Here is a 72,089-nt window from a genome sequence, read left to right as displayed (position 1 = left end):
AATGGTTAGGGTGAATAAACTTCCGAGTAATAAGGTCCAAAATTTGATGTTCCATCTCTGTTAACTTAACACGACTCATACGATAGGCAGGCTTCGAAGTTGGCTAGGTTCTGGGCAGTAATTCAATTAGGAACTCTACTTCTCGCGAGGGAGGTAAACAAGGAAATTTGATAGGAAAGACATCTAGAAAGTTGTAAATAATTGGTATCATACACACAGTTGGATCAACACCTATATTCTTGTTCATTCATTGGTTAGGAAAATAATAAGAAAACTTTTATTCTATTTTTGGAGACTGTAAGGTTACAATTTTACTTTCACAATCAATTATAGCTCTATACTTTTACAACAATTCCATTCCTAATATCACATCAAATTTTATAAAATTTAACAGTATCAGATTTATAAATACCTTTATTCTTGAAGTTTTTATTCTACAGTCTTTATATACACAATGAGCCTCTAGTAGTCTCCTAGAGGGAGTTTCTACTGTTAATGTTTCTGCCAAGGGTTCTGGTCTAAAATAAAGATTACAAGCAAATGTACGAGAAATAAAAGAGGGAGTAGCACCTTTATTGATCAAAGCCTTGGCAAAAGTGTCATGAATAGAAAGCATACACTAGATAATAACAAGAGTAAGGAGAGCACCGGGTTCATCCAAGTGGTACACAAGACCTTGTACTATAGGTCGTGCAGCGTCTTTTGGTCGCTAGGGGCAGTCTTTTATAAGGTGTTGGGTGCTTTCACATCGATAAAAGGCATTATTGATACGTCGACAAGGTAGTCACCATGCAAGCAACCATAATGCTTACATGGTTGGTTAGGTTGGGCAGGTTGAATTGCAGGTGGAGACAAAGCAGGGGGAAGGGCAACTCTAGTTCATTTATCAAGGTGGCTACTAATGGGGTCGAGTAATCTCCTCCTAAGCTCCTGATGTTGTTGTTGGGTACGGACTGGGGCAATGCATTGGTGCTTGGCCGATATGAGATCTTTGGCCAACTAGGAATGTTTGAGCACCTCCACATACGAGCTGGGTCTCAGCATCGCGACAAAGTCATAGATGTCGGCATAAAGGCTCTTGGGAAACTTTCTAGCTTTTTGCCTCTCGGGGGTAACCATTAGAGGGGAAAACCTAGATAGTTGAACAACATGGGCTGCATATTGGGCAACTGTTAGACTCACTTTGTGGAGGTCCTCAAAATTCCTCATCCTTCTTTTCCTAGACATAGGTAGGGAAGAAGTTATCAAAGAATGCATCCATGAAAACTTCCCAGGTGGTAGAGGTAGGGAAGACATCCTTTTTATGTCGCCACAGCATTCTGCTTCGTTGTTTACCATGAAGGTTTTAAGGGGAACTTTCTGTTCCTCGATTAGATCTAGGATAGAGAAGAGCTTCTCTATCTGTTAGATCCAAGCTTCGGCTACTAAGGGATCAGGGCCACCTTTAAAGTGTTGGGGGTTAAGTTTCTTAAACTCTGCTATGTTGTAGGAAATAGATCTCTCGGTGTTTCAAAATTTGAGGGCAAAAGGTGGACAAGGGTTGGCTTGATTTTTTCCTACGGCTGCATTAATCTTTGGATACCTCAGAAGAGTTCGGCAAATTCAGCCCTGTTCGGGTGATCTCAGGCTTCAGGTCACTTAGTATGCTCTACGGGTTATCTTCCTCACGTCAGTCTTCTAAAAAAAAAGAAGACACGAGTTGGTGGTCTAGTTTAAAAAGAGGACTTATTTTTTCTAGCTACTCTACAGGGCTTTTTCTACCTAAGGCCTCAGTGTAAGGGATTTGATCCACAATTATTCTGCTCTAATACCATATGTGACATCCCAGATGCTAATTAAGGCAAATGGGTGTCAGATACAGATTTAGAATAATGAGTGTGTGACAAAATTTTTACAGTAAAACAGTTAATACAAATCCCTTACAAATATACATAAGTTCTAATTACATACATATAACTGAGGCATGAAGTGGCAACAAAATACAAAAAATGCCACTTCTTTCACTATGCCATTGGACTCATTAGAGTGCGAAAATAATCATGCAATCAAATTTTGTGGATCCACGGGATCCTGATAGACTTCTAAAGGTAGGTCAGCCTGCGGTTCCCGTTTTCTTCCTCATTTGGGGGGAATAGAAAGAATGAGTTTTATATGCTCAGTAAGAAAAATAGTATTAAATTAACATCATAAGGTTTTAAAGGTGAATTATTTTAACTTAAAAGCTTACCATTTGGCCACCTCGTAGACCGATCTTACATTATGAAAACAATTTATTTATTAAGAAGACAGTACATTAATATGAACAAACCAAACATACATCATGCTAGATAATAGAGAAAATCAAATAAATCATGGAATGCTCATATTTTTGTGTCATGCTTCGTGAAGTCGTTTCAACTTCCATCTTTAAAGGCAGATACAGATTTCTAATTACCCAAGTAGAATGACTAGATCACATACAGATACGATAATTTGCTCAAACCTATTTTCCACTGGCTAAACCATGGTACAATCTACAAGTACGACTAACAATAGTGACCCTATCAGATATCTACAGTCACAACAGTACTTAGCTAAGGGTGAACCCTAATAGATATTCGTGTTACCACTCTCATTAGAGGGTAAGTCGTTATCCAATGGGAGCGATCCCCTTATGTCTTTCCAGACTAGATGGGTGAGGGGGAAACAAATACACCAAAGGGCTAGGGGAATAAATACCTCTCTAAGATAAAAAGCCTAATGAGACACTTCATGCAATATCCATGTTAATACAAATATGTTTTTCGGACCATTCAACCTTCATTTCACTTTTCTCTTTTTTTTTATTCTTTATTATCACCAGGCAATAATATCGACTTCATATTATAGTTTATTACATGTAAATCATCAAGTGTCTATAATTCAAATAGCATGCTTGAAAACAAGAATAATTTGACTTATCTAAACTATAAACACGAAGGCATACAAGCAGGCAAAATCACAATCATCATGTTTAATAAGTTTATTTTATTTAAAATATCCCTTAAGACGTTAAAAGAAATACTTAATTACTTACCAAATCCTTGATGTTTTCTCCTTCACTGTTCCTATTTTCTTTTTCTCCTTTTCTCACTAGATTACTCTCTCTCTCTCTCTTTCTATCTCTAAGTTTAGAAAATAGAAAAATTGAAGTGTAGGAGAGAATGGGGTGGGAACGCCTATTTATAGAATTTTAGAACCATCGGATTCACTCCAAGTGGCAAAATCTGGTGAATAGAGAGGAAAAAAAGATGCTCGGCACAAAAAACAAGGGAGGAGGGCCTCCTCCACCGGCAACAGCGGTGCACCATCCAAGGCGACAGTGGTGCACTGTCCGAGGTGGCAGTGCCCATGCCGGCCGCATGCGCAGGGGCTAAACTACGCGCATGAAGGGCCTTGGCGAGCTAGGCACCACGCGCACGGGCTCCAAGCACGTAAGCCCTATCCGTGCAGGAGGTGACGCACAGTTGGCTCGCCTGCATGCGATAATACTCGCATAAGACCTGTCCCTGCATTGTGCGTGTGAATGGGACGTGTGCGCTATGCGTACGTCCCATTCGCACGTGCATGCAGATGGGATGTGCGCATTGTGTACACGTCCCACGGCTGCTGTTCGTGCATGCGTGCACGCACAATGCATAGCATTCACATGGGCAGCTTTTCTTCCCTGCAGGATTTCTTCCTGTTTCGCTGTTTCTCTAATTTTTTCCAATTTTCTAAAATTCATTTAAATAAGTTAAATACAAAATAAATAATTAAAATTAAAATTAAATGAAAGTAAAAATAATTAAAAATCAATCAGATTTATAAATTATGATAAATAATACATGGTGTAACTTAAATGAGTTTAATATTGCCAAATACCCGAACAATTAGGGTTTTCCAAATTAATTAAGCACAACGATGGACGGGGTGTTACAATATATATAGTTTTACAATGTTTTCTTCAATTTTTAGAAGATGTGTTTTATGGGAATTGGGTATTCTGGATGAAGATGGTGAGTGTTCTTGGAACAATGAAGCTTAAAAGGAAAAGTGAAGGTGCCCCGATTAGCCTTATAAGAGATAAACCTTTATTATTATTTTGGTTGTATATGTATATTCATGGGGAAATCCACTACATGTTATGCTGAGTAATGTGTATATATGTGTTTCTAAAAAATAAATTATGATCCTAATGAAGAAAGGGCAAGTCGTGAAAATGCAGAATGCATCTCTTGTATCTATTTTGGTTGCTACAAGTGTCACTTTAAGGACTGTCAGTGTCGCACATGCATTTATTATATACAGAATGCACAGCCCTAATCTCCCCTAATCATTACTCTGGCTTAATGATTATCTAGATTGGAAGTTTCATCTTTTAAATTTTATGTTGACTATATATAAAATCTAGACTGTATGATCATGTTTTTGATTAACGACTCGAGCTTGATCACCACTTTTGATTGAAATGTAGATGCGCATGTCATCTTTAACCGCATAGTACATAAATCCCAATAGGGCTAGCGGTAGCATCTAAAGAGGCTCTGGGCGTGGAGGTGGTGGACGACAAGGCTCTTTAACAAGTCATCATTTATTCAGGTTTTGTGGTGGCAATGCATTGGATGCTCTTATCAAAAGTGCATGTTACTGTATGGTGGGTTATGATTAGACTTTAAAATTTACTGTAGAGGATATATACATATATGTATATGTATATTTGTATATTATTTTTCAATCTCAAAAATTCTTTAACAATAATACTATATATAGTTTAAGTAGGCATATTTATATTTATAAAATATCTACATATAAAATATATTTAAAAGAAGCATGACGTATCCTTGAATTTATGTTTTGATTTATTATAATCCTATTATTTAAGATAATTTTACTAAAATCTTTAAATGAAATAAAGAATTTAATTTAGTAAAAACTGGTGATATGCTATTAGCTTTTTAAAAAATATATGCAGATATTATGTCCTAAAAAACAATGGTTTCTTAAAGAAATGAATGTTTTTCTAATACTTAAAATTCTTGGGTTCTACAAAAATGAGATTATTAAATTTTTTGAGGGATAAAAGATAAAATTATTAAATAGATTGGTAGTAAGCCACCACCAAAGAATGGTGCATGGTCAAAGATCGTCTCAACCTAAAAAATTAGTGTATCTTATATAAATGATAAAACAAGCAGAATAAATTTTCTCAAAATTTTATTGAAATGACTATAAAGTCTAAACTATCACTAAAAATTATCTCTATTATACAACATTTTGTCACTCTTTTAAAAAAAAAAATCTTTTTTTATGCGATGACTAATATTGTAGTAATATATCTCACTAGTAATTCAATCAAATATGCTTAAACTAAGCATATTGGATTCATTTATCATAATTTTTTTTAAAGAATAGTAAATGTATAATTATATGTCAAATTTAAATCAACAGATGATCAGCATTTTTGGAAAGCTCATAAATAAATATTTGAGCTTGTCTCGATGCTCTCGAGGAATAGAAAATCTTGCAATAATAATATATAACATTACGATCAACTTTAAGAGCATTTTTCTTAGGAGTTATAAGAACCAAATTCCAAAGTTGATAGTTTTCCTCATATATAACTTTACCAGCTCTATTTCATGCTCATCAAACTTGTAACCTTATATCTTGTTAAACTTAATCTTGTATGGATTAGGAAAAAACATATTAAGTTCATTCCTCTAGTGAAGCTCCCAGTGAGATGTGTCAAGGAAATTGAAGCCATGCAGCTGCAGTAATAATTTTAATTTTATCCATATAGTTAGTAATTTATTATAAAAAAACCATCCAAGAAAAACACAACTATAATAAAAAAGGATGCTGGTATGGATGGCACAAGGGAAGCCTTATCGAGTGGAAATGAGTGCAACATGGTCTTAGGTCCCATAAGATTTTGCTAGTGCAAATCTTCTTCAATGCTTCCTCCTTTTGACCTTATCACCTAAGATTTAGATTGTAGAAAATATTAACATCGAACATCTATATTTTATATTTGTACCTAAAGATGTAGTAGAATGGAAAGAAACTTGTTTTTTTTCTCTTTCTTCAAATGAATGGAGGTTAAGTGCGTACCTTTGAGTTTAATCTATAAAAAGAAACCTTTAAAGGTTATGTAGGCTTCGAAAAACAAACTTTTTGTTATACTTCGTTGTTGCACCAGTTAAGAAGACTGAGTTTAATTGAAGAACAATGGAATTATGATGGGAGGATAAATCACATATGGTTGAGTATTTTAAATAGGTCGTGGATAATGTAGATTTTATTTTACTACAATTTATAAAATCTTTGTACTTAAATAAAGAACTTATGGCTATTTGCAAAGTACTTTCATTTTTTGAAATCTTAAACTTAAATAAAAAATCCATCACTATTTGAGATACGATTTAATTATTTTCATGTAATATCTTACTTAACATATACAAAATAATTAAAAACATTGATTGGAATAATTTTATGGTTGTTAATTGTATTAAAATTAACTTTTCAATTTTAATCCATGTGTTAAAAAACTTATTTGTCAATTTTTTAAAAAAGTTAAAAAAGACAATTCTATTTTAAATATACAACCGCAGAACACTCCATCCCTTACTAACATACATTCAGTATTTTGAGGCACAAGTTAACTATTTAGATATATGCGTCAGTTTAAATTAACTAACAAAATACAATTCTTTCGCCTTTATTCAAAATATACAAAATTCATCTTATCCTAATCCTCGTGGAATAGATCCAAACAGGCGTCCAGAGGCACATCTTCATTATATTATCGGGAATTGGATTAGGGGTGAGTTCCAATAACTCAATAAGACAACGTTAATAGATTTACACAAAAGATGTTTTGAAAACCAATAAATGCAGCTTATGAAATTACAGTTTAATTTATACAAATTTTAGTACTTTCACCAATCATTCAATAATCTTAGTTATCACCATCATATCAATAATGCGCTCAATATTGTACTCGATCATCCAACACACACACCCATGAGTTTGAACTTATATTTTAAATTTTACTATAAAATTTTATTATTTTAATAATTATAACTCTACTACATACAGACGCCTAAACAGATACCAAGGAGGCAATGAGGACAACACTACCTCTAAGAAAGGGGAATTACAGTTATATCAGTAAATGGTAAATGGTAAACAGTACAGTATCCACCCAATCTAAGAGTAGGGTTGCTATCAGTAAACAGTAAGCAGCGATAATAATCATAACAGTAGTTCTGATAATACCCCTCATAAGTACCGAATAGATGTATTTACTAAATATTTTAGTTAGTAAATTTTTTATTAGTTTTTTTATTCTTTCTTAATTATTCATCTAGACTTGATCTTTTATCCATAATTTCCTTAATTAACTTTTTTTTTTCTAGAGCTTTATTTATTTTATTTCATTTTGATAATTTATTTCTTTTATTTATTTTAATTATTTTATATATATATTTTTAATTTCGTTTTGATAATTTATTTCTTTTATTTACTTTATTCTACTTTTCTTGATTAATTTTTTTAATTATTTTAAAATCGGTATATTTAATTAATTTTCTAGATTTAATTTATTTTAAATTTTTTTTTCAATTTTTCTCTTTACAGAAAATTAACGCGCAAGGAGATATATACATTTTTTTTCCAAACCTCTACCTTCCCCGTTCATTTATGTTTTTCCATCTTAACATCCTTCAATAAATAGTTTATCAGATCTAAGAATACATAAAAATCCATTCAATTTACAGATTTTAAACCAAATGGATACATGACTCACAAACACATTCATTCAATCCTAAAACTGCAACAGATATCAGATTTGAAAACTAAAGTTATTCATAATGCATCTACAAAACACCATTGCATGTATAAAATATATTACTATAGGTCTTACCTTATTGAAGAATTCAAAAACAACCTACACGTGTTAACAAATCAACTTCAGATGACCAAAAAACATAGACGGGTTGTCTACACTATCAACAGTGGGTTACAGTTTTTTTTTAATCAAGCTAATGATTTCTGAAAGTAGATTTGTCACTGAAGTTTTAATTAAATGAAGCTAGACCCTTATAAGAGCCTAAATGAACCTTAAAATATAATAAGTATAAGAATCGAAATCATAAAAGGGAAAGAAAGGCTGACATACTTCATTGTTCGAAGGTGCAGCAGAAATAAAGCCTAGTTGAGCTCCATTTGTTTCAGTTTTGGAAAGGGAGCTGGGGATAAGTAAATAGCTTAAGAGGAACCTAAACATCATTAGGAAAATCACCAGAAATGACATGCCTCTCGGAAGGAAAGGTCCGTACACCTCTGCACCCTCACAGCCTGTCACTCCCTTCCTCCCGATTCACCCTCTATTTTCACTTTTGCACTCTCTCTCACCTTCATTTTTTCTTCTACTCATTGAAATGTCCATTGCTTCTTAGTTTCCTTTCTTCCTTATGAAGGAATAGAAAGGAGTCGATGGCAGAACCCAATTATGAGTTTCTATCTTTATTACCACTGTCGAATCACAATCATGTGGTCCCAGCCGTGTGATGATTGAGAATTTCCGACTGTTTTGGACAAAACATGCTGGAAAGAGGATACCTGGTCTATGTATGCCAGTATCTTCCTGGGTAAATGGACACCTCACTTTGTTCAAGTGAGTGGGATGCTCGTGAAAGAGGAAAAACATAAGAAAATATGGATGCCTGTGTATGGGAATTTTTCCAAATATCCCACAATAAAAAATTAAGAAAAATAAAAGCAAAAGAAATAATAGTAAAAAAATTTAAAAATATAAATTTAATAGCTAGCAACGGAGAGTATTATGAAGGAATTTCTTTATAGTAGAATTTGCAATTTTTTTTACAAGATAGATATTACAGCAAGTCGTATTTTATACTATAACTTATTAAATCTTTGAACTCAAATAAAGAATCATAACTATTTAAAGTAAATAAAAAATTGTGGGTATTTAAAATTTGACGTCTTAAACAAGAAATCTATAGCTATTTGGGACGTGATTTTATTATACTGAATAGATATTTTACTTAATTTATATAAAATACTTATGAAAATTGATTTTATTAGTTCTATGACTGCGATTCAGTACAAACTGAGTTACTTCAAATAAAATTTACTTTAAAATTTAATCTTTGTGCGAAAGAACTCATTAGCCATTTTCTTTGAAAAGTAAGAAACAATTTTGTTGAGATAATATTAAAAGTTAATCATGCTACAATTTATCTTTTTGAATTATAACTAGTAAAAAATCGATCTTCTGGTCCTTTTAATCTAAAAAATCCTCTAATAATTTACATAATTTTACAATTTTTTTCAATTTTTAAAAGATGAGATTTATGGGAATTCAAATTCTAGATGAAGATGGTGAGTGCTATCGGAACAATGAAGGTCAAAAGAAAAAGTGAATTAAGAAAAATGATATAGATGGAAATAGCTTTCAATATTTTCTGCTAATTATTTTTTAATTTTGTAATTTTTGTATTTAAAAGACAAATTTAATGATAACGGTTAACCAAGTATACCCTCTTCACATTTCTTTACCATACCGTACATAAATATGCATGTATAGTTATTACCTAGCTAATGGATTAAAATCAGATAACTAAGTGTTAAGTACTTCAGAATATAAATAAATTTATCGACCATACAAGTATGACACCATAAATTTTTGTCAAAAAATCATAGAAACAAAATTTAAAAATCACAATCGCTTAATAATTTTTTATTTCAAATTAGTGATTTAATAATTAAAATAACAATAAGCTAATTTTTTATGTACACATGTGATTTATATAAAAAAGTGTGTGGTAAAGTTGATTTTTTTTGTTTTGTCATAATAATATTATATAAGAGAACTTCATCAAAATTCTTACAAGATATCATGTAGTGGGTTTTTTTTGTCTTCAAATGTGTTTGTTATTTTATGAGAAATAATAGTTTATTAAATAATTTGATATTTTTCCTAATATTCAAAAGTCTTGGCTTTAAGAAAAATGTGATCATTAATATTTTCTTTTTTAAGAATGAATTCTTGATCAACATGCTAAATTTTTTATTTCTTCCCTAAATTCTCATTATTTCTTTTGATAGATTTCATTGTTTTTATTAGTTAATGTGATACATTTGTTTGTTTCTTTTAAAAAATTAACTATACTTTACAATAATGCAATTAGTTATTTTAATGCAATATTTTAGTTTAAATCATATATTACATACCAATATATAAAAATTGGTTAAAATTTAATATTGAAAACATGATCTAATTGTTAATAAAAATTCTAAAATACCTTTTAACATCCTACCTGGTGTAATATAAAAAATATAAGTCGATAATGATAACATTTTAAACCGTAAACTAAAGGTTTGCATGGTCACAACCTTTAGCACCTTGTGAGCCTTTAAAGTGATTTACTTTATAATAATAATTTAACTTATTACTGATCTTGTAAGTTTAATTAATGTGATACATCTTTAAGTTTTTTGAGTTAACTTTAACTTATTACTAACCTCGTACAAAATTCTAAAAGATAATTATACATAAAAAAATTATTCCACCCATATTCTATTAGAGCTTAAAAATGAAAGATTCATCCTCCTTGGACGCTTTTCTATTCAAGTAACTAATTTGTTCTCTCTTCCTCTTAACTCACAGTCAACATTTTTACCTCTCACATTATGTTGTCACTTCATTTTCACCTCAATTTTTAGCCTTAAAACTAATTTTTAGCCTCAATATTTTCCTCACATTATGTATAAATGGAGGTATATAAATATATGTATAAGATGGAATTATCAATTAATATTAAGTAGGTGGGAGTTGTGTCATAGAGGTGAAATTAGCAATATGTACTATTCTAAAACGTTAAATCTTGTGATAAAATAAATTTTTATTAAGATATTGATTACTTATATAACTTTGTGACTTAATTTACTTCTTTGAGTATCTGTCATTTGTCACAAGACTTTTATAGGTAGAAGGAATACCTACAAGATCTCATACTTCTATAAAAGTAAAAAATAATTCAATTTTTCATTGGCTTTTTGTAGACAGAATGAGTACCTATAAGATCTCCTATTTGTATAGAATACAAAATCAAATACTACAAGCTTGCTATAAACCTAAACAATAGATCAAGAGTCATTAGTGGAAAGCAGTAGTTCCATCAGGGCGAGTTCATTACCTGCACAAGGTGTAAAAAGGACCGATGCTTCTGCCCTCACACTACTAGGGATTACAAGCTCTACCATAATGCTTTGGCTAATAAAAGGTGGAGGTGCTCCGACTGGCCTTATGGGAGGTAAATCTTTCTCATTATTTTCGTTGTATATGTATATATTCATGTCTAAATCCACTACATGTTATGCTGAGTAATGTATATATATATGTATTTCTAAAAGATAAACTATGATGCTGATGAAGAAAGGGCAAGTTTCAAAATTTGCAAAGGGTGCACAAGAGGTAAAAAATGCATAATGCATCTCTTGTGTCTGCTTTGGTTGCTACAAGAATCGCTTTGGGGGCTATCAGCGTTGCACCTGCATTTATTATACGTAGAATACACAACCCTAATCTTCCCTAATCATCAGTCTGGCTTAATGATTACACTAATTTAAAGTTTCATCTTTAAGACTTTATGTCGACTATACGTAAAATCCAGACTGCATGATCATGTTTTTTAATTAACGGCTCGAGTTTGATATCCACTTTCAATTAAAATCTGGATGCATGTGCCATCTTCCACAATGTAGTTCACAAATCCCTACAATGCTAGCGGCAAGCATCTGCAGAGGCTCTAGGCGTGGAGGTGGTGGATGACAAAGGTCTCTAATTAGTCGTCATTTGTTCAGTCTCTATGGTGGCAAACATTGGAAGCTCTTATCAAAAGTGCTTATTACTGTATGATGAGTGATGATTAAACTTGAAAATTTATGTTTAGAATGTTGGTTTTGGAGAAGAGAAAGAAAACTCTTTGGAATTAATGAGAGAAGAACTAAAGGATAATAGAGGATATATATATGTATAAGTATATTCTTTTCTTATCTCAAAAATTCTCTTACAATAATGCTACATATTGTTGAAGTAAGCATATATATTTGTAAAACATGTACATATAATCTATATTTTAAAGAAATCTAAGGTATCCTTGAATTTATTTTTTGATTTATCATAATCCTATATTTTAGAGAATTTTACTAAAATTTAGTAGAAACTAGTGATATGCTATTGGTTATTCTAAAAATATATGCAGGTATTATTTCCTGAAAAATAATAATTTATTAAAGAATTGGATGTTTTTGCTAATACTCAAAATTCTTGGGTTCTAGAAAAATGAGATACTTAAATTCTTTTTGAGAGATGAAATATAAAATTATTAAATAGATTGGTTGTAAGCCACCACCAAAGAATGGTGCATGGTCAAAGATTGTCTCAAGCTTAAAAAATTAGTATATCCCATATAAATGGTAAAACAAGAAGAAGAAATTTTCTCAAAGTTCTATTGAAGTGACTATGAAGTCATAACTATCTCTAAAAACTCTCTTTTATATAACATCTTATCATTCTTTTATAAAAAATCTTTCTTTTGATGGGACGACTAATATTGTAGTAATATATTTCATTAGTAATTCAATCTAATATGCTTTAACTAAGTATATTGGATTTATTTATCATAATTCATTATAAAAAGTAAATGGAAAATTATATGTCATATTTAAATCAACAGATGTTCAGTATTTGGAAGGCTCATAAACAGATATTTGAGCTTCTTTCGATGCTCTTGAGGAATAAAAAAGCTTGCAGTTAAAATATGCAATATTATTATAAATTTTAAGAGCATTTTTCTTAAGAGTTACAAGAACCAAATTCCTAAGTTGATTGTTTTCCTCATATATAACTTCACAAGCTTTATTTGATGCTCATCAAACTTGAAACATGATATCTTGTTAAACTTAATCTTGTATGGATCAGGAAGGAACATATTAAGTTTATTCTTCTAGTGAAACTCCCAGTGAGATGTGTAAACCAAATTGAAGTCATTCAACTGCAACAATAATTTTAATTTTCTTCATATAGTTAGTAATTTATAATAAATAAAACCATCTAATAAAAACACATCTACAATGGAAAAGGATGTTGGTATGGATGACATAAAGGAAGCCTTACTTAGTAGAAATGAGTGCAACATGGTCTTAGGTTCCGTAAGATTTTGTTTGTACAGATCATCTCCAAAACTTCCTCTTTTAAACCTTATTACCTCATATTTAGACTCTAAAAAATATTAACATTGAATATCTAGATTTTATATTTCTATCTGAAGATTAAGAAGAATGGAAAGAAATATATTTTTTTTCTTTTTTCGAATGAATGGAGGTTAAGTTTGTATCATTGACTTTAATCTATAATATATAACTTGAGAGTTTATGTAAGCTTTGGTAAATCAACTTTTCACTATACTTCGTTATTACACCAGTCAATTGAAGAACAATTGAAGTGTAATGGGAGGATAAATGATATACAGTTGAGTAGTTTATATAGGCCGTGAAAAATGTAGATTTTATTACGCTATAACTTATAAAATTTTTGAACTTAAATAAATAATCTATGAATATTTGGAAAGTGGTTTTATTTTTTGAAATCTTTAATAATATGAAATACATAGAGAAGGTAAATAACTTTTCACAAAACTTCTTCTTTGCATCAATCAAGAGAACTAATTAATTATTGAAGAACAATTATAATGTGAGAAGAGAATAAACATGTAGGGTTGATTATTTTATGTAGGCTGTGAAAAATATAAGTTTTATTTTATATTGTAACTTATAAAATCTTTTAACTCAAATAAAGAATCATAAACTATTTAAAATAAATAGAGAATTATGGCTACTTAAAAAGTGATTTCTTAAATAAAGAATCCATGTCTATTTGTGACGTGATTTTATTATACTTATTTGATATTTTACTTAATTTATATAAAATGCTTATGAACAATTATTTTATTAGTTTTATGGCTGCTATTATAATACAAAATAAGTCATTTCAAATAAAATTTACTTTTTAATATAATCTTTATGCGGAAGAACTCGTTAGCCATTTACTTTGAAAAGTAAGAAATAATTTTGTTGAGATATGTTAAAAGTTTATCACACCACAATATTTTTTTGAATTATAAGCAACAAAAGCTAGATCTTCTGGTCGTTTTAATTTGAAAAATCCTCTAACAATTTATATAATTTTATATTCTTTTTCTATTTTTAGAAGATAATTTTTATGGGAATCCAAAATTTTGTATGAAGATAGTGGGTACTATTAGAACAATGAAGCTCAAAAGGAAAAGTGAATTAAGGAAAATAAGATAGATGAAAATAGCCTTGAATATTTTCTACTAACTATTTTTTAATTTTGTAATTTTTGTCTTTAGAAGACTAATTTTTGTCTTTAGAAGAATGTAAATAAATTTGTTGACCACACAAGTATGACAACATAAATTTTTATTAAAAATTATAGCTAGTTATCTCTTAAAATTCCTCTTTTTCATTATTTTCTCATTATCCTCCTAATTTGTTTCTTTTCTTAATTCCATAATTATAACCACTTTATATCGCACACTATTATCACATCATCTCAAGTTCCAAAACCATACTCATCTATCAGTTTCCCTCTAATCCATATTTATTCCAAAAATTCACATACTAGAATTTTTCGCAAGTTTCTGGTCAAATCAAGACATCCATAACCCCTCAGCAGGTATCCCCTATTCTTGATTTGCCCCAATACAATCATTAAGTTAAAGTTATTAAAATTTTAAAGTTTTTTTTTAGATTGCACGGGTGACTCTGTTATCCAATTAGTACCATTATGGGATTAGAATTTCTACTATTACAAAGGGATACACACACAACGAAAACACACACAATGGTCGCAGTAGTTCGTTGCCAGGTGACCTAGAACACAACACACACCTCCATCACATCTAGAAGAGTTTCCATCCACCGAAGGATAGGGTTCACTACACCATTGAAATTTAGCCATACCAATCTTAAACTAGTTAACTGTAAATTTTTGCTTCTTCCAAGGTTTTGTTTTGTTTTCCTTTTCTTCCTATTCTAGTTAAGATTAATTTTTTTATTTTTTCTAACAGACTAATTATATTCCCTAGAGACTTTCTTAGTTAACATTAGTTAACCTTACTCTATATATCACAATATGAGTAGGTAACCTGTTTTGATGTTTCTTTGGATGTAAATAATTATTAGCTTCAACCTGCTTTATCTATTTTCGAGGCTAGAAGTCCAATAAAATATCCCCAACACATCTTAATCATCAGAACTGAATATCCTTCCAACTAAACCAGAAGCCTACTTAGGCTTAGCCCATTCGGTAATATTTTTAATTCTTCTGATTTATTTCTGTTTTAATTTATTTTAATATGTGTAACACCCCATTTCATTCTTATTTCCCTTATTTTCTTCTAGTTTGCCCAACTCTTCCTTCCTAGCCTATTTAAAAGTATACCTAATCAGTATTTAAGTTTCAATTACAACTACCCTTTTTTCAAAATAAAAAAAAACAATCAAACCTAGAGACTTACTGAGCTTAGTCTGACCTAAATTGCCGGAGCTTTAGATTTGGGCCTAACGAGTTATAAACCCAACCTGCTAACCACCCCAAAAAAAAACTCATCTTCTTCCTCTCGACGCCTGGGACATCCATGAAACCTCAATCACTCCTTGTTTCACCAGATTTCAAACTTATCACACTACAGCGTCATATACATAATGCTTTCAAATTTTTTCAATATCTTCATTCTCAAATATTCTTAAAATAACTAATCTCTACACAATACCATAATATTCTTTCAATCAAAAAATAAAATCACCACATTATTTCAAATTTGGGGATTAAAAGTAATAAATTACTCTTACTTTTTCCTAGATTTTGGGACGAATGACGGTCGCAGTGCAATGAATCTTTTTTTATCGATTATTTACACAAAATGAGTTGACAAACTTTACGTTACCTCAGCATTTAGCCTAGGACACCGAACTACCTTTAGATTTAAGATTAGAATTAATAGTCATCTAAGTTAAAGAATTTACCTTTGGATCGCCACCAGTACGACGCCCAAAGTGAGCTTGCGCAATTCCCCCCCCCCTCCTTCCTTCCTTGGCCATCAACTCTTAAGTCTTTTAGGCGTTTTTTTGTCGCTAAAATTTCGAGAAACATTTGTTATATTTATAGCCGCTCTAATTAAATTCGAATCATCAAAATTTGAGGAATAGATCATGATCGTTGATTATACAACTTTAAATTTATCAGCAACTTTTCAATATATCCATATGGTCCTTTTTTCTTAATTTATTAAAATTTCCAAAATTTCAAATTTATTTAATAAATTTTACACATCACCTCATCAATCATAAAGCATTTATATATGTATAATTTTTTTTTGGTCATTACAATTTTCCCCTATAGAAATTTGGTGCTCCAAATTTCTATAGTACACCAAACAACTTGGGATACATGGCTTTAAAGTCTGATTCTAGCTCCCAAGTAGCTTCGCACTGTGAGTAATTCTGCCGTAGTACCTTGACAAAGGAAATAGTTCTTTTGTGAAGCATTCTCTCTTGAGGCTCCATAATATGAACGGGCACTTCCTGATAAGATAAGTATTCTTGAAGTGAGTGAGGCTTGTACAATAGAACATGTGAAGGAACAAGATTATACTTGCATAAAATTGATACATGAAAGATGTTAACTCGAGATAATTTCAGTGGCAATGCTAATGTAACACCCTGCCTATCACTGTGCTAAAATGATTTAAAAACTCTATTTATTTAGGTCGTTGGCTGCCTTAAACTTAAATTAATTTATACTGTTTAACATTTCTTGAGATTCATGATCTTGATCTATTTTTATTTTATTTATTTATTATTTTTATTTTTATTTTATCTTAAAATATTTTAAATTATTTTATTTTATTTCAAAGGGAAAATTTAGAAAAAAAAATAAGAAAACAGCAAAACGAGAGAAAACTTGCTCGTGGGAAAAATCCCACGAGAAAACAGTTTGCCCGCACAGGTGCTGGGCACTGTGCGTGCGTGCATGCGCCCACAGTGGCCGCGGGTGCTGGGCATAACATGCATGTCCACTCCGCACGTTAACACGCATGGGATGTACACACAACGCTCATGTCCCCTCTGCATGCACGCACACACGGGACATGCACACAACATACACATTCCCCCCTGCGCAGACGGCGCGGTGTTAGGACCTGCGCGTGCATCCTATTGAGCGTAGGCAGGCTGTCCACACGTCACTTCATGCACAGATTGGTGCTGCAAATTGTGCGCGCACCATTTGTGCAGCAGGCCTTCACGGACAGGCCCTGTGTACCTAGGGCCTGCGCGCACGGTGCCTAGTGTGTTAAGGCCCTGCGTGCGTAGCAGCAGGCCTGTGCACCTACAAGCTAACCCGTAGCACGCCGACTGAGCACTACCACCTTGGGTAGTGCACTGCTGCTACTTTAGGCAGCGCACTGCCGCCGTCGATAGAGGAAACTTTTTTCCCTCATTTTTTGTGCCAAGAATCTTTTTCTCATCTCTCTTCACTAGATTTCGCCAATTGGCACAAATCCAACAGTTTTAAAATTCTATAAATTGCCCTTCCCTTTTTCTTCCTCTCGACACTTCCATTTCTTTTATTTTTCAAAGGTTTAGAGATAGATAGACAAATAGTAAAATAGTGAGAGAAGAAGAGAAAGAAAGGAAAATGGTGAAGAAGAAAATATCAATGTTTTGGTAAGAAATCTAGTATTGTTTTTGACATTTTAAGGAGTATTTTTAGATAATTAAATTTAATATGATAATTATCTTTTCTGTTTTATATGCCTCTATGTTCAAATGAGTTGAATTTTTCAGATTTTCGAGCATGTTATATGAATTACTGACACTTGATGAATTTGCATGTAATAAATGTAACATCTAGTCCATAATAATAAAAGTAAAAAGAAAAGAAAATAGAAAAGTAGAATAAAGCCTGCATGGTCTAAAGTATATATGCATTGACATGCATATTACATCAAGTGTCTCGTTAGGCTTTTTATCTCTGAGGGGTATCTATTTCCATTATCCTTTGGGGTATCTATCTCTCCCTCCCCTATCTGGTCTGGAAAGATGTAAAAGGATAGCTCCCAGTGGATGATAGCGTGCCCTCTATGAGAGTGGTATCACACTATCTGTAGGGGTCACTTGTGGCTAAGTAATGTCGTGACTATAGAATCTGTTAGAATCACTATGATTGGTATGGCTACGGTCATAGATCGTACCATGGTTTGGCCAGCCCAAAATAGGATTGAGCAAATTGCTGCATTTGTATCTGATATGGTCATTCCAGTTAGGTAGCTAGAAATCTGCATCTACCCTCTAAGATGGAAGTTTATAATGACTTTGTGAAGCATGACATAAAATATCTGTGCATTTCATGATTTGTTTAATTTTCTCTATTATTTGGTATGATATATGTATATTTGATTTTTTGTGCAAACGTACTATTTTGATATTCAAATAAATGGTTTCATTTACTAATGATGAGTTAGATAAATAAGAAAGCTAAACAGTGAGATTAAATAATAAAATTTTGAAATCTTACGATGTTAATTTAATACTATTTTTCTTACTGAGCATATAAAACTCACTCTTTCCAACCCCCTCCTCCCCAGATGAGGAAGAAAATGTGGAACCGCAGGTAGATTTACCCTTGAAAGTCTATGAGGATCCCGTGGATTCATAAGTCTTAGTGCATGACTGTTCCCGCACTCTATTGAATTCCAATAGCATAATGGAAAAAGTGGCCCTTATGTTTTGTATTTTGTTGCCACATCTGGCCTCAGTGATATATGTATTTAGAACATTATATATATTTGTAAGGGATTTGTTAATGTTTGATTCTACTACATAAATATTATCATGCACTCGTTATTCTAAATCTGTATCTGACACTCATTTACCTTAATTGGCAACTAGGATGTCACAGCTAACTTTTAAGCAAGCATTCTAATTCTTTCCAAAATTTCAAAAGGTCTGATGAAGTGGGGATTTAACTTTTCTCTCTTTCCAAATCTGGTAACATCCTTTAGAGGAGTAACCCTAAGGAATACATTACCTACTTCAAACTTCAAGTCCCTTCTTCAAGTGTCTGCATAACTCTTTTCTCTGTTCTGAGCTATTTGGATATTCTTGATATTGACAATCTTCGCCATAGTCTCGTCCACAAAATCAGGACCAATTAATTTTCTTTCTCCCTATTTTTTCCCAACAGATTGGGCACCTACAAGGTCGACAATATAGTGTTTTATAAGGTGCCATGTCGATGCTTGCCTAATAACTGTTATTGTTAGAAAATTTTATTAGTCACAAATGATCATCCCAGTGATCTCTAATATTGAAAACATATGCTCTGAGCCTATCCTCAAGTGTACGAATGGTTATCTTGGATTGGCCATCAGTCTGAGGATGGAATGATGTACTAAAAAATAGCTTGGTTCTCATTGCTTGTTGAAAACTTTCCTAAAACTTAGAAGTGAACCTGGGACCTATGTCTGATACTACTGACACTAAAATCCAATACAATCTAGCTATCGCTTTGATGTATGTCCTGGCCTACTTATCCAAGGGATTAGTCATCTTTATAGCTAAAAAATATGATGATTTGGCAAGTCAGTCCACAATCACCCAAATGGTGTCATGACCAGCACAGGCCCTGGGCAAACCCACCACAAAGTCTATTACAATATGTTCTCATTTGCATTTTTATATTGATAGTGGTTGTAATAATCCACTTGGTCTCTGGTGTTCTGCCTTAACTTGCTGACATGTGAGACATTTTGAGACAAAAGTAGTTATATCATCCTTCATACCACTCCACCAAAACTAATGCCTTAAGCTTTGATACATCTTTGTGTTGCCCGAGTGAATAGTGAACTTTGAATTGTGAGCATCACCTGAAATATCTCTCTTTAGTTCTTCAACATTAGGAATACACAACTTGTCTTGGAACTTGAGCAAACCATCATTTGAGACTCTGAATTCTAGCTTTAAACCTTGTTTTGTGTCCTTTCTGATGGCTGCTAGAGTTGAATAGTTCAACTGAGCCTCTTTAATTCTTTAAATTAACTCAAGTTGGATTATTAATTTTTTCATTATGTAACATTTTTTCTGTCTTAGAGTTGTAAACCCCATGGCTTCTTTCATTTGCTACTCTGAAATCATTATATGAGCTAACATGGATGTTTTTTTCTACTAAGGGCATTAACCACCACATTATCCTTACCTGGGCAGTACAATATCTTGTAATCATAATTTTTTAGGAGCTCCATCCAATGCCTCTGGCACATGTTGAGATCTTTCTAGGTAAAGATGAACTTCAGACTTTTATAATCAGTAGAAATCTCAAAAGTCTCCCCATATATATAATGACACCAAATCTTCAAGGCATAGATGATAGCAACAGGCTCCAAGTCGTGGGTGGGATGTTTTCATTCATGAGTTTTCAATCGTTTAGATCTATAGGCTATAACTCGTCCATGCTACATTAGCACACAACCCAATCCCTAATATGAAGCATCACTATACACTATGTATCCCCCAGTCCCATTCGGTAGAGTCAATACAGGTGTGGTAGTCAATCATTTCTTAAGCTTTGCAAAGCTCCTCTCATATGCTTCATCCCATTTAAACTTGACATCCTTCTTCATGAGTCGTGATAGGGGAGCTACAAGTTTTGAGAACCCTTTTACAAATCTATGGTAATATCCAGCCAATCTTAAGAATCCCCTAACTTCCTTGACTATAGTAGGTTGTTCCCAATTCAGCATCATTTCAATCTTACGTAGATCTACTGATACTCCATTAGTTGATATTACATGTCTCAAAAATATGACTCGATATATCCAAAACTCACACTTACTTAGCTTAGCATATAATTTCTTCTCTTTAAGAACATGTAAAGCTTGTGTCAAATGTTAATCATGCTTTTCCCAGCTATTAAAGTATATTAGAATATCATCAATGAAGACTATAACAATCTAATCTAAAAATGGTCTGAAGATTTTATTCATCAAATCCATGAAAATTGCAGGTGCATTGGTTAGTTCAAACTACATGACTATAAATTCAAAATGTACATATCTTGTTTAAAAAGCTGTCTTTGGAATGTCTTCAACTTTGACCTTCAATTGATGATATCGCGAACGCAAGTCAATTTTTTAAAACACCTTGGCACCCTGAAGCTGACCAAAGAGATCATTGATTCTAGGAATAGGATATTTATTCTTGATTGTAACCTTATTCTACTCCCTGTAATCAATACAAAACCTCATTGTTTAATCTCTCATTTTCGTAAAGGTGACCCCAGCACCCCAAGGTGATACACTATATTGGATGAAGCCCTTATCTAACAGTTCTTGAATATGTTTTCCCTATTCTTTTGTTTTAAAATGACTCATTCTCTAAAGGGCTACTGAGATTAAATAGGTTCTTTGTTGGAGGCCGATTGCAAATTTAACATCTCAATCTACTGGTAACCCTAGTAGGTCTTCAGGAAAAATATTGGGGAATTCTTGAGCTATAGAGATGTCTAGCAGATTAATCCCTTATGTTATTTTACCTATTTCCAAAAAAAGATCTCGAGTCAATTTTTTTAAGTAAAATTTAATTGAATTAATGTTTATTTCCACATGTAATAGATTAAAATAATGAAAACATTAACAAAAAAATGTCTCTTCATTAGGGATATAGAATATATCTTTTGTAGTGATAGTCCATCATAACATAATAGGCATCTAACCACTCCATTCCCAAAATTACATCAAAATCCTCAAAATCTAACAATATTAGGTCTATTGCTAATTCCTTACCAGCAATCTCTACAATGCAGTTCTTATATATCACATCAATATATAGCAGCACCCCACGCACCAGGGTTGATACGACTAACCTACAATGTAGTGCAAGTGGATTGACATTTATATGTGATGCAAATGTGGGTGATATGAATGAATGTGTGGATCCAAAATATATTAAAACCATAGTAGGATGTTTAGAGATAGAAAACATACCTTGGATGACTCCTAGTGCTGCCTTGGACTTTTTTGTGGAAATAGCAAATGCCTATCCTGGAACTATAGGTCTAGCTTGTCATGAGAGCTCTAGGCAGTTATGGACCATATGTTGGGTTCTACTGCACTTGTAGCATGCATTGTTGAGATGATAACAAGGTCTAGTCCCGTGATTCTTACCACAATGTTGATAATTCTAATCTTGTCCAATATTCAAATTCCATGTGGTATAGATGGTGTAGTCCTAAGTCTTTTACTCTATTGATATGGTATTGCAGGTGCGAATCTACTATGTGGGGCTAAGGGTCTGGAATTGCCTGCAACTAGTGTGAAGCTCTGGAGTTCACTCTCAATCAACTATGCTTTAGTCAACACTTCCTTGTAGGTATAAAGTTCTAGTACATACAACTGACATCTGATCTTTGTACGTAAACCCCATTGAAATTTTTGGCCTTTTTTCCCTCATCGGTCATAACCACTAGAGCATAACGACCAAACTTTATGACTTGCGACCATATTCTGTGACTAATACATTCTCCTACCTAAATTGCATAGATTTGAACTCTCTCTGGTGGCGTACGTGCTCCGAAATATATTCTGTATTACATGCTGCCATAAAATCCTCCCAAGTGATTAGAGTAGACAAAATGATCTGCTTCAGCTCCCATTAATGCTGAGCTTCTACCACAAGCATGTAGAAGGCAAGAACAACCTTTTGTGTTAGAGTGACTTCCAATACCTTAAATGCCCTCTCAATCTCTTTTAGCTAATCTTCAACCTCCTCCATTGTGGATGCACTTGTAAAGTTAATAGGATTTGGCCTCTTATACCTCTCGATGTAACTTGGATCCATCATAGGTCGTACCAAGTCACACTGGGGAGGAATCGGATTCTGTTGGGGTGGACATGGTGGAGGGTTAGGCGCATCACCCCTAGGAGGCACTAGAGGATCCCTTACATCAACTCTTGCCTGTTGGCTATTAATGAATCTCTCCATCATATTGTAAAGATAATCAATGCCTTCTTGCAAAGAGTGTTCACGGGCAACTCTATAGAGTGGGGGCCTTCCTCACCTCATTTCTTATTTCTTGTAATCACAAGACGAAAATTTTCAAGGTTAGTCTTTTGGATATTCTGAGGAACTTAGGCTTTGATACCAATTGTAACAACCCAAAATTACATAAATAATATGGCTATTACTTTTCATTCATGCATATCAAAGTAAGTAATAACATTCATATTTTTTTATAAGGATTGTCATTCTCACAACTAATTCCAATATGCTTCAACTATAACATATTACAGGGTATTTAAATCTTTTTCCTACTATAATTGAAAGCTTAGAGATCAAATGATGCTTTAAAAATCTGAAAGATCAAATTCATAAAAAAAACAAGTGTCTCTCTATCATTTATTCCTTTTAAGCAAGATCTCCTTGTTGTGAAGGTTCTTTGGCTTAGTCCTGCACTCTTTGTTCTGAAATTTATAAAAAGGGGTTGAGCCACCACTTTCTCAATAAGAATAGTTTAAGACTCCAATCCAAAGATTGGAGATAATATACTGATCTAAACCATTACCTTTAGCTCTAGCTTACCACGCCCTTCCAACCATATGATTTCTACGTTTTATTACAACTACATTGATCTCACTAATCATATGTTTTTCACTTACATATACATCATTTCATTCAAAAGATATCCATAGTTTCCCAATCTCAATTACATAACATTATAATCACATTAATTGAACAAACTTGGTTGACGAACATGATTTATGCGCCGCTAATGTAGTGGCTTGTCGAGCATTTGACAAACTCACACCATCCATTTCAAATGGGATTTATCCCGTGGACACACGAGCAATCCAACCCATAGGATTTCCTTTTCCTCTTCCCATTCTGACTTTTGTAGGTTTCCCGATAATAGGGAGATCTGCGAGAACTCTTACCCATATCTTACCATTTCTTCGGAATCGTCCGCTCATAGCATGATGGAATTGTCAAATATAAAGTATCATAAAGTATCCTTTCTTCCCATATATTTCAAATCATCCATAAGGTATCCATTAAAATGTAACTAAATTCTCATAAATTACTTTTGCTTTATTCACAATCTCACAAACGCAATATCATATTCGTATTAATTACATATATCCACACATAAAATACCCTTCCTTAACACATATCACACATATAAATACCTTTTCTTAAACACATATTCATGCATATAACATCTTTCCTTAAGCACGTAGAATATTCTATCTCATGTACACATTCACATAACAACATATTTTTATTATTCACCAACACAACAAATAAAAAAAGCTCATGGACTCATTATCATATCATATAATATCGTTCAGTCATAATCATGGAAGGAGATGAAAATTCGCACTATCAACATGGACCAAATCATAGATTCCACAAGTCATAGTTATGGTCATAGTTATGATTTCACGTTGTCTCCTAGGGACATAGTCATAGTTACAGTCATAATTACAATTCACATCGTCCCCCAGGGATACAATCATAGTTACAGTCATAGTTACAGAGTAATAAGCAGACCGTGAGATAAAGTTCATGATCATTCCATACTAATCCGAAACTGCACATTTACTCGCATCACCCCAATAAGAAATCCTTGGTACTTTACTAATTTCAATTAATTCTTATAAGAGACCTATTTCTTTATTTCTAAATGTCTAATTTATTCATTCCAAATAATCGAACTCATTCTCTCTTAAAATAATTTAAGTTGTCAAGGATATCTAAAAAGGTTGGTCACATAATTACACTCAATTATTTACTTCATGAAATTATTTATTCACTCCCTAATTTATACTCGTCCAACACTTCGACATTTCTTCATGATAATATTCGCTATTAATCTTAAATTATTTATACCCATTTTACAACGACTTAAATACTTTATTATTGTTTATCAATCACTAATTCTTAATGCACTTTCCTTATTTTATTATTATTTTTATCTTTTTATAATGTCATAGCTTTTATTGCTATCAATACTACAATATAAATTACCATTTCTAGGAATTTAATAAAAGCTTTCTTAAATTAACTTAAGTAATTCTCAAGACTTTTGGTCCTTGATATTTATTTTTGTTTACACAACCCATTACTATTCATTCACAATATGAGTAGGTGATCTATTTGGATGTTTCTTTGGATGCAAATAATTATTAGCTACAACCTACTTTATTTGTTTTATAGGCTAGAAGTCCAATAAAATATTCCTCCCTAACCCATCTTAATCATCAGAACTGAATACCCTTCCAATGAAACAATAAGCCCACTAAGGCTAAGCCCATTTGGTAATATTTTAAAATCTTTTGATTTATTTCTGTTTTAATTTATTATAATATGTGTAACACCTCATTTCATTCTTATTTCCCTTCTTTTCTTTAAGTTGACCCAACTCTTCCTTTCTAGCCCATTTAAGGTATGTCAAATCATAATTTAAGTTTCTATTACGATTATATTTTTTCTATAAAAAAAAATCAAACCAAGAGGCCTACTAGGCTTGCTCTGACCCAAATTACTAGAGCTTTTAGATCTAGGCCTAACGGTTTGTAAACCCAACCTGGTACCCACCCCAAGAAAAAACTCATCTTCTTCCTCCTGATGCCTGGGACATCCAGGAAACCTCAATCGCTCCTTGTTTCACCATATTTCAAACTTATCACACTACACCATTATATACATAATGCTTTCCAAAATTTTCAATATCTTCATTCTCAAATATTCTTAAAATAACTAATCTCTACAGAATACCATAATATTCAGTCAGTCAGAAAATCAAATCACTACATTATTTGAAATCTGGGAATTTAGAGTAATAAACTACTCTTACTTTTCCCTAGATTTTGGAATGAACGATGATTGTGGTGCGATGAATCTTTCTTTTATTAGTTATCTACATAAAATGAGCTGATAAACTTTATGTTACCTCAACATTTAGCATAGGACACCAAACTACCTTTGGGTTCAAGATTAAAATTAATATAAGTCATTTAATGTGAAGAATTTGCCTTTAGATTGACAGTGGTACGCTGCCAAAAGTGAGCTCACACGACTACTTTCTCTCTCCTTCCTTCCTTGGCCAACGACTCCTAATTCTCTTAGGGTTTTTTTGTTGCTAAAATTTAAAAAAAAAAACCTTAGTTATATTTATAGCCTCTCTAATTAAATATAAACCGTTTAAATTTAAAGAATAAATCATGGTCGTTGATTATACAACTTTAAATTTCTCAACAACTTTCCAATTGAGTTCCTATCGTCCATTTTTCTTAATTTATTAAAACTTCCAATTGCGTCCTTAGCATATTTCATCAAATCTATGTCGAGTTTGGGTGTGCGGCTCGTTTTATGATATTTTATGGCAGCGTGAGGTGGTTTGGTAGTGGCGCTCTAGTGGCGATGCTCCAATGACGGTGCATGGTGAACTAGGGACATGCGTGTGGTGATTTCGCTGACCAAGATCATGTGTCTATGATAAAATCTTGATCTGCTTTTGTATTTTAATTATTTCCATAAGTGTTTGTCATCTAACTAATGTATTTTCTCTTTGCAAAAGAGGGAATTATCTAAATACTACCATATTTAGAGGAGAGCGTAGATATGACCCAATAAGAATTCTGACATTTTTTCCGATTCGATTGTAGTTAAGGGATTTGGTTAGTCTCATTCATAGGCCTCTAGGTTTTTATAAAACTTTATTTTTTATTAAGATGAATTGTTTAAGACCTTTCAAATTATTTAAGTTTTCTAACATGATTTTCACGAACTCATCATGTGTGTGTGCAATTGCATATGATTGGAGATCTATATTGTGTTGTGTATTATTTATGTTTATGTGTGCATATTGTCACTAGGGTGTATATGCAGATTTTGTGCCATCTAGTTACTGAGATGTCATGATGCATATATATATATATATTTAATTGTATGTTGTATGATGTATTTAATTGTATGTTGCATATGATTGGAGATCTATATTATGTTGTGCATTATTTATGTTTATGTGCGCATATTGTCACTAGGGTGTATATGCAGTTTTTGTGCCATCTAGTTACTGAGTTGTCATGATGCATATATATATATATATTTAATTGTATGTTGTATGTTGTATTTATATTTATTGTTAGTGGATATGAGTGAATAACTTGTATGTGCATGCTATGGAATACATACATGCCTCGTGCAAATATGAAGTATACCTATGTTGTATGTGTTGTGTGTATACATATATTCATTTAAGTCGAGGACCGTGCATATAAGATGTATATATTATGGTTATTGTGTAGGCATGTTTATGTATAATACATATGATGTAGGTGCATTTATGATGAAAAAACCTAACAACATAACCTCGTGCAACAATTTAAAATAGAAATCACATCCCTTATCTCTTTAAATTAAATATTTAAAATTTATGAAGTTGGTCTAACATTCGAAATAAATACTTGCAATAAACAAAATAAAAAATCATAAGTCTTACTAAAGTAAGATAAATAGATCCACTAGGATTCCCCTTCACTGCTTAGGAGAGGAATTTTAGGTGTCTTGATCTGAAAAAAATGAATAATAAATAGGGTGAGCTAACAAGATCAGTAAGTGGGTAAGTACCATCAAATGATAAAATAACCTCATTTAAGTTTGTATAAAACATAAAACATCCGACGGGAGAGATTTTAAAGTACATTTCATTCTTTCCTTAAAAATATGTGATGCCGAGATTATACTTGTTAGTCAGATCTACTTGTCATCTTATTCATGAATTAATTACCATCTATTTCAAATTTTTCCCATAACGAACAATTACAATTCCAATTCACTTTTCCCTATCCCTATGGTTTCAACACACTGTAATTCCTCACTAATTTCTTGTTTATATTATTCACATATTACGATCCATTCTTCACTCATTATGACACAACATGTCACTACATCATATTGCAATTTTTCTTATCATTCGCCCTTTAAGGGCCTAAACACTTCATTGAACATTACATCTCAATTGTGTTCTATACCATATTCTTGATACTTAGTTCTAGGTTCATTTTTATTCATTTTTTGTTTTATTAACAAATAGTTTCATTGCACGATGTCATTTCTTCTAGCATCAATGAGGGCATTAAGGATCTCCTTTACCACGACGATATATCACATCACTTTATCACTTTCACTTCCCTATTGCACCCAAACACGGAATAGTTATGCATTGAGCATCACTTATCACTTTATACATACACCTGAACACGGGACAGATATGTACGAGACTTCCCATCCACATATGGCTGAGGATATATCCATGGGTAGGGTTCACCACACTTCACTTACCAAATTAGCTATGTGCACACACTCCCCTCCTTGATACTCGTTAAATTGATTTTTAAATCTTTTAGGATTCTTTCTCACTTCTATTATTTCCTTATTAAGGTTGCTACTCTAGGATCAATTTACTCCTATGGTTTACTACTAACTTGTTTTTTTGCCTTTCCTAACTTGATCTTCTCTATTTTCGATATCTCTAATTTAATTCAAATCTACTATGTTACTCAAATATTTCTAACTCTACTCACTAACCATATTTAAATCCCCTAATTCATACTTAACTTTCATTATCATATTTACTCATAACTTTAATTACATTGTAAATTTATTTCCTTCTCAACATATCTCCTTTTAATATTCATTCCTAATTTAATTTAAAATATAATGAAGCGATAAAATAATACACAAAAATCTTAAGAACATTGCATAATAAAACATAAAAAATATAAAGAATAATTTTAACAAAACATTGAAAGAATTTATAAATTAAAGTCGAAGGTCCCGTCGGCATCCTGAACCAATTTGTTAATTCAAATAAAATAAATTCTATTTGTCTGGTAACTATTTTTATAAGAAAATTCTATTAGTGGCAAATGATTATTCCAAGATCCACCAAAGTCTAAAACACATACTTGTAGCATATCCTCCAATGTACGAATGGTTCTCTCAGATTGTCCATTTGTTTGAAGATGAAAAGCAGTGTTGAAGGATAATTGCCTGCCCATGGCTTACTGAAAACTTGTCCAAAACCTGGAGGTAAATCTAGGGTCTCTATTAGACACCACTAAAACAAGAATCCCATTTAGTCTACAATCTCATGGATATAAGTTCTAGTTAACTTGTCCAAGGAGTCTATCATTTTCACTATCAGGAAGTGGGAGGACTTGGTTAACCTATCCACAATCACCCAGATAGCATTGTGGCATGCTTGAGTCCTTGGCAATCCAATCACGAAGTCCATGGTGATATGTTCTCATTTCCACTCGAGAATTGGCAAAGGTTGGAGGAGTCCACAGGATGCTATTGTTCTACTTTCACCTGTTGACAAGTAAGGCATTTGGAAACATACTCAGTGATGTCTTTTTTTCATGCCATTCCACCAAATCAAGAATCTCAAATTTTGATACATTTTAATAGTACCTGGATGCATGGAAAATTTGGAGCAATGAGCCTTAATCAAAATGCCTTTTTTTAGTTCATCATTATTGAGAACACACACCCTGTCATTAAATCTGAGTAACCCATCATCTGACACTTTGAACTCTGGCTTCAAACCTTGCTCTTTATCATTCCTAATGGCCAACAATGGGGAGTTAGTCAATTGGGCATCTCTGATCTATTGAAGTATTGTAGGTTGGACACTTAAACTCGCTAAATAAACACCTTTAGCCTAACCATGAAGTTGAATTTCCCGCATAGCCTGTAACAACTTCCACTTAGAAACCATTATGGAAGCCAGTGTACCTACATTCTTTCTGCTAAGTGCATCAGCTACTATATTACTCTTGCCTAGATGATACAAGATCTTACAATCATAATCTTTTAGGAGTTCCATCCTTCAACTCTAGCGCATGTTGAGATCCTTCTAAGTAAAAATATATTTCAAACTTTTATAGTCAGTATAGATCTCGAATGTCTCACCACACAAATAATGACACTAGAGTTTCAAGGCATAAATAATTGCAGTAAGCTCTAAGTCATGAGTTGGTTAATTTTGTTCATGTATCTTCAATTATCTTGACCCATAAGTTATGACTCGTCCATGCTGCATCAGTACACATCCTAATTCCTGATAAGACGCATCACTGTATATTGTATATCCACTAACTCCATTCAGTAGAGCCAATATAGGCGTAGTGGTTAACCATGTCTTGAGCTTTGTGAAACTTCTCTCATATGTTTTATCTCATTCAAATTTGACATCCTTCTTTGTAAGCCAAGTAAGAAGAGCTACAATTTTAGAGAATCCCTACACAAATCTATGGTAATACCCAACTAATCCTAAAAATCCTCTGATATCCTTAACTGTAGTAGGTTGTTCCCAATTTAACACGGTCTCAATTTTTTAGGGATCCACTAACACACCATCTTTTGATATTGCATGTCCCAGAAAGACAACCTGATCAAGTAAAAAACCAACTTTGCATACAACTTCTTTTCTCTTAGAACTTACAAAACTTGAGCTAGATACAAAACATGTTCCTCCTTGCTCTTAGAGTAGATGAAGATGTCATCAATGAAGAGTATGACAAATTGATCCAAAAATTGTCTGAAGAGCTTATTCATCAGGTCCATGAAGATTGCAGGTATATTTGTTAACCCAGACGGTATGAGAAGAAATTCATAATGCACGTACCTACTCCAAAAAGCTCTCTTTAGAATGTCTTCAGCTTTTATCTTTATCAATGATACCTCGAATGTAAGTCAATCTGAGAAAGGACCGGTGCACCCTGTAAATGGCTAAAGTGATCATCAATTCTAGGGAAAGGGTACTTATTCTTGATTGTAACTCTATTTAACTCCCTCTAATCTATGCACAATCTCAATGTCTTGTCATTCTTCTTTGCAAATGTGACTGGAGAACCCCAAAGGGACACAATATACTATATGAAACCCTTATCCAAAAGTTCTTGAACTTGCTTCCTCAACTCCTTTATTGCAATTCGACCCATCCTGTATGGGGCCAATGAAATTGATTGAGTACTTGGCTTAAGATCGATGGCGAATTCCACTTCTTGATCTACAAGCAATCCTGGTAGGTCATCAGGGAAGACATCCAGGAATTTCCTAATTGCTCAAATTTCTTGGATATCAGTTCCTTTACTTGTCTTGCCTAATAGATATTAAGATTGTTAAATCACATCACATAAATTAAAATCAATAGATTATTTTCTTTGTACAATATATTTTTTTAAAATTATAAGAAACAAAAACTCAATTTTCTAGTCTTCTTAATCTAAAAAATCCTCTAACAATTTATTTAATTTTATAATGTTTTTTCAATTTTTAGAAGATGGTGAGTGCTAATGGAACAATAAAGCTCAAAAGGAAAAGTGAAGGAAGGAAAATCAGATAGATGGAATAACTTGGAATATTTTCTGCTAACTATTTTTCAATTTTGCAATTTTTTTATTTAGAAAACTAATTTAATGATAATGGTTAACAAAGTCTACCTTCTTCACATTTCTTTACCATACTATACATATCTCTGTATAGTTATTACCTTAATAATTGATTATAATTAGATAATTAAGTGTTAAATGCTTCAAAATATAAATAAATATGTCAATCATATAAGTATGACACCATAAATTTTTGTTAAAAAATTACAGAAACAAAACTTAGAGGATCACAATCACTTAATAATTTTTTATTTTAAATTAGTGATTTAAGAATAAAAAATACGTAACAAAAATGAGTTAATCTTTTAAATTCAAAGCGAAAGATGTTTCTCATTTTTTATGTACACATATGGTCTACATAAAAAAACTGTAGTAAAGTTGAATTTATTTTTTTGATTTTATCACAATAGTTTATTAAACAATAGAATATTTTTCCTAATATTCAAAAGTTTAGGCTTCACGAAAAATGTGATCCTTAATTCTTTTTTTTTTTTGTTAAGTATGAATGCTTGATCAAGATGCTAAATTTTTTATTTCATCCCTAAATTCTTATTGTTTCTTTTCATAGTTGGAACGAAAATGATATAATGGGAGAAAAAAAATTAAGAGTACACATCCTAGTGATATTATTAAGGTCAAAATTATTATGTTTTGAAGGAATGAACATCTAAAATTCTTATATTGTGAAAGATAATGCATGTGTCTTTGAGGATATAAGCTATTATGTTTATCAAAGACAAAGCTCTAGCTATTAGGAAAGAATGTTTTTAACACCTTCCTAAGGACTATTTCAGCCGTAGAAGTGTACAGTGCCACTGTAAGGATTGCCCTTTAATTCAAGTAAGAAATAAGTCAAGAACCCAAGAGGAGATATATTATCACTCATTTAAGGATTATAAGCAAACCATATTCCTATAATTATTTTCCTAATAAAGTGAAATGACACCTTTGGACCTTTGAGATAAGAATAGACAAGTATTATTAGAAAACATGACCAAACTTGTTAGGCACTGACCCAACAAGAAAGAATAGTATATCAATTAAGAATTGAGTTAAATAAGATGGCACCTTTAAAACCAATAGAGCATTTTTTTATAAATCCTCCTCAGGAATATGGAAACATGCATGGATAGTAATAAGATAGTTGTTAAGTGTACTTGCCTGCCATGGAAATATATGAAATTAGAAGACTTTTTGGAACTTCTTCTAAAAACGTTTGTGAAATAAAGGATACAATAAGAGGAAAGGATCCAAACAACCCAAAGTCATAAGGAAATGACCTATAATGAACAAGACCGTGACAAACTAGAGTAAAGTAACGTATGGCTTCACTTAAAAGCCAAGCAAAGATGATGAATGGAACACCTAGTCTCCACTAGAGCAAGACTAAACAATAGCCTAAAGGCGAAGCAAAACCCTAGTGGAAGTCCTTAAAGTATCAAATAATCTACAAAAAGAGAATTGCTTAAATTTACCAAGGAAAAAAATAAGTAGAAAATCTTTTACCTAATAAGCCTTTATCATTATGATAAGGCTATGAGGAAGAAAAATCCCTTGAGGACAACAACTAATAGTAAGACAACTATTAGGACCTATTTTCCATTTTTAAGTTGAAGCAAATGGTCAGACATTACTCTGGATATTACCTAAATTAGACTTGTATGTTTCTTAGATTTCCTAAGTGGATACAAGCAGGTGAACAAGGTAATATAGGGGAGATCACCCTGGAAACTAAACATTTACTAGTCATGCCCTCTAAGAGTGATCATTTAAAGTCTTTGGGCGTTCATAATACTTAACCTTGGAGAGATAGAATCAATTGTCGAGTGTAACTTATCTTACCAAGATCTTTAGTGGACTCCACTATTAAAGATCCTAATAAGTCCCGATAATAAGGAATTCTATACTAAAAGACCTTAGAAGAACCTGATCAATGATTGAGATTTTGGGAGTCACCCCTACTAGATAAACTTGATGTTAATAGTATACTGTGTTACCAAGTGTAGATAAGTTCCTTAATCCACCTTTATATTTTTGGAAGTCAGAAAAGAGATGCCCCATTTTGGAAGTATATGGAAGCGTTAGAAAACTAAAAGCTTGAGAATAAGGTTCTAAAAGAAATCAAAGAGCCATGATGAAATCGTAACAGAATTGAATGGAGAGAATAGACCTTGAAAAGTTAAGGATCTATACAACTTAACTAAAAAGAGTAAGTTGCAAGCATATCAACTCATTGAGAAAAGAAAAAAGTCTTCATTCGGGAGAATATTGAACCATTTTCCACAAGATTAATTTTTGGGAGTAAAAAAACATAGACAAGTGACTTTTTGGTGCTCGATTATTTTAGGAGTATACAAACATGAATATGATGGTGAGATCATGTAGAAGAAATTAACAGCCGTAAAGTCTAATATATCATTATGAAGAGTATCGTACTTGATTATCTAAAGATTAAAGACTATGTGAGCACTTGATCAATTATCGAGTTATTATTTAGAGACCACCTGGACATCACTACATTTGGAAGCATGTTCTTAATGATTGTACTCTTATTTTGGGAGTTAAAAAATAATTAACCAACTTGGGAGTATTTATGAAAACCAGAGAATATAAGAATGAGATTGGAATTTCAAGAGAAGAAAAGGAGTTATGATTCCATTACTAAGAGATAAATGACTGTTATCCTTTAGGTGAATAAAGAATTGCAATAGAATCACCATAAGCTACATACAGTAGAGATATTCATTTTACAAGTAATTGAGGAAACAAGAATTTCAAGTCTTAGTGAAGAACTAGATGAGATATATTTTTGGAGATAAAGTGATAGGCCACAGTCAGAAGCTAATTAATTTTTTCGTAAAGATTTTCTTTTTGGGTGAGAATAAACCATAGTTGAACAACAAATTTTTGACCCCCCATTCATTAAACTTGTAGCCTTTAAATACAAAACTACTACCTACTACTTCCTACTTGTAAGGAAACTAAAACAAAATGGGATAGTGGTAGATAATGAGGATAATGAGAAATAAAACTAATGATGGGAGACAAGGGATATAGGATACACTGTTGACTAATTCCACAATTATTCTAAACACACTTTTCCTTAAACTAAACACATGTTTTCCTTAAGTTGGTTAGCATTGAGATCTTCAAAACTTAACATTACTCCTCCCTTGTTCAAGAACCTTATCCTCAAGGTTCAAACAACCAACTTATGGCATCTTCTTCGGCCATCTTCCTTGATGCTTTGAATTTTCTTTAGTTTGTCTAGAACTTCATCCAGAACTTTATCCAAGGATGTGTCTAATTTTTGGACCATGCTACTACATTTAATTGCCCCTTTACATCCATAGTTCATAAAAAAAATTAAAAGAAATGCCACATCATCACCACTTGAGAACACTTGTTAAAGGCCATCTACTCGCCACTCTTCAAGAGTATTATTTCTGGTTCCTTACAGCCTCTTATAGTTTTTTTTCACAGCACAACTCTTTGTCTCAAGTCTTTGTGCAACACAGTGCTCAATCTTCTAACACGATCTGCCTACCTTCCTTCCCATATATTTTTTTTCCAGTACTCTCCCTCAGCTTCCTTCCCTCCCTTCCCAGGCTTTTTTGTTCTTTATTGTGGAGAAGGTTAGCCTTTTGTTAAAGCTCTCCCCTAAAGAATTCTCAATTGTCAAGACAACACGTTCCACAAGCCACCACTCGATAGCTTCAAAAGCAGTGTCAAACTGCTTGCAAAGAACATCTTCACAATTAGGATACGCCTTCTTTGCAAATGATTCACCATACGTGTAAGCAACACAAAGAGGAGACCCGTTAGATATTGCTTTGGATATTATGTAACAAAGAGGAGACCCGTTAGATATTGCTTTGGATATTATGTAACAAAGAGGAGACCCGTTAGATATTGCTTTGGATATTATGTAACAAAGAGGAGACCCGTTAGATATTGCTTTGGATATTATGTAAGTCACACTTTGCATGAATGATTTGAGCTCATTATGATATGGTCGCATTTGGCCAGACTGGCCTAGTGTGTTGCTGCTGGAACCTACGTAGTTTAATAGTAAGGTGTTTGTTAGTTGCTTGAGGGTGTCTTCAATCTAGTTGAACTTATTGGCAAATCTCACCTCCATCTGGCTAAGGCTATCCTACAGTCTGCCCATGCTGACTTGCAGATTTTCAATTCTTTTTTTGTTAGTAGACATTGCTCTGATACCAATTGTTAGGTCCCAGTCAGAGCTTAAGGAAATGGTAAAGTTTTTCTACTTTTGGTGAGAAAAATACCATAAGATTTTATTGATTCTCAGCTACCTTTTATTCCCAAATTACAGCCTTTAAATACATAAAATTATAGCAATGTTCTTCCTAGTTACATGGAACATATAAGGATGAAATTCAAAATAAAATGCTAAATGAAAAATGAAGATTGTACTGGAGTTGGAGGTTGAGGCTGTGTGGACCGATTTTCCTGCTCCTGTCTTTTGTTGTGTTGCTGTTTGCGATCAGGTCTTCAACACCCCATGATTATCTTTGCTGCAGATATTTTGAGGCCTATCATCGCTCCTCACCAGAAGAAGAGTCTTGTCCTCAAGGTTTAAGTTGATGAATTGGTCTTGCAGTTCTTTTAATACCCATGCTTCTTGGTTTTCCATTTATCTAGGTGCCTTGTGCTAGGTGTCTTTTTCTTCTCTGTTGCCTTCCAAAAGCAATAGTTGGGATTGGTGACATCTGTGGCCGATTGAAAATTTTTCACCAAAGTTAAAGCACAGACCTTGTGCTCATCGGTGTTGCGTTTCCTCCTAGGATAACCACTTAGGGGTTGCAACTGTCACTACCAAGGCTTGTAGAGGCTGATCAGATAGGGAGGATGCCCGCTTGTCAGGTTGAGTTTACCTCGTACAGTTCAGCCTACTTTGACGGTCCAATTGCTCCTCTCGCATACAGGCCAGACTGATGGTTTCCTTCAAAGTCTTGGGCCTAAAGATACAGATCCCCTCCATGAGTTCAAGCTTGAGCCCACTAATGAAGGCACTAATTAGCAACTTTTGGGTCCACCCATGGACTCGGTTGCCCAAGCGCTCAAACTCTCTTTGGTAATAACGTAATGGGCCAGTTTATTTAATACAGGACAGGGCTTTGTCTAAGTCATTATATTCTTTTGACCCAAACCTAGCCCATAATTCTTCTTCAATTGTGGCCCAACTTATCTCGCAACCCTCTTCACAGAAGGTCTTGCTCAGCCACTGCCACCAACAATTGGCTTCTCCTTCAAGGAAGGAGGAGGCTAAGGCGACTTGATGCTGCAGAGACATTGTTTGGAAGTCAAAAAATTGGTTGGTAGGATTGAGCCATTCGGTGGGATCTACACTGATGAAAGATGGGAACTCTAGTTGGGTCACTTTGGAGTAGAATGGTGACCTTTCTTTGTCTCTGCCGAGTCTATCATCCTGGACCATTCGCGTTTGAATCTGGTAGCTCAGCTAGTTGCTACTGAAGCATTTTTATAGGGATATGACCGCTTATGTCAACCGTTGGAGAGTCTCCTCGATCATGCGGAGCTTGTTGGTCGTGCCAAGTTCCATTTGGCTAACATGGTCTTGCAGAGCGCTTATGCCAGTTTTGAGATTCTCAATGCATTCTTTATTGGAGGCCATTTTGATAATCTAGCTTTGATACCAACAGATAAGTCCCAGCCATAAGTTAATTAATTTTTCGGTAAAGATTTTCTCTTTGGGTGAGAATAAACCACACTTGAACCCCATTCATTAAACTTATAGCCTTTAAATACAAAAGCTACTACCTACTACTTTCTACTTCTAAGGCAACTAAAATAAAATGGGATGGTGGTAGATAATGGGGATAATGGGAAATAAAACTGATGATTGAAAACAAGGGGTAAAGGATACACTGTTGACTAATTCCAACATTATTCTAAACACACTTTTCCTTAAACACTTGTTTTCCTTAAGTTGGTTGGCATTGAGATCTTCGAAACTTAACATAAGCTCTTAAGTTGTTATTGAATAAGTCATGTAGTAGCACCATATAAACCATATGGGAGACCGTATAGATACCATCTATTAGAAGGTCAAGGACTCACACCCATCGTGACCCTAATTGGTCGAATTTGGAGGACCAAATTTCTTTTTAAGGATGGAGGATGTAAGATCCCAAATTTTTTTGATCTAATTTCTTGTGCTATTAGGTGTGTTTATGTATAAAGGGAGATATATTAAGGTTAAGAATCAAGTTTCAAGTCAAACAATGTAAAGACAAAAATATTTAGATAACTAGAATCCTCAAGAAGAGTTTTTTCCTCAATAGGGGAAACTAAGTTTTCTATACTCGAGAACACTTTTTGAGGTTAGAATGACATTTTCAAATGCAAGAAAAAGCTTTGGGATGTGAGAAAATAATCAGGTGAAGAATTGATAGAGAAATCCCTCGAGAAGCTCAAATTGGCCCTTTTAGCTTGATTTAGGTCCCGAGATCAAAATACACAGGATTGGAGGCTCAAATTTAGCTGAGTGCTAGACAAGACATCAAGGAAGAATTTTATTGGAAAAGAAAACTATCAATAGAAGAAATGTTGGGAGAAATGAGGCCAAACCCAAGAGGCATGCACATGGAGGACAATTTTGACCTTTTGAGCTTGTTTGGGCTATAAGTGGGCCAAATGGACTTGGATGAACCCCAAATGAAAACTAAGTGGTAGATGCCTACTATATAACATGTTAAGCACATGTTTTCCCAAAAATATTAAAAAGTTAGCAAGTTATGGAGTTTTGTAGTAAGGATTTAGGCATGGGGCTAACTTTGAGTGAGGTTTGGACTTTTTAAGCCTTAGGTGAACCTTAAATTGACCAAATATGGTCGTTTAGAGCCCCAATTTTGTCAATAAGTAGCTAAAACCATGAAGAACAAGTGAAACTAAAATGGGCCAAAAACACATTAAGAATCAAGAGCATTATGGCTGTTTGAAGTGAAGATATGTGCATGGAGTGCGGTTTTAGGCCTTATGGGTTTAGGTGGGCCTAAGGTAGCCCAAAAAAAATTTAATGGAGCCCAAATTTGGTATAGAAGCTCTTGAAAGGTGGATAAGACATGGAAGGAGATTGGATAAGTTTAGAATTATCTAGAATTACTTCAAAGCTAAGGAAAGAAAGAGATAAGGATAAAGATGAAGCTTGATGAGGTTTAAGTGGCCAATCTATGTTTACCTCCTCTCCCATGCCTATCAACTTACATGGACATCCCTCTCGTATAACTAGGGGTGGGGGAAGAAGGGGAAAGGCATTCTAAAGTTGAGAAAAAGTAAGAGTAGTGATTTAATATCCTAGAGTCCAACTTTTACATTCAGAGGAGAGTCTCAAAGGAAGCAGAAGACCCATGGGATTCTTGGCACTTGTTGACATGATTCTTATGAGGACACAAAGTCCTATTCCCATGCACATAAGGTGTCCTACCCACAGGAGGAAACCCACGAGATATTGGGTTGAGCTGCAGCAAACTTGCCTTTATGAAGTACAGAAGTTGCTTCAAGCCCAAACCCTATCCAAGATCCATAAGAGATGTCTAACTCAAGAGAACAAGACCCAAAGACCAGAGGCTCATGGGCCTTATCCAAGAGGTGCAGCCCAAACGACTTATCTGAGCTCGATTTGCACTAAATAGAGAAACTTGAGCCCAAGCTCGGTCCTAAAAGGTTAAGGAATAAATGGATTGTGACCCAAGAAGCAGCTCAAGAGCTTACCAAGCTCAAATCTGACCCGTGATCCACACGACTAAGAAGAAAAAAGAGAAACATTGCAAGCTACACAGGCAAAGGGGTTGGTGCTTGAGGAATCCGATAGTGAAGAGGAAAAAGTGTCCTCCATGTTTTAAAAAAAGAGGATTATAGAATCCAAAGTGAAGAACAAGCCAGGAATAATCCTAACCCTGTAAAGTGCCAGAATCGAGGTAGAGGAGGAGAAGCCATTGGGGAATCAACCACCAACAAGGAGAATAGTCTCATAGTTCCTCCATCATTCCTAATCCAAAAAGAAGATGCTTGCTCCATGGAATACAACTTACTAGAGTTCTAGAAGATAAAGGAAACTCAAGAAATGAGGTCAATTACAACAAGGAAACCACACCTGTAGAAGAAAAAACCATTAAACCAAAGGAGTTTTATGTTTTAATTTAATTGTTGTTTTTGTTTCCTGTTCAGATTAGGATTAGATTAATTAATTTATTAAGTTCTTCGATTCTACTCTTAGTAGAATAAAGCAATAAAAGCCTATATAAAGGCTTTAGTTATAGCTATGTAATCGCAACTTTAAGAAAATTAATAAAGTTTAAGCTTTAGGTTTTCTTTAAAATTAGCTTCACTAATTTTGTGAGTGTCTTCAAGTTCTTCAAAGTTAGGGAGCTTTCTGAATTCTTGCAAGAGTCAAGAAGTTGGGATTGACTTATTGGGCAAGTCTATCGCATCTTTCTTTTCCTCATTTTAAGTCTTGATTATCTTGTTTTTATAGTACATCTTTGGTGAGTGTGGAAGCAAATAAATTCTCTATGCTATTAAAGTTATCTGATTACATGTGGAATGAGTTTCTGGCTGTATTACGGTCCTTCTAGGTTCCTCCCACGTCATCTGGTATTAGAGCTAAACTCCTAGAGAGCCTCTTTGTTAATTTGCTTTAGCATTTTTGTTTTCGTATAGATTAGCTGTAATTCATCCTATTACTAACTGTTGTTTGCATGCCATTTGAACACATACCATCAATCCCATTCAAGTGATTGTTGTTTATCCTTTAGTAAAAAAATTAATTAAATATATTAAAAACCAAAAATATCCCGATAATAAGGAAATTGGCAATTTGTTTGCATTCAAAACAAAATAAAAGAAGATTAACTGCCTGTCAGTGTGAGGAAAAACTTTGATTCATAAACAGTAGAAAAATCATACCAGGTTTGTGCAAAAACTTTTGTTCATTCTGTCACATAAGCAAAGGGAAGACTGACTCACACCCGTGAGCAAAAACCGTTTGCTTCATGTTTACCTTTCCAGTATTGTAATTGCACTACATCGTTTTTCATTTTAAACTTGTCCTTCTTAAAAACAAACCACCATTTAACCTTTGATATACTTTGTGACAACACATGCAAATCCACTTTAAGTGGACTCGATTTTGGAGCTTAGTTTAATAGAAAAAGCTATAGTTACAGAAGTAGTGGGGTAAACATGAGTGAAGGTGAGGGAGAGAATTTATTTGCTTTAATTAACCTTTTTTTACAAGTACTTCATGATATCTCAAGTGATTGAAGGAACTCCCTGTTGGAGTAATGTACTCGTCATCCAAAAAACTCTTAACTTACATAGTAAAGGTGAGGATGACGAGCAAAGGGAGAACATATTCCACACCTGCTACCTAATCAACAACAAGGTGTGTAGTATGATCATCAATGGAGGAAGCTATACCAATGTGGAAAGCACCTTGCTTGTGGAGAGATTGGCGTTGACATGCAAAGACCACCCTAATCCATAATGGCTCTAGTGGTTGAATGATTATGGGAAAGTAAAGGTCACTAAACAATTTATGGTGTCTTTTGCCATTGGCAAGTAACAGACACAATATAATGTGATGTTGTGTCAGTGCATGCTAGCCATATGATCTTCAAGAAACCATGGTAATTTGACAAGAAACTATAACACAGTAGGTATACTAACTGTTACTCATTTCAAAAGGATGGCCTGACTCATGTTCTTACGCCTCTGTCACCCCAAGAGGTATATGAGGATCAGATCAAAGTCCAAAAAGCTTTTAATATATATTCTAAGGTAGGGACGGAAAGGGGAGAGAGACAATGGAGATCCTTTATGGAAAGAGAGAGAGTTTAGGCGAGCAATTTGTGAAAGGAAAAGCCTAATCATCCTAAGGTATAGGTAGGTTTATTTGAGTATAGCTAACCTAGACCCATGCCTACCTAGTAATATTGTGTCTCTTTTATAGGAGTTCAAAGATGTCCTACTGGAGGAAATATCGGATAACCTTCCACCCATTCAGGGAATCAATATCAAATTGACTTCGTCCCTGTAGCCACAATTCCAAACCAACCCACTTATAAAAGTAATCCTGAGGAAACAAAGGAGCTTCAACTATAAGTGGAGCAATTATTAGAGAAAGGACATTTCTAGGGAGAGCCTAAGTCCTTGTGTTATTCTCGTGCCATTCGTACCCAAAAAAGATTACTCCTAAAGGATGCGTGTTGATTGTCGAGTCATCAATAAGATAATAGTGAAGTATAGGAACCTTATTCCTAGGCTAGATGATATGTTAGATGAGTTAAGTAGAGTTACCATCTTCACCAAAATAGATCTTAAAAGCAAGTACACCATATTAGGATAAATATTAGGGACGAGTGGAAAACGACCTTTAAAATAAATTATGGCTTATACGAGTGGTTAGTAATGCAATTTGTATTTTTCAATGCCGCTAGTACCTTCATGAGGCTTATGAATCATGTTCTAAAACTATTCCTTGGTAAGTTTATGGTCTTCTACTTTGATGATATATCAATCTATAGTGAAAGCTTGGAGGATCATCTGCAGCATATCCACTATATCCTTGAAGTTCTTAGGAAAGAACGACTAGACGCCAATGCTAAGGAGTGTTTTATAGTGATAAATTGATCTTTCTAGGGTTTGTGGTAAGTGCACAAGGCATTGAGGTAGATGAAGAGAAGGTCAAGACCATCAGGTAATGGTCGACACCAACTAATGCTAGCAAAATAAGAAGTTTCCATGGGTTGGCTAGCTTCTACCAAATATTTTTAAGAATTTAAGTACTATAACCATACCTCTAAATGAACTAGTAAAAAAAGATGTAAAGTTTGTTTGGTCAGAGAAATAGGATATTTCTTTTACCTTGCTACCAATGGAGTTCGCGATTCATACCGATCACAAATGTTTAAAACATTTGAAGGGACAAGGAAAACTCAACTGTCAACATGGTAAATGTGTAAAATTTATAGAGTTGTTCCCTTACATGATTAAATATAAATAAGCAAAAAAATAAAATTTTCGCCGATGCCTTATCTCGGCGATATGCTTTAGTCACTACCCTAAGCTCAAAGTTCTTATGTTTTGAGCACATCAAGGAGATATATGAAAATGATAAAGATTTTGCCACTATTTATCATGCGTGTGAATATTACACATTTCAAAAACACCATAGATATGTTGGCTTCCTTCTTAAAGATAGTAATCTTTTCGTCCTAAATTGCTAAGTTAGGGAGTTACTAGTGCACGAAGCGCATAGTGGAGGGCTCATGGGACATTTTAGGGTAGCCAGAACTCTAGATATCTTATAAGATCACTTTTACTAGCCTAATATGAAAAAGGATGTTGAGCGTATATGTAGTCAATACATAACTTGTCAACTCTAGATATCTTACACGAAATCAATAAAAATATCTATTTAGGGTGTTGTAGGTACATGTAAAGGTACCAAGAGGGCTAATGATATCATCTTCATTATAGTGGACCAATTTAGTAAAATGACACACTTCATTGTTTGTCATAAGAGTGATGATGCCAACAATGTAATGAACTTATGCTTCAAAGATGTTGTGTGACTTTATGCTAGCCCCTTCGCTCGTGGCAGGAGACATGTGCACCTGCAGGCTAGTGTACAACGCACCGACTGGAGCACTAGCACCTTAGGTAGTGCGCTTCCACTACTTTGGGCAGTGCGCCACCGCCACTGGTGGAGGAGGCCCTTCTCGCTCATTTTTCATGCGGAGCATCTTTTTCTCCTCTCTCTTCACCAGATTTGCCACTTTGTGCGAATCCAACAATTCTAAAATTTTATAAATTTCCCTCCCCTTCCCTTTCTCTCAACACTTCCATTCTTCTATTTTTTAAAGGTTTAGAAAGAGAGAGAGAGAGAGAAAAATAGTAGTCTAGTGAGAGAAGAAGAGAAAGAAATGAGAACGGTGAGGGAGAAAACATCAACGTTTTGGTAAAAAATTTAGTATTTCATTCGACATCTTAAAGAGTATTTTTAGATAAGATAATTTAATATGATTGTGATTTTCTCCGTTTTGTATGCCTCTATATTCAGATGAGTCAAATTGTTCTTGTTTTCAAGCATGCTATGTCATTTATAGACACTTGATGAATTTACATGTAATAGATACAATATGTAATTGGTAAAAATAAAAAGTATAAAATAAAAGAGAAAGAGAAAAGTGGAATGAAACCTATATGGTCTGAAATGTATCTGTATTAACATGCATATTACATCAAGTATCTCGTTAGACTTTTTATCTCTGAGGGTTATCTGTTCCCCTTGCCCTTTAGGGTATCTATTTCCCCCTCCCCTATTTGGTCTGAAAAGATTTAAGAGGACCATTCCCAGTGGATGACGGCGTACCCTCTGATGAGACTAGTGTCGCACTATCTGTAGGGGTCACACGTGCTAAATAATGTCGTGACTATAGATATCAGTTAAGGCCACTATGTCTGGTACGGCCGTGGTCATAGATCGTACCATGGTTTGGCCAATAAGAAATGAGCCTGAGCAAATTATCGTATCTATATCTGATCTGGTCATTCCACTTGGGTAGTTGAAAATCTGTATTTGCCCTCAGAGATGGAAGTTGTAACGACTTCATGAAACATGACATAAAAATCTGAGCATTTCATGATTTATTTGATTTTCTCTATTATATGACATGATGTATCTTTGATTGTCCATATTAACGTATCATTTCTTAACAAATAAATAGTTTTCATAATGTGAGATAGGTAAGTGAGGAAGTTAAATGGTAAGATAAAATAACTAAATTTTGAAATCTTACGTTGTTAGTTTAATATTGTTTTTCTTATTGAGTATATGGAACTCACTCTCTCCATGCCCTCACCAGATGAGGAAGAAAGTGAGGAACCGTAGGCTAACTTACCCTTGGAAGTTTATGAGGATCCCATGGATCCATAAGTCTAAGTGCATAATTGTTCTCGCACTCTGAGGAGTCTAATAGTATAGTAGAAAAAGTGGCCCTTATATTTTGTTTTGTATTTTGCAGCTACTTCAGGCCTCAGTATATGTATGTATTGGGACTCATATGTATTTGTAAGGGGTTTGTAATAATTTTATTTTGCTGCATAAATTTTATCATGCACTCATTGTTCTGAATCTGTATTTGACATCCATTTGCCATAATTAGCACTTGGGATGTCACAATGCACCTGCACATAGGTATGACCTAACACATTCACACTTGTGCATGTGTAAACCCTCACAGCCACCTGGCCTCACATGCCCGAGGGGCTTATTTGCCCACCAGACAGACACACTTGCGCATCCTGCGCACGCTATATGTGCACGCAGACAACAGTTGAGAGCATTGAAGAGTCCGATTTGGACTCCCATTATCCTTTCTACTTCAAACTTATTTCCCTTATCCTCTTTCACTCAAATTTAAATTATTTTCAAGCATAAAAGAAGAGAAGAGCTACTGCCATGAAGAAGAATTCTACTTCAGAAAGCAGTTGGAAGTTTTCCGGATAGACGGAAAGGATTTGGCCTTCTCGTCTATCAGAGGAGCGATAAGTGTGGCCAACTCCTCTTTTTGAGCGTGAACCTCACTTTTCGACCTTTGGATTAAAAAGTCTTCAATGACCCGAGGGTCCAATTCATTGGATAGATCGAGCGGTTCACTGTCGGGACTCTGAGGGACATCGAAGACTTCATTCAGTTCTAGGGGAGGGCTATCCGGTATATCGAATCTTTTTTCCAGACCGGATGGGCTGGGGGCCAACTAAATGATCATCCGCATTTCGGTCGAAGAGGGACTTTTTTCGCCCGGCATGCTTCGACCCTGAAAAGGTTAGGGCCATTAGGGAGTGGCCAGAACCCTCAGTCTATCTCTGAGGTTCGTAGTTTCCATGGTTTAGCCACTTTCTGTAGGAGATTCATTAGAGGGTTAGTACTATTATGGCTCCCATAATAGATTGTTTAAAGAAAGGAGAGTTTCAATGGACTACTGTGGCTGCTAGGGCTTTTAGTGATATTAAGCAAAAGATGACTGAAGCACCTGTTTTGAGGCATCCTGATTTGAGTCAAGTTTATAAGTAATTTTTTTCAAAAAAATTTCTTAGTTTCCTTTGAGTTTAGGATTAAGATTTTAATTATTTAATTAATTTTTTAGAGTCCTAGTAGAATTAATGTTTAAGAGTTCAAGTAGGAATATGTAATCCTACTACGAGTCAGATAAATAAATAAAAGCCTCTGTAAAGGCTGTAGTTTTAGCTATGTAATCACAACTTCAAAAAAGTTAATAAAGTTTATCATAGAATTTTAAGTTTTTTAAAGCTAGAGAGCTTTCTAAAGTCTTGCAAGGGCCAAAAAGTTGTGATCAACTTATCGAGTAAGTCCATGGCATCTTCCTTTTCCTCGTTTTAAGTCCTGATTATCTTATTTTTGCATTACTTCTTGAGTGGGTGTAGAAACAAGTAGGGAGGGTGATTTAGGCTGTTAAAGCTATTTGATCATATATGGAGCAAGTTTTTGGGAATATTATGGACCTTCCAAATCCCTCCTATGTCATACAGTATCAAAGTTAAACTTTTAGGATGCCTCTATGTTAAATTGCCTTACATTCTCATTTTCATATAGATTAGTAGTAACTCATCTTATTGCAAATCACTATTTGTATCCCACTTGAACACATATTATCCATCCCATTCAAATGATTTTTGTTTATCCTTTAGTAAAAAGAAAGGAAAACCCAAAATATTGCAATTGCACATTATAACGCAGTTATATTCAAAAAAACAAAAGAAGATTAACCACCTGTCAATGTGACAAAAACCTTTGATCCGTCAAGGGAAGAGTAATCATACTAGGTGTGTGCAAAAACTTTTATTCATTTTGTCATATAAGTAAATGAAGAAAACCGTTTGCTTTACATTTACCTTTCTAGTATTACAACTATATTTCACCATTATTCATTCGAAACCTAACCCTCTTGAAATAAAACCACCATTGAACCATTGATATACCTTATGACAACACGTGCATACCGGTTTAAGTGGACTTGATTCTAAAGCTCAACTTGATAGAAGAAGCTCTAATGCAAACAAGGCTAAAAACACTCAAGATACTCAAAGAGCATCAAAAGGTGACTTGGAGCAAATTTTAAATGACGTAAACACAAATAGAGTTCCAAACCTGGAAAGTTTCAGCAGACCAGTAACAAGATCAAAGGCAAAGAAGCTTAAAGAGTTACTCCAAGTTTTCACTCAAAAACCTGTGGATGATGGGCTGGCCAATTGTGAAAAGTTCCAATATGACCTTTTTGAACAGCCCAAATTCTTAACTTTAATTAGGTTTAAATGATTTGGGATAATTTGCGCATGTTTTAGTCTTATTGGCAATGGGTGAATAAGCCTTGTGTATGGGCTGGATTAGTTGAGTTGTTTTAAGAATTTTTTATTGTTTTATTTTAGTTTGAGTTAATTAAGCCCATATAGTCAAGTGTAACTCATTTTGGGCTTAAGTCTTGCCTTAATGTTATTACAAGAATGAGCCCATAACTATATAGTGCCACAAACAATTAGTGGTATTGGTTAAGAAGATTGGAGTTACAAGGAGTTATATAAGCAATTACATGCCTATAATTAGCCTAGTTATTATTGGAGTTACAATTGTAATTATCACATAATTAGCCTAGTTATTGTGGGAGTTACAATTGTTGTTATTGTGTTGTAACTTATCATTAATTTCTTTGGATATAAATACCAAAGGAACTCTTCATTGTAGACGTCAAGAGTTGTAATCAAATATTTCAGAATTGAGTTGAGAGTGTTTTGGCTTTCTTTTCACTTTATGCACAAGATGTTGATTTGGAATACAATTGTTATCACTTGTATTTCAATTTTGATTTCCTATTTTAATTGTTCTTGGTGCTTGTTTGGATTGGGTTCAAGGGATATCATTTATCTTTCTTGGGTTCTATCTAATTTCTACCATTTAGGTGATTGAACAAATTTGATTCATTTTTACTTGTGATATAAATTCTGTTCTAGACCTATTGAAGAGTTCTAAGGTTCAAGTAAGGGACTTGGGGTTCCACATCACTAAGTTTCAAGCAAGGGTCTTGGGGTTCCGCATCAAGCTCTAGTGAGAGAGATTATGAGGTGAACACGAGTGAAGGTGAGGGAGTGAGTTTATTTGCTTTCACTAACCTTTTCTTGTAGGTACTTCATCATGTCTCGATCGATTGAAGGAACTCTCAGTTGGAGTAATGCCTTCATTATTTGAAGAACTCTTAACTTACACATTAAGGGCAAGGATCATGAGTAAAAGAAAAGCATATTCTACACTCGCTGCCTAATCAACAACAAGGTGTATGGCATGATCATCGATGGAGGAAGCTATGATAATGTTGCAAACACCTTGCTTGTGGAGAGATTAGAGTTGATGTGCATAGACCACCCCAATCCATACTAGCTCGAGTGGTTGAATGAGTGTGGCAAAGTAAAAGTCACCAAACAAATTATGGTGACCTTTACTACTGGCAACTACATGGACATAATATACTGTGATGTTGTGCCAATGCATGCTAGCTATGTGATCCTCAGGAGAGCATGGAAATTTGACAGGTAGGGACAACATAGCAGGCATACCAACCACTTCTGATTACAGAAAGATGGCTTAACTCATGTTCTTATGCCTTTATCACCCTGAGAGGTACATAAAGATCAGATCAAATTCAAGAAAGCTTTTGATATGTATTTTGAGAGAGGGAAGAGAAAGGGGAGAGAGACAAATGAAAGCCTTTACGGGAAAGAGAGGGACTTGAGGTAAGCAATCTGTGAAAGGAAAAACCTAGTTATCTTTAGATATAGGGAGGCTTATTTAAATAAAGCTGATCTCCACCCAACCTTGCCTAGCATTATTGTGTCTCTTTTACAAGAGTTCGAGGATGTCCTACAGAAGGAAATCTTGGATGACTTTCCACCCATGCAAGAAATCAAACACCAAATTAACTTCATTCTTATAGTCACAATTCTTAACCATCATACTTACCGAAGTAATCGAAAGGAAATAAAGGAGCTCCAACAGCGACTGGAGGAATTGTTAGAGAATGGACACATTAAAGAGAGCCTCAGTCTTTGTGTTATTCTCGTGCTTTTGGTACCCAAAAAATGATGGCTCCTGGAGGATGTATGTTTATTGTCGAGTCGTCAATAAGATAATAGTGAAGTACAGACACCCTATTCTCAGGCTAAATGATATGTTAGATGAGTTAAGTAGAGCTACCATCTTCACCAAAATAGATCTTAAGAGTAGGTATCACCAAATTAGCATGAATCCTTTGGACGAGTGGAAAATGACCTTTAAAACAAAGTATGGCCTATATGAGTTGTTAGTAATACCATTTGGACATTCTAATGCTCCTAATACCATAATGAGGCTTATGAACCATGTCCAAAGACTATTCATTGGTAGGCTTGTGGCCCTCTACTTCAATGATCTCCTGGTCTACAGTAAAAGCTTGGAGAATCACCTATGGTATATCCAATCTGTCCTTGAGGTTCTTAGGAAAGAATGACTATACACCAATGCTAAGAAGTGCACCTTTTGTAGTGATAAGTTGATCTTTGTAGGTTTTGTGGTAAGCGCACAAGGCATTGAGGTAGATGAGGAAAAGGTGAAAGCCATCAAGGAATGGCCCACGCCAACTAATGCCAGCAAAATAAGAAGTTTCCATGGGTTGGCTAGAATTTACCAAAGGTTTGTTAAGGATTTTCATTCTATAGTTGCACCTCTAAATGAACTAGTAAAAAAATATGTAAAGTTTGTTTGGAGAGCTAAGAAGGAGACTACTTTTACCTTGCTCAATGAAAAGTTATGTTTGGCACTTGTTTTTGGCTTTCCAAATTTTAATAAGACTTTTGAGCTCGAGTGTGATGCCTTAAGAGTAGGCATAGGAGCGATCATGATGCAGGAAGGACGCCCAATAGTTTATTTCAATGAAAAGCTTAATAGTGCACCCCTGAACTATTCAACCTATGATAAAGAGTTATACACCTTTGTAAGATAATTGGAAGTTTGGCAGCACTATTAGCTACTAACGGAGTTCACGATTCATACCAATCACGAATCTCTACAACATTTGAAGGGACAATGAAAATTCAATTGTCGACATGGTTAATGGATTAAATTTATAAAGTCATTCCCTTGCATGATTAAGTATAAACAAAGAAAAAATAACGTTATCGCTAACACCTTATATGGGCAGTATGCTTTGGTCACTACCCTAAGCTCAAAGTTCTTAGGTTTTGAGCACATCAGGGAGATGTATGAAAATGATAAAGATTTTGCCGTTATTTATCATACATGTGAACATTACGCATTTTAGAAATACCATAAATATAATGGATTCCTTCTTAAGGATAGTAATCCATGCATCCCAAATTGTTAAGTTAAGGAGTTACTAGTGCACAAAGTGCATAGCGGAGGGCTCGTGGGACATTTTGGGGTAGACAAAACTCTAGATATCTTATAAGAGCACTTTTACTAGCCTAATATGAAAAGGGATGTTGAGTGCATATGTAGTTAATGCATAATTTATCAACAGGCAAAGTCTAGAGTTTTACCTCATGGCCTTTATATAACTTATATGTACCTACGGCACCCTAGATAGACAATTTTATTGATTTCGTATTATCCTAAGACTGAGAGGGCTAATAATATCAATCTTCGTTATAGTGGATTGATTTAGAAAAAATGGCACACTTCATTGAATGCCATAAGATTGATGATGCCACCAATGTCGTGAACTTATTCTTCAAGGATGTCATGACTTCATGGCTTACCTAAGACCATAGTAAGTCATAGGGATGTTAAGTTCCTTAGCCACTTTTGGCGGGGGAAAGTTAGCTATGAAATTGTTGTTTTCCATTACAAGTCATCCCCAAACCGATAGGCAAACTGAGGTGGTCAACAGAACCTTAGGATCCCTATTAAAGGTAGTGATTGGCCGAAATTTAAAAATGTGGGAAGATTGTCTATGTGACATCCTCAATACTGATCATAGCATAAGAGTGTCAGATACCGATACAAAATACGAGTACATTTAAATAGAATATATCTAGTGGAAATTTCTACAATACAAAATCCCTGACAAAATATATGAGTTCCCAATTATATATACAACTGAGGCCAGAAGTAGCGACAAAATACAAAATATAAAAAAAAAGGCCACTTCCTTTAATATGTAAATGGACTTATCAGAGTGCAGAACAAGACATACACTCATCAACAATCATCCATGGGATCCAGGCAAGTTTGAAGAGCTAACTTGGCAGACAACTCATCGCAAACTTCTTCATCGAAGCTATCTTGGAGGGCCCAGCATAAAAAGGGTTGAATTCAATGAAACTTAGTAAGGCATACAGTATTAAATTGACATAATTAAGATATCTTATAAAATTAAAAGTGTCTATGAAAATACCTTTTGTTGCTTACCATTTACAACGATCCATAGGAGTAGGGTTTATGTAAGAAAACATTTATTTAGAAGTATTATGATCATCAAAACAACATAATAATACAGATAACTCACTAAGAGAGAAAATCAAACAAATTAGAATAATCACTATTATTAAGTCTTTTACCATACTTCGCGCAAAACCCATTACAACTTTTTATCTATTGCTAATACGAATCCCAATTACTACTGTGGTGACACTAGTGGCAATTTACAACTTGCTCCACCACAATAGATTTGTAGCTCACTATACTATAGCTAGTTTATGGCTTGCCACACAATAACTGATTTGTGGCTCACCACACCATAACTGATTTGCGGTTCGCCACACCATAGCATGACCTATGACTACGGTCGTGCCAACCACTATGGTCCTAAAGACTATGACCACGACTGTACTTCACCATAGTGGTCCTAAGATCTCCTGTGTGCTTTCGCACTGTCATTCACAAGCAATGGTCATCTCACGTCTTTCCAAAAAGGGTGGGTATAACAGAGGTAGATAAAAAAGTTTAATGGATTAATTAATGTTTCACATATCTATTCATGTTTTTCATGCCATGTCAACAATTTCATGCAATCCCTTTTCGTATCAATTGCATTTCAATTTCATTCATGAAATAACAAACTAAACTTTTACACAATAAATGTATAATTAAAACAATGTTATAATTAATAACTCATCACACCCTCAAAATCATGCCACAAATCATACAATAAAATTAATATTTTTCTAAAAATACCTCTTAGAATGTGCAATAAAATATTGAATCTCTTATTGATTACTAACGACTCTTTGCATGCTAGTCCCTTTTTCTTCTTTTTTTCCTTCTTTCTCTCTCTAACTTTCTCTCTAAAATTTTGGTCTTGAGAGTGAAAATAGACGAGGAAGAATGGGTGGAGAAGGCACATTATTTATAGAAAAAAAACCTTCAAATTTGTGACAAGTGTCCCAAATTTGTGAGGAGAGAGAAAATAATGACATCATTAGTGTCAACTAGCCAATGAGGAGACATGGCTCCCAAGGTGGTGGCGATGGCGCATGGGGCTCGAGGCACCAAGAGCAGTCCAAGTTTGTCGCGCGTGCTAGGCCTAGGCTGCTGCGTGCGGAGGCTAATCTGCGTGCCTAGACAGAGTGTGGTCTGTGCGTGCACAAGTTGTTTTGTTCTATGTGGTCGCGTCGCGCAGGCGTGCATGGAGCTGTGCGCCTTATGCGACAAGTCTGTGCGCGGGATCCACTTGTGCAGGGCTAGTGTTGAGCCGCGCGTCTGACATGTAGGATTCACGTGTAGATTGGGCACGACAGGGGTGCCAAGCTGATCGGACGTGTGCCCAGCTTCCCTGGCATGTGTGCTGGATCTTTCCCGCAACATTTTTCTTCCAAATTTTTTTTGAAATCCTTAATAAATTTAAAGAAAATAATTTAATAATAAATTAATAAAGTTTTTGATAAATTAAGGAAGAATTGCAGAAATTTAAAATAAAACAAAATAATATTACACCATAGAAGTTTAATGGCCAAAGGTCTGAATAAAATAGAGTCTTAATACCACATGAAGCATAAAGATGTAACGTCTCACATTGCCCCCGCCTTTAAAAATTTTTGTCGTCCAAAATTAGTTGAATAAGTGCATAAACTTCTTCTGCATTTCATCTTCTAATTCCTGCATAGCCTCCTCCGGGGTGTGATGTTGCCACTACACCTTCACCATCAGGATACTCTTGTAGCGCAGCACCTTGTCGATCCATACTAGTATTTATGTTGGGTACTCCACGTACGCCAAGTTGGAGATGACAGGAGTTTCCTGAATTGGGACAATTTGATAAGGGTTAGGGTGATACCCTTTTAACATAGAGATGTGGAAGACATCATGCATACCAGTGAGCTCTCAGGGCAGAGCAAGGCAGTATGCTATAGGGCCAACATATCGAGGGCTCAACTTCCCTTTCTTCCCAAACCTCATCACTAATTTGAAGGGAAAGACCTTGACAAATACCTGGTCGCCAACAACAAGCTCCAAAGGCCTCCTGTAATTGTCATCATAACTCTTCTGATAACTTTGGGCAGTGAGGAGGTTCTTCCGGATAAGATCAACTTTGTCAATAGTCTTTTGGATAAAGTCCATCCCTGCATACTACATGTTCCCAATCTTATTTCACCAGGTAGAGAATCGGCATGGCCTACCATAAAGAGCCTCAAATTGAGAAATACAGATGCTGGAGTGATAACTATTGTTGTAGGCAAACTCGCAGAGAGTGGGGTGCTTACTCTAATTACTTCAAAAATCCAAAATATAGGCACGCAAGATATCTTCTAATTTGAATGGTATGCTTTGACTACCCATCAGTTTGGAGGTGATAGGCAGTAGTGAAATGTAAATTGGTTCCTAGGGCCTCCTGAAAACTATCCCAGAAGCAGGAAGTAAACCGAGGATCTCTATCTGACACAATAGAGGAGGGTACACCATGAAGTTGAACAATTTGGTCAACATACAAACAGGCTAACTACAAAATATCGAAATACTAAGAATACAAAAGGGTCAATTCTATCATTATGTGATTGGACTCATCAGAGTGCGGGACAAGTCATGCGCTCAAGGGTTGTGAATCCACAGGATCCTCATATACTTCAAGGGGTAAGTCAGTGGTCGCTTCCTCACTATCTTCCTCATCTGGGTGGGGCATAGAAAGGGTGAGTTCTATATACTCAGTAAGGAAAACAATATTTAAATGACATCGTAAGATTTTAAAGGTATATAATTATATAATAAATGCTTATAATTAGGTCACGTCAGGGTCCTATCTTACTTTATGAAAATAATTTTATTTATTAAAGAAAATATTATATCATAGTTATAACAATCAAAATCAAACATTATACTTGACAATAGAGAAAATCAAATAAATAATGAAATGCTTAGATTTTCATGTCATGCTTCGCGAAGTCATTCCGACTTCCATCTTTAAGGGCATATATGAATTTTTGACTACCCATGTGGAATGACCAGATCAGATACATATAACTGTAATTTGTTTAGGCACATTTCTGGCTTGCCAAACCGTGGTACGATCTATGACCATGGTTGTACCAACAACTGTGGTCCTATCACATAGTCTATAGTCACGACAGTATTTAGCCAAAGGTGACCCCTAACAGATATTCATGTCACTGCTCTTGTCAGAGGGTACGTTGTCATCCACAGGGAGTGGTCTTCTCATATCTTTCAGACCAAATGGGGGAGGGAGAAATGGATACCCTTCACAGATAAAAAGTCTAATGAGATACTTGATGCATTATGTTTGTCAATATAGATGCATATATTTTTTGAACCATTTAGGCTCATTCCCCTTCTCTTTTTTTTTTAAAAAAAATATTTTTCAGGTAAATATCACAAGATTTATTTTATTTATTTACATACAAATCATCAAGTGCCCATAAAATCACATAGCATGCTTTAAATCAAGAACAAATCACTTTATTAAAACTACTAAACATGAACCATGCAAAACACAAAACACAGATTTCATAATTAATTTTTCTAGAAATACTTCTTAAGATATTTAAAGAAATACTAAATTCCTTACCGAAACCTTGAAATTTTCCTACACTGTTCTTTTTCAGATCTATAGAAACTCCTTCACTTGAAATCACATGACCAAGAAAGAAAACTCGATCCAACCAGAAAAAGCATTTGCTAAGTTTAGCAAACAGTTGATTTTGACGGAGTGTTCCCAACACTTCGACAGGTGGACTGCATGTTCTTCAGGCTCTTGAAGTACATTTGGATGTCATCAATTAATACAATGATTTACTGATCTAGTGCATGCTAGAAAATCCTATTCATGAGATCCATGAAGGCAACAGGGGCATTAGTTAACCTGAACAGCATCACCTTAAACTTGTACATGCCGTATCTACATCGAAAAGTGGTCTTTAGAATATCTTCTTCTTTGACTCTCAACTAGTAGAATTCCAATTTAAGGTCAATCTTAGAAAAGATTGTGGCTCCTTACAATTGGTTGAAAAGGTCATCGATTCGAGATAATGGATACTTATTTTTTATTATTACTTAGTTAAGTTCGAGATAGGGGATACTTATTCTTTATTGTTACTCGGTTAAGTTCTCAGTAGTTTACGCATAGTCTAAGGGAGTCATCCTTCTTTTTAACAAATAACACTGGAGCACCTCAAGGGGAGTGACTGGGGTGAATAAACTTCTAGACAAGAATCTCAGAAAGAGGATTCTCTAATTCTACGAACTCAGCACGACTCATACGGTAGGTAGGTTTCAAAATTGATTGGGTTCCAAGAATCAGTTTGATAGAAAATTCTACCTCTCGCAGGGGAAGTAGGCTAGGTAATTCAACGAGAAAAACTTCTAGAAAGTTGCAAACAATAGGAATGGAGTACACAGCAGGATTAACATCGATATTCCTGTTTATTCAATTGTTAGAGAGAAAAAATATATTTTTTATTTCTTTTTTGGAGTTTGCAAGTTTACAACTTTACTTTCACAATCAATAACTGCCCTATATTTTTCTAACTTATCGATTCTTAGAATAACGTCAAATCATGAGAAATATAAGACTATTAAATCAATAAATACGTCTATTTTTAAAGCTTTTATCTTACAATATTTATACACATAGTGAGCTTCTAATAATCCCCTAGAGGGAGTCTCTACAGTCAATATTTCTCTTAAAGGTTTAGGCCTAATATCTAATTTACAAGCAAATGCACAAGAGATAAAAGTGTGGGCAGCACCTGCATTGATCAAAGCCTTGGCAAAAGTATCATGAATAGAAAGCATACCCTGGATAAGGACAGGAGTGGGGAGGGCACCAGGTTCATCTAGGTGGTACACATGACCCTAGGCTATAGGTTTAGCCACGTTCTTCAGCCGCTGAGGGCAATTAATTATAAGGTGTTGGGTGTTTCCGCACCGATAATGGTGTGATTGATACGCCGACAGAATAATTCACCATGCAAGCGACCACAATGCTAAGATGGTTGAGAAGGTCGGGTAGGCTATCTAGTAAGCGAAGGCAGAGCAGGGAGAAGGGAAACTCGAGTTTGCTTATCGAGTTGGCTACTTACTGGGTCGGGCAATCTTCTTCTAAGTTGTTAGGGTTGTTGTTGTTGGTTATGGACTCGAAAAATGCGTTGGTGCCTGGCCAAGATGAGGTCTTTAGCTAACTGAGCATCTTCTAACACCTCAGCATAGGAGCTGGGTCTTAGCATTGCAACCCAATCTTAGATATTGGCACGAAGGCCTTTTAAAAACTTCCTACCTTTACGACTTTTGGGGGTGACCATTAGAGGAGCAAAACTAGATAATTGGACGAATTAGATTGTGTATTGGGCAATCGTTAGATTCCCTCGGCAGAAGACCTAAAATTCCTCCTCTTTCTTCTCTCGGACATAGGTTGGTAAAAAATTATCAAAGAATGCATACATGAAAACTTCCTAGGTGGTAGGGATAGGCAGGACTTCTTTCTTAAGTCACCACCAGTGTTCTACTTCACTGATTAGCATAAAGGCTGCTAAGGAGACTTTCTATTCCTCGGTCAGGTTGAGGATAGAAAAAAGCTTCTCTATTTGTAGGATCCATGCTTCGGCTACTAAGGGATCAAGGCCACCTTCAAAGTGTGGCAGGTTAAGTTTCCTAAACTCTTCTATGTTGTGAGAGATATACCTCTCAGTTGTTTGATATTCTAGGGAAGGGTGTTGACAAGGGTTGGTTTGTTCTGTCCTACAGCGCGATCAATCCTTGGTTAGCTCGAAAGAGTTCAGTAAACTCAGCCCTATTTGGTTGGTCCTGGGCCTCAGTTCTTTCGTTACATTCTACGGAAGGTCTCCCTTGCGTCATTCCTACAAAAGCAAGGAAGACACGAGTTGGTGGTCTAAGATGGTTTATTTTCCTAGATATCATAAGGGTCTTTTATACCTACGGCCTCAGTCGTAAAGGATTTGGTCCGTGTAACTACTCTGAAACCATTTATGAGATCCCCAATGCAAACTAAGGCATAAGGATACCAGATATAGAAACAGATTACGAGTGTATTATAAACTTTTATGCAGCGGAGCAAATTATTACAAATCCCTTACCAAAATATATGAGTTCCAATTACACATATACATAACTGAGGCCAGAAGTGGTTAAGTACAAAATATCAAAATACTAAGAATATAAAAGGGTCACTTCTATCATTATGCGATTGGACTCATCAGAATGCGGGACAAGTCGTGCACTTAAGGGTTGTAGATCCATGGGATCCTCATATACTTCAAGGGGTAGGTCAGCAGTCGGTTCCTCACTATTTTTGTCATCTAAGGGGACATGAAAAGGGTGAGTTCCATATACTTTGTAAGGAAAACAATATTTAAATAACATCGTAAGATTTTAAAGGTGAATAATTATATCATAAATACTTACCATCAGGTCACGTCAGGATACTATCTTACTTCATGAAAATAATTTTATTTATTGAATGAAACATCATGTCATAGTCACAAGAATCAAAATCAAACATCATACTTACCAATAGAGAAATCAAATAAATCATAAAATACGTAGATTTTTATATCATGCTTTGCGAAGTCGTTTCAACTTCCATCTCTGATGGCAAATACGAATTTTTGACTACCCATATAGAATGACTAGATCAGATATAAAAAATAGCAATTTGCTCAGGCACATTTTAAATTTGCCATACCATGGTACGATCATTAACTACGGCCATACCAACCGCTGTGGTCCTATCAGATATTCTATAGCCATGATAGTACTTAGCCAAAGGTGACCTCTAACAGATATTCGCGTCACTACTCTCGTCAGAGGCTACGTCGTCATCCATAGGGAACGGTCCTTTCACGTCTTTCAAGACTAGATGGAGGAAGGGAAAACAGATACCCCTAAGAGATAAAAATTCTAGCTAGACATTTGATATATTATGCATGTCAGTGTAAACACATATATTTTTCAGACCATTCAAGCTCATTCCCCTTCTCTTTTCTTTTTTTTCTAATATTTTTCAGCCAAATATAACTAAATTCATTTTATTAATTGACATGTAAATCATCAAGTGCCTATAAAATCACATAGCATGCTTGAAACTAAGAATAAATCATCTTAATAAAACTACTGGACATACAACATGCAAAACACAAAATACAAACTTCATAATTAATTTTTCTCCAAATACTCCTTAAGATGTTTAAAAAAATACTAAATTCCTTACTAAAACCTCGAAGTTTTCCTGCAATGTTTTTCTTTTTCTTTTCTCCCTCTGTCTCTAAACTCTTGGAAGATGGAAGAATGGAATGGAAGTAATAAGGAAATGGAAAAAAAGGGTCCCTATTTATAGAAAATGGGGACCGTCGAATTTGCGCCAAGTAGTGAAATCCAATAAAGAGAGAGAGAGTTGAGTGGAAGATGATCGATTTGGCACGACGCGATAGCAGCATGAAACACGAAGCAAACATTCCTCTACTGACGTGACACACCACCAAAGGTAGCACACGGTGCCTAAGACAGCGACAACACACTGCCCAAGGCAGTAGTGCAACTCATAAGGCCAATCGCGTACTGCAGCCCTAGCCTGTAGGTGCAGGCCTACCCTACTATGCCCAGGGCCTACAACGCACAAGCCTACTACGCAGACGGTGCACACACTGTGCGTGACGCTTTGCCTTGTCCTCACGCGAAGTGACATGCGCGGACTAGCTTATTTTTGTGCGACATGGCGTGCACACAGGACTGACCCTGCACCCTACGTGGATGGGATGTACGCACAGTGCATACATTTTATGCTTTGTGTGCATGCGCACAGCGCACGGTGCCCGTGCAGGCAAACCTCTCCCATGAGATTTTTTGTTTTTTTTTTTGTTTTCTCCTTAAAATTATTTTTAATTAAAAAATAATTATAATATATAAAATAAATCAAAATAATAAGAAAATAAAAATAAAATAACGAAATCAGCATATAATTAAAATTATGAATTTAAATCATGAATTACAATGTAAAGTTGTGAAATAAATTTAAATGAGTTCAGGTGGCCTTAAGGCCCAAATAAATAAGGGTCTTCCAAATACAAATTTAGCGTGGTGATGAGTGTGGTTTTACAGTACATCTTAGTACGTACGGAGTGAATAGACAATTTGGAGGCATGGCCAGCCTTCAAAACATCCATCCTGATAGCAATGGGGACCCATATATGATCCTGAAATTTGCACAATCCATCATTTGTGAGCCTGAAATCAGAAACTTCGTCAGAAGTAAACTTAATCAAATTTTTGGCTATTTCTTGGCCGGGGGATTGAGCTTCCAAAATATTCATGAAAAGATCAGGAAAAACTCAAATCTGGGCGAGGTAAGCACCATTGCCATAATGGTTAAGACAGAGTGCTTGCATAACATCAATTAATTTCCAACTGGAGGCCATGGTTTGGGCCTAAAAAGCGAACTCCTTTCGGCTCAGAGCATTAACTACTACACTATCACTATCGGGGTAGTAGATGATCTTACAGTCGTAGTCCTTCAGGAGATCCATCCAATGTCTCTGTCTCATATTCAACTCCCTCTGTAAAAATATATACTTTAAATTCTTACGGTTAGTGTATCTTTTAAATGTCTGATAATATAAATAATGGCATCATATCTTCAAAGAAAAGATATGGCTGCCAACTCCAAGTAATAGGTGGGGCAGTTATACTCATGGGGCTTCAATTGTCTTGATCCATAAGCATCTACCGGATCGTGCTGCATTAAAACACATCCCAAAGCCACGTGAGATGCATCATAGTAAACCTGTAATCTTCCAGTATTGTCAAGGAGGATCAACACTGGAGTAGAGATGAGAAGATACTTCAACTCAGTAAAACTTTCATTGTATTTATAGTCCTAAATAAAAAGTACACCTTTTCTAGTGAGACAGGTCAACGGGGTGCAATCTTGGAGAACCCATCAATGAATCGCCAGTAATAACCTGCTAAACTAAAGAAACTACGTACCTTAGTGATTTTTGTTGGTAGGTTCTAGTTTATCATTGTTTCAACCTTAGAGGATCTATAGAAACTCCTTTGCTAAAAATTACATAACTAAGGAAGGAAACTCGATTCAATCAAAAAGAGCATTTACTAGACTTAGCATACAGATTGTTCTAGCAGAGGGTTTCCAATACTCTAGACAAGTGAGCTGCGTGTTCTTCATGACTCTTAGAATATACTAAGATGTCATCAATGAATACGATAATGTATTAATCTAGTACATCCCAAAAAACCCTGTTCATAAGATCCCTGAAAACAGCAGGGGCATTAGTCAGTCCAAAAGGCAAAACCTTGAACTCGTACTGATCGTATTGGCATCGAAAGGCCGTGTTTGGAATATCTTGTTCTTTAACCCTCAACTGATAGTACCCCGATCTCAGTTTGATTTTCGAAAAAATCGTAGCACTTTGTAACTAATTGAAGAGATCATCAATATGAGGTAAATGATACTTTTTTTACCATTACACAGTTAAGCTCTCTGTAGTCTATGCACAATCGGAGGGAGCCATCCTTTTTCTTTATAAATAACACTAGGGTACCCCAAGGGGAATGACTACGGTAGATGAATTTTTTACCAAAAAGTTCTAAGGGCTGGTTTTCTAATTCTGCGAGCTTAGTGCAATTCATTCAATAGGCAGGGTTTGAGATAGGTTGTATTTTGAGAAGTAAATTTATAGAAAATTCTATCTCCCATGGAGGAGGTAAACCAGGTAGGTCCTCCAGAAAGACGTCGGAAAAGTTACGAACAGTAGGAATTGTGTATACAGCCAGATTGACATCCATATTCCTGTTTATTTAGAGGTTAGAAAATAACAAAACAAATTTATAAGATTTTTTCATTTCATTTTTTGTGAATACAAAGTTACAATCTTACTTTCACAGTTAATGATTACCTTATACTTCTCTAACTAATCCATACTTAGGATAACATTGAATCCTAAAAAATATAAAAGTACAAGATCTACTAGTACTTCTACTCCTAAAGCTTTTATTTTACAATTTTTATACACACAGCAAACTTCTAAAAGACTTCATTTAAAGGTTCAGACCTAATATCTAACTTATAAGCAGAAGCACAAGAAATAAAGGAGTGGGTAGCACCTGTATCAATCAAAGCTCGAGCAGAAATGTTGTGGGTAAAAAGCATACCCTAGATAAGAGAAATACTAACGAAGGCACCAGGTTTATCAAGGAGGTACACATGACCCTAAGCTACTGGTCTGCCATGTCCTTTAGTCACTGGGGATAATCTTTCACAAAGTGTTGAGTGCTTTTGTACTTATAGCAGGCATTGTTCAAACATCGACAAGGCTAATCACCATGCAAGCATCCACAATGCTTATAAGGTTTAGTAGGTCAGGCAGGGTGTCTAATAGGTGGAGGCAAAGCAAGGAGAGAGGCAACCCGGAGTTGTTTGTTAAGATGGCTACTAATTGGGTCAGGTAGTCTTTTTCTAGGTTATTGGGGTTGGTGTTACTGTTGCTAGATACGGACTCGGGTGATGGGTTGATGTCAAGCCAAGATTAGATCTTTGGCCAACTACGTATATTCTAGCACCTCGACATACGAGCTGCGTCTTAACATTGCAATGCAGTCATAGATATTGGCACGAAGACCTTTAAGAAACTTCCTAACCTTACGACTCTCAGGGGTGACCATTAGCGGGGCAAACCTAGACATCTGGATGAATCGTGCTGTATACTAGGCAACTATCAAATTTTCCTAGCGGAGGTCCTAAAATTCCTCCTCTTTCTTCTCTCGAACATAGATAGGGAATAAGTTTTTAAAGAACGCATCCATCAAAACCTCCTAAGTAGTAGGAGTAGGTAGGACCTCCTTTTTAAGCCACCACCCATGTTCAGCTTCACTGTTTAGTATGAAGGCTATTAAGGGAACTTTTTATTCCTCATTTTGGTCTAAGACAGAGAAACACTTCTCTATCTATAGGATCCAGACTTCAACTACTAAAGAGTTAGGGCCTCCTTCAAAGTTGGATGGGTTGAGTTTCCTAAACTCTGCTATGTTGTAGGAGATGGACCTCTTGGCTCAGCAATAGTCAGGGGCAGGGGGTGTTGGCATTGGTTTGTTTGGTTTTAGCCTATGGCTACGATTAGACCTTTGATGGCTCAGAAGAGCTCAATAAACTCGGCCATGCTCAGATGATCTTTGGCCTCAGTCTCTTGGTTTGCTCTACAGAATGTCTTCATCTCGTCACTCCTACAAAAGAAAAGGAAGACATAAGTTGGTGGTCTAGTTTTTAAAAGAAGACATATCCTAAATATCTTAGAAGGGTTTCCTAACTAAAACTTCAGTTGTAGGGGATTATTCTACGTAACTACTCTGATACCATTTATGACATCCCAAATGCTAATTAAAGTATAAGGGTGCCAGATACAGAAACAGATTACGAGTGCCTAGAGATAAAATGTATGCAGCGAAATAAATAATTACAAATTCCTTACAAAATAATAATAGAGTTCCTACAACACTGAGGCAGAAACAAAATTAATTATAAGGCTTTACAAAAGATGGACTCATTAGAGTGCAGGACAATTGTGCACTCATAAAGGTTCATGGATCCACGGGATCCTCAAAGGCTTCAAGGGGTAGATCAAGGATCGGTTCCTCACTATCTTCTTCATCTGGGGGAGCATGGAAAGGTTGAATTCCATATACTCAGTAAGGAAAATAGTATTTAGATAACATCATAAGATTTAAAAGGTAATTAAAAAGTACCATCATTACTTACCATCAGGAGTCATGTCAGGGTTAATTATAACATCAATTTATTTATTAAAGGAGACATCAAATCTATCGTGTTAAAGTCATATCATATCAATCAAATTAACCATTCTTAAAACAGAGAAAATCAAACAAATCATGACATGCTCTTTATTTCATTTTATTCTTCCCGTGAAGTCATTCCGACTTCCATCTATTGAGGGCAATACGAATTCCCAAGTACCATGTGGAATGACCAGTTTAATTCATATTATTACAGCAATTTGTGACTTGCTAAACCAATAACAAATTTACGGCTTGCCAAACTATGACACGATCTATGACCACGGCCATGCCAACCACAGTGGTCCTATATGTAAACTATGGCCACAGCCGTACTTTGGTAAAGGTGACCCCTACAATCATATTACGTCACCACTCTCATCAAAGGATACATTGTCATCCACATAGAGCGGTCCTCTCATGTCTTTTCAGACCAGATGGGGGGAAAAACAGAAATTCCTCAGAGATAAAAAGTCTAACGAAACATTTTATGAGTCATGCATGCTAATACCAATACATATTTCTCATGCTTATACATCATTTCTTGCTTTATTACTTCACCATTGTACAATGTATCATGTATCAACATTTATCTAAGTATTTAATTATTTTAATTAAACATGCAAATAATCGATTTACATACGTTCATATAAACATGCGTTAACACGAAATTATTTTATTTAAGCATATAAGATTAAACACGCAACCATTTAATTTAAACTTTATTAATTTAATCTAAAAATGCTCTTTAAGATATTTATAAGTAAATACTAAATTCTTTACTGAAATTTTGGTGTTTTCTACACCTTTTCTTTTTCCTTTCCTCTCCTTCTCTCTCTACATCACTCCCTTTCTCTAAAACCCTTTGGGGGATGAAAAAATAAAGTGGAAGTGATGATAAAATGGTGAAGTGGAGGTCCCTAATTATAGAAAATGGGGACATTAGATTTGTGCCAAGTGGCAAAATCTAGTGAAGAGAGAGAAAGTCAAGATGAAATGATGAGATGTGACAACTACCAATGTGACCGATGAATTAACGACGTGACACGACGCAGTGCAAAAACTAGAGGCATGCCACCAAAATAATGGCTGCACGTTGCCCAAATGACGATGGTACACTATCCAAGTCGGCGGTGGCTTGCTACCCAACTAATAACGCGATGCCCAAGGGGGAGGCGTGCACAGCTCGTGGCAGCACACACTGCCCTAGTCTACCGCATGCACAGGCCCACTGCCCGCAAGCCTACTACACGGACGTCATGCGCATAAGTCGCACAGAGCCGCACACACAGGGCCCGTAGAGTTGTGCGCCTGTTTACGCGCGATGGGATGTGCGCACAGACCGTGCCTCGCGCTTTATGCAGATGGGACGTGCGCATAAGCATTAGTGGTGGATTTTCTATCGTTTTTCCTCTATTCTTCTCATGAAATATTTTTAATTAAATTTAAATACAAATTATCTACAAATAAATTAAATAAGATAAGTTTAATAATTATTTAACTAGATAAATACGAAATTAAAATATAAAATTCATCTCAAATTTCAAAATACAAAATTGAAAGAGTTTAAACTACCTTAGGGCATGAATAAATAGATGTTCACATTACAAATTTAACATGAAGGTTTGTCGAGGTGTTACAATTTGTGGCTCACCACACCATAGCACGGTCTATAACCATAGCCATGCCAACCACCATGGTCCTAAAGTCTATGACCATGACTGTAATTTGCCACAGTAGTACTAAGATCTCCTTCGCGCTTTTGTACCGTCATCCACAGAGAGTGGTCACCCACGTCTTTCCAGACAGGGTGGAACAATAGAAGCATATAAAATTGTCTAAGGGATTAATTCATGTTTTTCATGCCATGTCAATAATTTCATGCGATCCCTTCTCATATTAATTGCATTTCAATTTTGTTTATAAAATATCAAACTAAGCCTTTACATAACGCATATATAATTAAAACAACGTTATAATTAATAACTCATCACACCCTCAAAATCATTCCACATATCATGCAATAAAATCAACATTCACTTTTATATTTTTTTAGAAATGCCTCTTAGAATGTGTAAACAAATATTGAATCCCTTACCAATTACCGATGACACTTTGCAAGCTAATCCTTTTTTCTTCTCTTTTTCCTTCTTTCCCTCTTTAACTTTCTCTCTCTAAAATTTTTGTCTTGAGAGTGAAAATGACCAGTAAACATGAAAGTAGCCAAGGAAACCTTCTGCTCTTCCATCACATCCAACACTGTGAAGAGCTTCTCTATTTCTTGAGTCCAAGGTTCGGCGACCATGGGATTGGGACCACCATTGAAGTGAGGAGGGTTTAATCTTTTAAATTTTGTGATGTGCTGGGAGATAGGATGGTCAAGGGGATGACACTCAAGAGGTTGAGAAGGTTGACAATTATTGGCCTGATTGTGTACGGCGGCTATTGTCAAGCTCTGAATGGCTCGAAATAGCTTGTTAAATTGGGCCGTGGTCAATGTGTCATGGGCCTCAGTTCTTTCTACTAATGGTCTCCCCCGTGTCATTTCCTACAAAATGAAAAAAGAGACAATCAGTAGGGATTTCAAAGCAATTTCTGAATAAGGTTTCTAGAAAGAAGTCTCCTATACACTAAGATTTTTCCTAACTCTAGATTAGCCTTAATGTAAGGGATGTTTTTGCGTATTCTACTCTGATACAACTTGTGACATCCTCAATACTTATTATAGCATAAGGGTGCCAAATACCAATACAAAATATGCATGCATTACGTAAAATATATACAGTAGAAATTTTTTACAATAATGCTAAATTCCTTACAAAATATATGTCCCAATTACATATTAACTGAGGCCAGAAGTGGCGACAAAATATAAAATAACAAAATATAAAAGAGGGTCACTTATATCATTATGTAAATGGCCTCATCAATATGTGGAATAAGACATGCACTCATCAACGATCATGGATCCATGAGATCTAAACAAGCTTCAAGGAGTAACTCAGCGGATAACTCATCGCAAACATCCTCTTTGACATCATCTGAAAAGGGGCCTAGCATTGAAAGGGTGAGTTTTATTGAACTCAGTAAGGCATAGAGTATTAAATTGACATAACTAATAAATTTTTTAAAATTAAAAGTGTTTAAGAAAAATACCTTTTTCTACTACCCATTTACAACAATCCATAGGAGTAGAATTAATGTAAGAAAAAATTTAATATCAGGATCATCAAATAACATAAAGAAAACTCATCAAGTGAGAAAATCAAACAAATTAGAATAGTAACTGTTGTTAAGTCTTTTACCATACTGCATGCAAAGCCCATTACGACTTTTTATCTACTGGCTAATATGGATCCCCAACTACCATTGAAATGACAATAATAGCAACTTACGGCTTGCTCAATAATAACATATTTATGGCTCGCTACACCATAACTGATTTTCAGCTCGCCACACCATAACTGATTTTCAGTTCGCCACACCATAGCACGATCTATGACCACAGTCGTACTTCGCCACAGTGATCCTAGAATATCCTATGTGCTTTCGCGCCATCATCCACAGGAAGTGCTCATCTCATATCTTTCAAACAGGGTGGGAACAACATAAATAAATAAAATTGTCTAACATATTAATTCATGTATCATGTATCCATTCTTGTTTTTTATGCCATGTCAACAATTTCATGTAATCTCTTTTCGTATCAATTGCATTTCAACTAAGCCTTTACACGATGCATAAAACAATCTTCATAATTAATATCTCATCACACCCTCAAAATCATGCCACAATCACAAAATAAAATTAATATTAATTTCATTAAAAATTATGCCATAATCATGCAATAAAACCGACATTCATTTCCTTATTTTTCTAAAAATCTATCTTAGAATATCTAAGGAAATATTGAATCCCTTACCGATACCAACGACTATTCGTAAGCTAGTCCCCCTTTCTTCTCTTTTTTTTAATTTCTCTCTAACTCTCTCTATAGAATTTCGGTCTTTGAGGGTGAAAACTAGATGAAGAAGAGTGGTGGTGGAGGTCTTTATTTATAAAAGAAGAGAACTATCGGATTTGCAACAAGTTTCGCGAACAGTAAAGAGAGAGAAAATGATAATGTCATCATGACATCATTAGTGTCAATCGGTTAAGGGGAGACACAGCGTCAATCGGTCAAAGGCGGTGACAGTAGTAGCAACAGCATCAGTGTGGGGCTCAGGGTGGTGGCGGCATAGGCTCGGCAGCAACGACAACACGAGGCTGCAGTGGCTTCAACGTAGGGCTGCAGTGGCGATGACGTAGGGCTGTGGTGGTGGCAGTGCGAGGCTCGATGCATCGCTTATAGTCCAAGTCTACCACGGGCAGCAAGCTTAGCCTTGCCTGTACGTGCAACTTGTCTGCATGCCCGAAAAATACGCTGTCACATGTAGTAAGCTAAGCTATGCATGTGCAGGTTGCCCAGCGCGGTCGCATTGCACAAGTGTGTGGAGAGCAGGCACTAAGCCGTAAGTGCCTGACGTGCGCATTTGCACACGAGATTTGCAAGCAAACAGGGCATGACATGGGAGCCCGGTTGATGGGGGTGCGCATGTGCGTTCTTCCAACTGGTCTAGCGCACACGAGCTAGGCTTTTCCTACGGCAATTTTTTTTCCAAATTTTCTTTTCTTCTCTTTTTCAATTTTAAATCCTTAATAATTCTAAAAACAAAACGAAATAAAATAACATAATAATAAAATAAATTTTGATAAATTAAGGAAAAACGACATATATCCAAAATAAAATAAAATGAAATAATATTACATAAAAAAAACTCAATGGCCAAAGGGCTGAATAAATGGAGTCTTAATACCACAAGAAGCACAAAGGTGTGGGGTGTCACAAGGGCTGTCGCAGAATAAAGACATTTAAATATTCATAAAATACTTTTCTTTATTGAGAAAACTAATGAGATAGTTATATAACCAAACTAAGAACACCCTTAATCAACATTTAAACAGGCATGTTATATCACATTTAACACACCAGAAGGTGTCAAATATTTCAATAGAAATCAAACAAATGGCATGCTCCGTAAATAGAAGAAGCAACATACAAATCATCATAGAGATACCATTAATGCAAACACCATACTCAGTGAATAGAAGAGTCAACATACAAATCATCATAGCACTTCGAATAGCATCCTTAATCATACATATGTTTTATTAAGTCTTTCACTGACCTTCGTGCGAAGCCATTGCAACCTATATCCACTGAGGGCAAAAGGGATCCCCGAGTACCGTTGTAAATCATCGACCTCGTTCTCTGGTCATTATCATTTCTCCATCTAAATAATGTCCGTGACAGTATTTTGCCATAGTGGCCCTACATGTACCTAACATGTATCCACACTCATCAATGGGAACACCAATCATCACAAAAAGTGGTTCACTAACACTTTTTCAGAGGAGGGAGAATAGAAATGCCTCAGTGATAATAGTCAAATGAACTTTCCATTCTTATCACTTGTTTACTCCATGTTCACAACAAATTCCATATTCCTTTCACATACATGTAAACATTTTCGAATCTGATGGGGATTCCATAACATATCCAGCCTGAAGACCCTCTTTTCATATATATAGTCCAAAGGCCTATCTCACATGTCCAGCCTGAAAGCCCATTTTTATGTATTTGGCCCAAAGGGCCACTCTACCTGAACTTGACCTTCTAGTCATTCTCTTGAGCCAAGGCTCACTAGAATGGCCCTCTTCACTATTACCAAGGTAAAGCGAAGGGCCAACCCCGCATTCAATTCATTAATCATCAAATTTTCATGCATCATGCATAATACTTCATGGTTTAAATAGTGGTCAAACACCAAAGAGACATATACAACAATCATCATGTTCAACCATATTGTATACATAAACAAACATCAATCCTAGTAAAAATTCATGCATCGTAGTCATAACTCTTGTGTATTATACTTTATTCAACTATAGATATTTCGTATTTCACTTCTAGGATCTAATGGGTCTTATTAATATGTTCGACCATAGGCTCAATGTACTCATATTTGACCAATTGAGATATTCTTTAAAGCTAGAGCTTCTTAGAATAATCCTCTTTGTCCTTATCAAAGGTAAGATAAAGGGTCAATCCCACATCATCATTCAAACACATTTATCATTCACCGAATTAATTAACTAAAAAGAGTACTTAGAAATGTAAATGAAAATACTAAAGAATTCCTTACTGAAATTGAGTCGACTTACCCTTCTAGAAGTCAAAGAAAAGGCTTCTAGATATTCCTTGAACTAGCTTGTGAAACACATACTTTACTCCTCCTTTCTTACTTCTTTCTTTCTGTAAATTTCTTCCTTTAAAATATTTCTATAAAAGTGAAAATAGAAGAAGAAATGAAATGCTAAAGGAAGTGAAAAATGGGAGGGAGGAGGAATTGTGAAAGGAAGTGGAAAGGGGGCTTTTAAATAAGCAAAAGAGAGGGATTGGATGTGAGATAAATGGCAAAATTCAAAGGAGCCAAGTGGAACAAATGGGTGGTTGTGGGGCCCCTAGGCATAGCCAATCATGGGCAACAGGAAAAGTTAATAGCCATCTAATTAATGGCTGGCTATCAACACACAGTAGCTTGCTATGTGCGGTCAAGCTGTGCATTGTGCACGCGTGGGCGGCCTTATCGCGCACTATGCGTGCGCAGGCTACCTGCCACATGTACTGGCACAGCCATGTTGTGTATTGTGCATGAGAACTACATGCACAGTCATGTGCACAATGTGCGCTCATGGCTTGCCTGCATGGGCTGACCACGAGCCAGGCTGTGGGTTGCGGGCTCCGGGTTTGTGTTCTGCGAGGTTTTGCATGCTCTTTTGCTAATTTTTCATCGATACTCTATGTTTCCCTAAAAATTAAATTAAAAATATTTTTGGAAAAAATAATAAAAATGGATAAAATTGTTTAAAATACCATTAATTTATATATTAACAAATCGTTTAAATGGCCATTAGGCCCAAAATAATGGAGTTCAATGCACATTAAACATAAAGGATTTTCGGGGTGTTACAGGCACGCTTACATGCCACTTGTGTGAGGGATACTTTCTAAGCACGCATATACCCTCGACAAGGCCCTAGGCCTGTAGTGCATGCACACAGCAGTGCAAAAGGGCACATTTTTCCATACAAAAGAGAGAGTGAAGACACATACCATGTTACAAGTGCGAGCGAGCATGTCGGGCCTCTTGAGCTCGTATAGGCATGCTACACTACACAAGTGTGTGTACAAGCATGCTGTGGCACGCAATGTGCATAAAGTGACACATGCACCCGCACATAAAGGCCTGTCCTGATGTGTCCACGATGTCTAAACTATTCGCCCTAGGCATATTGCAATGCCTAGACTGTCAAGCTGTGGGACATTGTCAAGTGCACTTGTTTGCCGAGAAAATCGCACGGCTGGCCCCTATCTCGCCTAGTTGATGGGTACAGTGAGGAACCCCTTCGTGGGCCTTGGATTAATGGTGAGCTCAAATGGGTCGGGTTGCTCGATGGGTCTTAAAATGCCCAAAAATGGTTAATGGGCCTCTGATAGGCCTAGAAATTGTTAAACGAGACTTTTCCTGCTAAATTGCCTTTATTGGGCTTTAGACTGTTAAATGGGTCTTAGATTATTAAATGGGCCATATTGTGCCTTAGATTGTTAGTTGGGCCTTATTGAGCCCAACTAACTAAATAGTTCCAAGTGCTAAAAATAATTTTTGATATTGATGCAAAAAATAGAATCCCTTACAAAACAAACTAAGTTTTAAGAACTTACATCAAATATCATAATTTGGCACTCTTAAATATTGAATACAAAGTGGGGTCTTTAGAGAATTTTACATTAAAGTGCGGAATAATTATTACACACGAATTATGTCCAAAAGAATTTTCAAGAACCCATGAAAGGTTCTAATCAAACTTTGAGATAACTCGGGAAGGCAGATCCTTAACTTTCTCAATATCTAAGGGGCACAGATTAGGGATGAGATTCATGTAAACTCAGTAAGGAAAATAATATTTAAAACTACACAGTTAATGTAATACCTCACCTATCACTGTGTTAAAATAATTTCGAAACTCTATTTATTTAGGTCGTTGGCCGCCTTAATCTTAAATTAATTTACGTTTTTTAACATTTTTTGAGATTCGTGATCTTGATCTATTTTTATTTTATTTATTTATTATTTTTATTTTTATTTCATTTTATTATTTTTATTTTTATTTTATCTTAAAATATTTTAAATTATTTTATTTTATTTCAAAGGAAAAATTTTTACAAAAATGAGAAAACAACAAAACGAGAAAAAACTTGCTTGAGGGAAAAATCCCACGAGAAAGCAATTTGCCCATGCAGGTGCTGGACACTGTGTATGCGCACATGCGCGCACAGTGCACACGGCCCATTTGCACGCACGCATGCATGGAACATGCGCACAGTGCACACGGCCCCACCGCCTGCACGATGTGAGGTCAGGACCTGCGCACACGTCCTGTCGCTCGCAGGCGGGCTGTCCGCACATCACTTCACGCACGGACTGTTGCCGCATACTGTGCACACGTTGTCCATGCAGTAGGCCTACGCCGATAGGCCCTGCATACACAGCAACAGGCCTGTGCGCTTACAGGCTAGCTTGCAGCGTGCTGGCCGGGCATTGCCACCTCGAGTAGTGCATCGTTGTTGCATTGGCTAGTGCATCGCCGCCACCGGTGGAGGAAATTCTCGTATCTCATTTTTAATGCCAAGAATCTTTTTCTCCTCTCTCTTTACTAGATTTTTTCACTTGGTGTGAATCTAATAGTTTTGAAATTCTATAAATTTCCCTTCCCCTTCCCTTCCTCTCCACACTTCTATTTCTTCCATTTTTCAAGATTTAGAGAGAGATAAAGAAAGTGAGACAGTAAAATAGTCAAAGAAGAAGAAAACATCAAGGTTTCGGTATGGAATTTAGTATTATTTTCCAGGTCTTAAGGAGTATTTTTAGATAAGCAAATTTAATATGATTGTTATTTTATCTATTTTGCATGTC

The 72,089-nt window shown here is 35.2% G+C and overlaps 1 protein-coding gene across 1 annotated transcript; it reads right to left on the bottom strand.

Annotated features, from left to right (window-relative positions):
- Positions 1-29,479: 29,479 nt before the first annotated feature.
- Positions 29,480-30,061, bottom strand: LOC148240236 (uncharacterized). The gene is made up of 3 exons (XM_088212103.1): positions 29,902-30,061; positions 29,647-29,787; positions 29,480-29,544 (listed from the first exon to the last, which is right to left on the bottom strand). The coding sequence occupies exons 1-3, from the start codon at positions 30,059-30,061 to the stop codon at positions 29,480-29,482; spliced, it is 366 nt and encodes a 121-aa protein (XP_088068229.1).
- Positions 30,062-72,089: the final 42,028 nt, after the last annotated feature.

This window comes from Carica papaya, chromosome 9 (assembly GCF_054855325.1).
Source record: "Carica papaya isolate Zhongbai chromosome 9, ASM5485532v1, whole genome shotgun sequence".
Classification (NCBI taxonomy): Eukaryota; Viridiplantae; Streptophyta; class Magnoliopsida; order Brassicales; family Caricaceae; genus Carica; species Carica papaya.
The sequence above is the reverse complement of the archived record's forward strand: the minus strand, read 5'-3'. Positions and strand labels throughout refer to the sequence as shown.

What these genes read in the sequence shown, in the direction of transcription:
- LOC148240236 (XM_088212103.1), bottom strand. Translation starts at nt 30,061, where the DNA reads ATGGAACTCCTAAAAGATTATGATTGTAAGATCTTGTATCATCTAGGC. An exon ending in GCGGGAAATTCAACTTCATG is followed by an intron (nt 29,788 to 29,901) that starts GTTAGGCTAAAG and finishes GGAATGATAAAG; the next exon opens with AGCAAGGTTTGAAGCCAGAG. An exon ending in CAAATTTTCCATGCATCCAG is followed by an intron (nt 29,545 to 29,646) that starts GTACTATTAAAA and finishes ACTTGTCAACAG; the next exon opens with GTGAAAGTAGAACAATAGCA.